We start from the raw sequence: 71,630 nt of genomic DNA, 5'->3' as shown, positions 1-71,630 counted from the left end.
GACAAGCTCTCCGCTCTTTGGAGATCGTGTTTTCTCCTGGATCTCTGTCTTCCTGGCACCAGATGGGGTTGCCAGACACGGATCAAAGAGAGAAGGCACAAAAAGGCACGCCAGGCATCTTGTGCTACATATGTGTGCGGAATAACACGAGCCGTGAGGAGCTGGATGGCTGGTGCTGGGGGAAGGGCTGCCAGGAAGGGAGAGGAAAGCAGGAGCACAGGAGAGGACACAGGGATAAAAGGTCATGAAGAAAACGATGACCAAGGAGGAGAGGAGTGGATGCAGCAGAGGAGTCTGTGAAAGACAAGAGTAGAGCTGTGAAAGTGGAGAGGAGAGGGAGGGAGCGGGGGGAGGCACGTACCCTCTGTGCCTGGGAAAGAGACAATAAAAGCTGTGGACTCCTGTCACGCAGGACAAGCCCAGCACTATTTACTGTTTGCTCATTTAACCTGGTTAATTTTTAATAATGTTGAAATTTTCATTTTAATAATTTAGGTAAATTATTTATTAAACCACAGGATAAAGGGATCATAGCAATTATGAATTGACAGTGTTACCTGAGGCTCATGAAAAGGTAAGGGGTTTTACAAAGTCCTTGTTATTGGATAAACATTAAATTAGCAACAACTTCACATCCAATTTAAATTACATTCTTCCAAGTCTAAGGCTGCTCGCTCTCGGCCTCTCCTGGAAAAGAGCACTGTGAGCAGAGCAGAGGCATGGCCACCCTGCACAGGGCTGGGGCTGTCCCCCAGCTGCCCCCCCAGGCAGCGTGAGGCCATCTTTCCTTCTGAAGGGTCGGTAAGGTGACATTCAGTGCTCTGGTAGAAACTGCGAAGCTTTTGAGAAAGAATGTGTTAGTAAGGAAAGTTGGTGGATGGATCCTGCTTGACTCTGCTTAGTGGAGTGCTGATGGCCTTCCCGGTACTAAAAATGCCAACAGAATTGTGCTAGCACTTCCTACCTGTTGCATTGCTCTTCCTCATTGCTTTTCAGTGACCACACACCCCCAGAGCACATCACTGACCACAGGAACCATGTGATGCCAACTGCCTTCAGAAAGGTCTCCCGAGGAAATGCAGATCCACTGCTAGGAGATGCCAAGGACGTTCTGGAGAAGTCTGTGTAGAAATCTACAGGCTGTCTCCTGAGCAAAGCAACCACTGCTGAGCAGAAATTGATGCTCAACAGTGAGATACTTTCCTGAAAATGATAGTATAGGTACTGAGAAATAAAGCATTAAATAGCTGAATGAGTGGAACTGCAGTGGATTAAAAACATTTGGGGAATGAAGTGTCCAGATACTGAGAGAGCAGGAGGATTTGCTTGAATTAGAAATTTAATGGAATATGGAGAGAGATTGGAAAGTGGAGAAGGATGGGATGTGAAACCCGGTGGTCTCAGACAGAAAAGGGCTGCAGCCACTGCCCCACATCCAGTGTTGACAAAGATGTGGAATTCACACCCATCATCCAGAACTTTAACAGTCTCAGGTAGTAAGTGTTGTAATGAATCAGAGCCGAGTTTGCATATTCATATTTTGTGATGTTTAATTTTCAAACATTTTGTTTTAATTACCAGTTTCCAATCATTTTTATGTTAGCTCTGAGTGCCTTTCCTACATTTTCTTCTCAATAATTAAAACTTTTTAATAACAATACTTTCAATCAAAGGATTTCAATTTATCTTCTAACTTAGTTCTATCCTAATAAGATTTTGTCCCTGGGAATTTCCTAAATCACAGTAAAGGAAATAAGCATTTCTAAAGAGTTTTTTTATTTCCTTCCAACATATTGAGAGCTCAGTTCTCTGGAAAAACTTCTTTGGAAAAGCATCGGGACACATTCAGAGTCCCAGATACTCGGATGCAGGATGACTCAGGATGCAAATCTGTTCTTCCTCCTTTCTGGTTTAGCCAGCAACAGCCACTGACCGCAATGTGAAATGAGGTGCTAAACAAGAGTGTCCCACAGACTTGAAAAAACTCACTCTTGGATTTGAAATCTGTTCCATCACATTTTTTGTGGCATGCATGATGGGTGAGAAAATAGAGCCTATGAAAAGGGAAAATAACAGTGAGGAAGGTACACAGCGGTCAGCAGATGCTTAATGCACAATTCAGTGGCGTCTCTAAGCCCCAGATGAATCCAAACTTGCCCATCTCCAGTGTTTATTAATTGCTGAAGTTAACAATCTGCAGAGAGCCTCTCAGAGGGATGGACATTCTTTACAAATGAAGCCACAGAGAAACCTTAGAAACACGAAGGTAGAGAAGAGACAGGAGGTAAATACGAATCACTGCGCTCTCACCACTATGCTCAGCACTCCTTGGCATTGTGGACAGTCCATTATATCCGAATCAGCGTCACCCTGAGAATATCATATTAACTACAAACAAACAAACCTTCAAAGCTCTTCCCATGGGTATCTCAGCTCACCTCCTTCCTTTGCCCTCAGTCTCCCCTCTAATTCTTCCATCAGGAGATCAAGTGATTTAGAGTAAAGAGCAAACCTTCTTTGTTACTGTGAGCCAGCGATAAAGAGAAGATGTCAGAGCTGAGTGTGACAACCAGGAAGCCTTTCACTAGCAAATGCTATTTCCACAGAAGCATGGAGTTTGCTAGGAATCTATCAACAGGCTGAATTTTCCAATGAAAGCTGATCAGAATCCTTTATTCTGACAAGGTCCAAGTGTATGCTTCAAATTAAGCAATCACTTTTCATTTATTAGTGTATCAGATCACAATGCAGACTGTTCTAAACCTATTCCAACATCATGACATTACAAGATGTATTAAGTCAGTTTCTTTCATTGTCGTGTTTTACATTTGGGCATTTCATTCCGATATTGAAACTTCCTACAGAGAGTCTGAGTTTCTCTGACTTTGTAAACCAAACCCACTATGAGAAAGGTGTTACAACCTGAAGTGGAAGCTCTGGAAGCAACTCAAGAAGAACCCAAGGACGGACCCTGTGAAACCACAGCTGGTTTGGTGTGTGGTTATTCACAGGTCCTTTAACTTCCTTTTCATAAAACTTCTAATCCATTTGAATCAAGAGAATTTGGTTTGTGTGTTTCCCCAGGGCAAAGACTAATTTCCCACAGGGCAGCTAACGAGCCAGGCTGGAACAAGCTGCCCCTTGGGTAAAGGCACCCACCCCACGTGTTCATCTTCTCAGGTACTTTTGTTCCCTCGAGGTGGCTGCAGACAGAAGAAGGCTTTTGCAGCTTGCAGCTCTGACCAAGTGAGTTGTGTTAAGGGACATCTTTCCTGCTGTATGTCTAAGCCCACACTAAGAAGAACACAGCAGCACAGGAAGCAAGGAAGCAATTAATAACCATATCCGAGTACTTAGAGTGGCTCTTCCTGAATTCATCCTTGGCTCACAGTAACAAAGGCACCCGCTTGTGCTCTTCCATCTCCCATCACTGCTGCCATCCCTCCCAGACACCTCTGTTAATGGTTATGATGTTTCAGGGACAGGCTGTGCCCCAGTGCAGGGGAAACATCCAGTGGACAGCAGCTGGCTTTGGCTCAGTCTTACGGGCTTGAGGAAACAGAGAAAATCAGATGCACAGAGCCCACATTCAGGAGCAGCACACTCACATTTGCTGCCGAGAATCCCTTGGTGCCAGCAGGAGAGGGGCCCCAGTCCTCTGCCTTCCCTCCATCCCTTGCTTTGGAAAGCCAGCAAGGACACTGAGCATGTTTGTCTCTATTGTAAGTTGCCAACCCTCCCCCCCTTATTTTTTTTGTTATTACATTTTCTTCAAAATGGAAAAAGAGATCCCTCCCCCTTCCCTGTCCCTCCCTGCCACATTCCCAAGGTGCCAACTAATCTCCAATGCCCAGCTTGTACACAGCCACCTCTAATTGCTCCTGCATTTTCATCTGGTGTAAGTTCAGCCATCGCTACAGCTGCCCCTCCTCCCCCCGGGAATTCACACCTTCATTATCACTCTTTACTGCAGAGCCGTCCGCAGGCTCCGGGCTCCGAACAGCAGCTCCGATAAAAAATAGAGCAGCTTTTCAGTGGTTTCAATTTTAATTACCAGCATCAAGGCAGCTCGCATTCTCACCAGGCTGTTTCGCACTAATTAAAGTGAGGAGGAGTTTATGGAAGGGACACCAACTCCACTTCACTCCCTCATCTATTATTTACAGACAGTAATACAAATAATTTCCAATTTAAACAGTCTGAGCTGGCCAGCAAAGAGGAGGGAGAGGTGGGGAGAACGCTAGGCAAGGAGAAACTCAAATAAAGCGCAGAAACTCCAAGGAGGGGACAGAAAATCGACTCCCAGTGCCCTCTAGTGGGGTGATTTCCTGAGGGGTCCCAAGGTCAGAGGTGCAAACATGCCCAGGAGGACCAGCCAAGTGCCAGATGCTGGTTTCTCCTAGCCTGGCCTCATTGGTGATCTTCAAAATTAGACCAAGATGCAGCAAAAGATGATTTTGACCAAGTGTCCACTTCGTATGGGTGCCCACCACTCCTGAAGGCACCAGCTGTGGTGAGGTGCCAGGGAAATGTTGAGCTGTAGGCCTGAGGTGCCATGGGAAGACTTCTTTCATCTTGGAGGTGGGCTGTCCACGTGGTGATCGACTCATCCATCAGGAGCTGCAGTTTCCCAAGGCCAGGATTGCTTTCCTGCCCTCCCATTGGATGGGAAATGGCCTCTATCCCTCAGACAGGACCTAAGCAATCTCCCAACACAATGCATGCCAAGCCTGGGAATTTAATGGATTTGTAGAGAGGAAACCCCACGGACAGGTCTGGGGAGGTGTGTGGCTCCCATCTCCATGAAAACATTTCCTGTAATTATGGAGCATTTAAGATTTTTCCACGTCCACTTACCAAGGCGCAACAGTAACTCTACCACCTTGCTTTGCTTGTTTTTGGCATGGATGAGGCAACTGACACCATGAGCTGGTGTTATGGCTCTGATTGACAAGGCCCCGCAATGATGTCATCTGTGGGTCACATTCGGATTTCATTTAAACCAGTGCTGATCGGGAATAACTCCAATAAGAACAGGGTTACCCTGGATTTACACCAGGCTAAGGCAGATAAGCCTGAAGATCAGTGACTGAAGGAGATGAAGTTTCAGCATAAATGATATTACTAGAGAAAAGTAGCTTGATTGAAGCACAGGTGTTGAATGTTAATCGCTGTAGGCTTGATCCAGCATCTGTGTAAGTCAAAAGCAATATCCCATTTACAGCGGCATCTCGGAATTAGATCAATGGCAGGTAAATACTCAGAGACTAATTCATCTTTCTCTCGTATCACCTCTGGAGTCTGTGGAGGGCCTGGGACTTCAGCAAAACCATTCCTGACTGTTGCTAGGGTGCCCGGGATAGCTGGGCCTCCTGCTCTGCAGCAAGGCTGAGTGGCTCTCACACTTGGGGTCAGGTCAGTGGGAATCGCCTCAGGATCAGTCCCATAGGACTTCTGCTTGGCATCTGACTGTGCCTGTCTATGCAGAGGGGGATGGGCTTCCTCATGTTGGACCCTATGGTCCAACGCAGCTGGAACACAAACCATACCATGACTGTGGGTGATCACGCAGCCATACCTGGCTGCTCCGCTGGCCAAGCCTTCGTGTCTCTGTTACAGGAAACTATTTACATGTGAGAGAATTATACAATGTCATATTTGCTCTCAGGTGAATTAGTGAGATGGATTCTGTTATTTTTCCTGTGGTGAGAAGTGGTCATTCATGTCTGCAAACAAACACTGATGCTTTGGCCTCAACCGGCCCACCTCCAAAAGCATTAGTTAATTGTACCTCAAAATCCATTTTTTCCGGACCTGAAACGTGCATTCTGATCATCTTCTCAATGCAAACAGGGTAAATAACCAACCAACACAAACAGACACACAGCCATGAGCGTTTTACAGCTGTCAAGCTGTGGATGCAGACAAAATCCCAAGCCCTGGCCCCATGCATGAGCAATGGCCTGGCTGGGAGGGGTGAGCAGCCAGGAGGTGGGGGCTTTATGGCCGGGCTGGTGGAAAAGCCTCCACGTGTCTGGTTCAAGAACTGTCCGCTCAGCACAGATCACAAGGACCCCCTTCATGGAGCTGGAATGCCTTTGCACCAGGCCTCTCATTCCCAGCCAGAAAGTCTGTCTCTCTCTGATGAGAACAGGGGTTTTCTAATTTATTGCTTTTATGGGATTGTTCCTCCACAGAGGCACAAATAGCAGCATATCAATAAAGCCAGTCGTTTGAAGTTGGATATTTCCACCTCTGTCACAGCAAAATAATTAAAAAAGGATTCACAGGATCATAAATTACATGTCACCAAGGACACAGCCTCTTTAACCCTTCAAATGCCAGGCTGTGCCCACCCGAGCCGTATGCTACTAAAGGCATGAAGCCACATTTGTCATTTTTAGCTTTTTGGCCACTGGAGCTTTCCTGTCTGGAAGGAGATACACTCAGGACCTTTCTGCACTGGGGATGGCTGGCAGGAGCTCAGCTCAGCTCCAGGATGAGAATGCTTGCATCGGTTCGATTTTCAGCCAGGCAAACGAGGAGCTGTGCTGCAGGCCTGCAAGAGCTGGATGTTTCATCATGTTGAAGCTGAAACACATTTACAAATACACCGGGCATTGGGAAAAACACTTTCAAACATATTTGAAGAGTGGCAGCGTGGAGAGGGCCTGAAAAACATTTATTCTCTGTTAAAAGCTCCTCTGGCTCCAGCAAGATGATAAAAAGGATGGAGCCCATCTGGGTTGGAAACTCTCGTTATCCTGCTGATCCCTCCCCAGCACAGACACAGCCAGAGCACGCAGGAAAAGGAATGTAAATGCAAAAGAAAACCAATGAATATTATTTTCCAAGCAAGTGGCCACTTAGCTCCCAATATGACAGCCAGCTCGTGCTCCGGTCTAATTTGATCACAGTCAAGGTTAACAAGCATTGTTAAACTCTGCAGGTCAAATCCTGCCCTCTTGTAAATCCAGGGGAACTCCACAGGAAAGTGTAAATCTCGGGGTCTGGGTCCCTATGGCAGGTGGGAAGTGGGTTCTCCAGTGCAGCAGGGCTGAGGATGGGGACACAGACTGGAACAGGGCAGAGAGCTGGTGCAGGTTGGTGGAGAGGAACTCAACCCCGGGCAGATGGCTTCAAAAAGACCCCTCTCTGAGGCCCATGGGGGTCTGCAGCCTTGTGAGAAGTCACCATGGAGGTGGATTGGTGGGAAGGGCAGAGCTGAGATAAGTGGGGCTCGTGGCAGGGCTGTGCAGTGTACTGCTTATATCCCGTGGCTGTATCTGCTATGATCAGCATGACGTGGAAGCACGTGTGTCTGTCTGCATTGCCTTATGAGAACCTCCTGATTCAAGACAAAAGCCCTGAAAAAGAGTCTTTATCCTTTTTGTTATCTCATCAAGAGGATGGCACGAAGAGTAAAGGATGGCCATGGTTTGCTTGGGGTGAATCTTGTGTGTAAGTGCCTGAGGGAAAGTTAAGGACAAAACTCTTCTGCTCCTCTCCTGGTTAAGCAGCCTAAAAGCTTACTTCTGGACTGCTTACTACAGGTTACTTTTGGAAAAGCAGGATCTGGGGGCTGTTACTCCACTTTCAGATGCTCAGGCAGCGGTGACATCCAGCACTAAAGTGACACCAGCGCCAGCAGCACCCCTTGCTGTGCAGACCGTGCGTGCAGCTCTGCAGTGAGCCACGCAGCCTCTAGATCTCCCAGACCCAAGGTGTTGAAATGTCCATACAACCAACAGGATTCCCATATGCCCGCGCTCTGCACCACCACAAGTGATAGCAAGGCTTGGTACAGAGAGGAGAAGGAAGAGACATCGTGTTCAAAGCCAAACACACTCAAATGTTCTGCTTAGCTGCAACAAGGAATAAAAAATACACGGTGCGTGGGATTATACGTGGTGCAGAGAGTCTAAAGCTAGTTCTATCCAGGTAAGGATTACTTCCCCTATTACAGACTCAGAAAGTCAGATGAGCTCAACGTATTTAAGCCAAAACAGCATCAATTAAGTAATGACCATGAACAAACACAATAACATTAAAATCTTAAGCCTGGACGTTGGGAGGAGGAAAGCAGACGCAGAATAGCAGCACGGCCGATGGCGTTGGGTTTCAGTAATATTTCTCAGCCTTTTTATACATCCACACAGCAGACTGCAAGGGCAGGAAGGGGAAGGGGCTCAGCCTTTCCAGGTGCCTTTCCCAGCAGAAGCTGACCCTGGCCCTGGGGAGCCCTGCCCTGCCTCTGTGCCTGCTTGTACATGACACCAGATTAGGACACTTCAGTGTTGAGCTGCAAACCAGGCAGACAGCATTAAACGGCCCCTGGGTGCAGGATTATGGGAGCTCTGCAGAGGGCTGGGGGAATAGCAGCTCCTTCCCCACCGGGGGGAGATGAGGATCAGGGCGTGCATGTGGAGCAGAGCAGCAGCTGAGCCCTGGCTGGAGCTCCCTGGAGAAGCTGGAGGAGGCAGTGCTCGGAGCAGGACTGATAAATGCATGCTTGTCATGGAGGGAGAAGGTGCTCAGCATGTGGATCTGGATAAACAGCAACAACGGAGACAGAAGAGAGCACTTCCCTTAGGATTGGCACAAAATTGCTGCAGAAATGGCTGTTTTTGTCTCCCCTATGTCACGGGCAGGTTTGTTGAGCATCAGGAGTCCTGCAGTGGCAGCAAACCCATTTCCCTCGCCCATCCCTGTGGTTTCTGAGTGGTGGCCTGCAGACCCCTGTGGGCTGTGAGATGAGGGCTGTGGAAGGCCGTGAAATGAAGCAAAATCTTTTACGCTGCAGATCACGAAGAAGAACTGTGCCTGTACCTGAAGACCACACAAAGAAGTCTGTGCCCCTGCTGAAAAACTTTGTTTAGGGGCCCAGAAACTGGAATAAATCAAAATCACAGCTTTCTTCCTAAATGGTTGGAATGTATCACCGCCTTTATAAAATTTTTCTATTATCTATCCAAAATAAAGTGTATAGATCAATACTGAGATCCTACAGTACCTATCACTGTAGCTATAATAAACGTTTTGAGTGGGTCACTGCAAGATGAAATGATGTCTTATTAGAAGAGCTGATGGTGTGAAGCTTGCCACCAGCACCAAGGAGTGGAGGTGCTCCTATGACATCTTGCTCACGCTGTTTGTTAGCAAAATGATGGCTGATGGAACCAGAACCTTGACATTATCACAGAGCTATCACTGGTACTTGTGTGGCTCCATCTCCATAATATCCAGTGTCTCCCTGGCTCTAGCATCCCTGCAACACACCCGCAAGGAGCAGCAGGATGCTTGTTCCTGGAACACACACATAATCCATAGCTGAGCCTCCAGGCCAGTGGTGAGAAGGTCTGAGGGAGGAGAAATACTTCTTCTCCATGCAGGACTTGATGGAGCAGTTGGTACAAGTGTTTGGGAACCTCTGAGCTGGGTCCCAGTCCTGCCAAAATAGGTCATCCCAGAGGAAGGTTCACATTGCAACAGCAACAATCAGACTGTGTGGGGACAGAGGGGTCTGAGGAAACCTGTGGGAGGTAAATGGAAATAAATTGGAGTGAATCTGTCTCCCTGTCTGCTACATCCCTGAAGGGTTCTCTTTGGTCCTGGGGAGATAAGGGTAAGGGGGCTTTGCTGTGGCTTTCCCATCGCCAGCCTTGGCCACCTGTCAATGTTTTGTGGCACATGGACACCTCAGAGGTCAAAGTGAAAGAGGAGCTGTGGCATCTACCTGGTGCAGCAGCAACAGAAGCAAGTGGCTGAGCACTTGGTGGTGACTCTGAGAGCTGTGGACACCCAGCTGAAATTTCTCCACACTGGTGGGGACCTTGGTGGTGGGCACAGTGACATCTGCATCAAACCAGAAAGGTCAGGATTCAGGAAGAAGGGCTTGGACAGTAGCACTATCCCTGCCATCCTCACGTGGCCACCCGAGCTGCAGTCCCCTCCTCCCCTCCAAGCTCACCATCCGCACACTTAATAACACCCTTTTAATTTAAGAATTAGCAAATACTGTTATAATGCAGGAAATATCAACCAGCTTCTCCCAGCAAACCTGTCATTCAGGATTGGACGGAGGAAGGGAAGCAGAAAAGCTCTAGGAAGTAACCTTTGTCCATGGAGAGCACCGTTCCCCGAACTTCAACCCCAGCACCCAAGGGAGCCAGGAGCAGAGCTCTTCTTGCCTCACTCAGCCCAAGGGGGAGGCAGTGAAACATCGTTTTCTCCCTCCCATTGTTTGAACTATACTCCTGAGTAGAGAGAAGACAGGGGAAAAGAAAAGGTGGAAATTAATTCCAGGCAGTTGAATGCATTCCCTGCTTGAGCTCAGTTTGGGATAGGTACACATAATAAGAACTTTTTAATAATAATTTAATTTATAATGTGCCCCCCTACCTAGGCACTCAAGGCACTACGCAAACAATTAAAATATGATTATAATAAATAAACAACAATAATTAAAACATCATAAAGCAGACAATATTAGAGCCAAACCAAATGCCAAAAAGCAAAACAAAGCAGCATCTTCGGAGGAAGGAGATCCTTGCACAATTCATCTTCCAAATCTCCTGTTGATGTTAGATTGAAATTCTCCTGTGAAGCCGTTTCTGCGTCTGCAAAGATTTTGGCAGTGTCATAGTCATTAAAAAAAATGGATTTCACACCACTGTAAATTAACCAGAGTTTTGTGAGGCTGTAATAATGCAACATTCACTTCCGTCTCAATAAATTCTAACACTCGGTTTCCTCAGGAACTCAGTTTATGTCGACTGCCCCGAGTTTGGGAAAAACGCACATTCATTTTGTTCTCAGTTCATAAAACGTGCCTCGTTACAGAGTGCTTCCATAGGCACAAGGATGGCGTTCAAAGATTTAAAACCAACCCCAAAACAGCAGACAGCCTTCCCGTGGCCGTAAGCTCTTCGGAGCCAATGGGATCGCCTTGTCCCAGTTTACACAACTGGAACCAAAAGACCTCGACTAACAAAAGAAGCAATCTTCCTCCAAAACAAATGAAATCCCAACTTGTGCCAGGCGAAAGCCGTGCACTGAACTCTAATGATTAAAGAAGACAGGCTCTGTCAAGGCAGAGGTGGAACTGAAACTCAGCCAATCGGGCCCTCTTCTGACAAAACCTGGCCACCAGCCCTCAGACAATTACATCCAGGATCCGTTCACTCGAGTGCCTCGGTTGATCTCAGTTGTTGTGGCAGCGCATGAAGGGAAAATCCTTCTCACAAACCCAAACCACGCGGGGATTTCTCCATATTAGAAAAAAAAAAATAATAAACCAAACAGAACGCGTTAGGAAGATGAAGCCAGAGGTTTTCTTCAGCACCAGGAACCAGGAGGATGTTTTCCTTTCCGATCCGTCTGAGGTTTTGTGCTCACAGGTCTAAGGGGGAGCTTCATATCCTAGTGAATCTTCAAAATCAAAGGAATGACAAAGGAAACCATGTGGCACTCACACACAAAGCCATTTTTTTGGCCTGGATTCATTCAAAAAATATCCCTCAGAAGGGCTCACGAACCTTAGCTTCACATGCTGTGTCATAATTTCAAGTTTTTCAGACCAGATAAGATGCCTTCAGCTGGAGAAAACGCTACAAAATCTGGGCACAGAGAGGATGTTTTCATTCATTTCTGTTTTCCCCTACCAGGACCCTCCTACTTAAAAATGAAATGAAGCACAGGCTGCTGGTTCACACCGATTTCCTCAGAAGTTGTTGAAGCTCAGGCTCTTGGGGATGCTCCACGGAAGCACACTGGGGCTGCCTCCTCCAGGAGACACACCATGGACAGCAGTGTTTGCACTCTACCTCCCATCTTTTTATTCTCCTTGGGGAAGAAGGGATGCACTGAGATGTGAGCAGTTCCTCCAGGCCTTCTGCGCTCCCTCCTGCCAGGTCACATTTTGGGTGAAAGATTTGGATTCTGGGGTGAATTGCAGAAAATTGTTGTCCAGTTTTCTGTATCACCTTTCTACGAATGCCCTTTGTGACCTTGAACAGGTGACTCAGACTCACACCATGAAAAATATCAGAAGCATGCCTCACTCCTGTTGTTTTTAAAGGGAGGAAAGCACTGAAGTGCCTCGGAGGACCTGGGGTAGAGCTTTGTGCCTCAGTTTCCCCATGTGATTTCCTATCTTTCAAGGCAAATTGAAAAGTGAAAAGAGTGGGATATGAGTCAGCAATGGGCCCCACTGAGTACACCCTCACTCACTTCACCATCAGCGTTTTTAAATCAGCTCTAGGCAATCATGGGGTGTTGATTCTACACCATCACATGCAAACGTTTCAAAAATCTGGCTGGGGATTCATGCAGAAGTTATCATGGACTTGAGCCATCCTCAGTATCCTCTTTCCAGAGACCATTCAAGGTGTGAGCTCCTTTTGAAGGGCCCTTCTCAGCCCTCAGTCCCTCCCAAGGGCACTCCAGGTCCTCCAGGGCTGGGCAGTGCAGCTCTGGGCCTGGGAAGGTGTCGGGATCCACTGCAGGAGTGTGCACACTGGCACTTGAGAGCAGAAATGAGAAGATCGAGGTGGCAGAATATATTTTATGACAAATCCTAAAAGGAAATTATGCAAAGTAATAAAATAAAGAAGAATTATAAATGAGGACAAGAAATGGGTGAAATATGGAATAAATTAGAGGAAGACAGGAAGGTGCGGGAGGGGAATCGAAGGCAGAAGTGCTGAGTTAAAGGATAATTGTTAGAAATTGACTGGTAGACAGAAGTGGAGCTTGGTTAGGGGGTTGGCACCACAGGAACTCGTGCTGTTCAGAGCTAGGTGGAGGTGTGCGGTGACAACAGCAAGCCCTGCTAAATGCATCCTGGTATGGGACAACAGGCATCACCCATTACTGGGGTGTGAGCCCAGATATGTGGGGCTGCTTTAACCTACAGCCAAAGCAAAATCAGACGCAGAGAAAGGAGCGGGTGCCACATCCCCGGCAGCACTGCATCCTACAGACAGCGGCACGGCCCCAGGTCTCCTCATCAGCCCCCTCCACCCCCAGGATGCGGTGTTCCCACCCCCCAGCCGAGGCTCTCGGGCTCCGGGCCGCTCCCGGTTTTGTCTCGGGAACCTTCGCGGAGCCGTCGGGCCCCAGGTGCGGGAGGGGACGAGGGAGACCCTCGCGCAGGGCAGGGACCCTCGGTGGGTGCAGCCGATGGCAGGAGGAGCTGGTCCCAGGCCCGCGGCCCCAGCTGTCAGTCTGAGCGATGAATTACATGCTATAAGAAGGTGTTGACAGGAGCAGCTGGACATCAGAGAGTGATGAAAAGGGAACAAAATTCATTCCGAGTTCAGACAGACTGGCTCGTTAGGGGCAACGGCGGCAGAGGCCGCAGAAACACTGCTCCATCTCCTGGACATCCATAGAAGCAGCTCCCGAAAATGCCGAGAGCCCCCAAAGCACGCGGAGCCCCTCCATCAAAAAGGAGCAGCCGTCGTGGGGTGCTCCGGGGGACACCGCGCATCCCAAACCCACGACACCGCCACCACTCGGATGGCTTCAAAAGAAACCAAATCAAAGGGGGTTTTGTCCCTCTTGTTTCAGGCTGTGATTTGTAGAAACTCTACGAAGAGCACTGGTGGGGGGGGGAGGGAACGGGACCATTTGGCATCAAAACAATTATCTCCATTTTAATGCAAACTAAACGACATGCTAAAGGGGAATTGTTCCCTACATATGTACAGCAAGCGAACATTAAACCATACGGCTAATAATTAACTGGCTCGGCATTACCCTTGCTGTGTTAAATACAAGGGTGTCCCCTTACATTTAATGCACGGAGAAGTTTGAGGACGTGGAGGTCCCGTATGAGATTATTCCTAGAGCTGCGAGAATAGCAAAGAGATTTTTTTTCTTTCTTAAAGCCGAACTACTTCTTGGCATTCTGAAAAGTTGGCAGAGAGAAAAAAGTGTGGGTCTTTCCTCCACCCCCTCCTCCCTCCCTCTGTCTCTCCTCCCTTCCCTCACTTCCACCTCTTTCTGCTGCCGGAGAAAAAGAATAGCAAATTCAGAGAAAATTTCATTGAGGTTATTCAAAGAGTTTTTCATGGATTATTTACACAAGTGCTGTTCAAACAGCCTTTGTCTGAACATCCCTTGAAATCTGCACCCAATCCTTTCAGATTCAAAGCAATAGCTCAGGGGAGACAAAGGGGAGCGGCTGACATGGGTTTCCTCTGCAAGTGAATGAGAGGTCTGGCTAAACACAGAAGGGCTTTGGGATCACAAGCGTCCTTTCAGCCTGGAAAATAAACACTAAGCTGAAGCCGGGCAGCTGTAGCTCCGAGCAGCCTGCCCCATCCACCACCATACGAGGATGAGGAGGCAGGGTGCTGGTGGGACCCTGTCTGGCATCCCCAGCCCCGGGGTCGTGCCTTCGTGGTGGAGTCAGGGTGACCCGGTGTCCTGGGCCACCACGTACCTGCACTTCCAGCCCTGGCACACGTGAACACGCGTGACTCCTATTCTTCTTCCTTTCAGGTCTCTTCCGTTCTCTCTAACCCTAATTCACCTCCTCTCCCAATCCCACCGCTCTCTGTTCTGGAAGCCACCACAGGTGTATGCGTGAACAGAAACACACCTCTCTGCTGCAGAATGGGAACGCATCAGCACTGTTTCCAGGTGCCCCAGAGATCTCAGCTCCGCCACTGGGAGCCCCACAACCTGGTGTAAGAAGCCTTGTTTAGGGAGTAACTGCACTGCTGGAAGTTCCTTCCTATCATTGCTACGGGTCGGTACCGACCTCCTCTTTTGTTTGCCCCTTCTTTCTTAAACTATTGATGAATATTAATAATAATTGCTATTAATATCGACACTTTGACTATAGCTATCCATACAACTGCTCAGTCTCTCACTGAGCCCTGATCAGCTCCCAGCTGTTATCATGGGGCATCACCTCCTGCCTACCTGGGTGCTCATGAAGATGAGATTACGTTCTATTTTTCATCAGCTCCGAACAGACCAGGTTTTCCAGTTTCATCCATCACTTGGAAACAGAGGAAAGAGAGCTTCCTGCAAGTCTGTTTTATCCCTCCTCGAGTCCCACACAATCCTTGAGTCTTACTGAATTATCACTTTTAACTTTCCCGGAGTGATGCTGCTTGTGAGTCACCTTTAGTACTGAAGAAGTAGCCTCTCCTAGCAAGATTAAAATCCCATTACTTGTTATTCATGTGTTATTTAATGATATTTTTTTTCCATTATGTATTTATTTATTTTTAAGTTGCTTGCTTTGAATCTCGAGTTGGCATTCCTAATACTAAGTGTAGTTTCTAGTTTGTTTTCCTAATTGGAATGAAATCAAAGTAGAATGGAATATTTCAGTGGGTATTTTTATGTTTATTAAAGGAATGACAAACCCCAGCAACCAACCATCAAACTTCAGTAGGGCACCTGTTCAGGATAACAGCAGGAAGGCAGCACCTTTACGGCTGGAAACAGAGGAAATGAAGTTAAAGACAGCTCCATAGTTCAACAAAATACCAACAACCCTCAAACTCCACAGTATCCCTTGCTGAAGCCCATTACCTCTCTTGGAAGCCAGGTTTCCTCCTCTCCTTACACAGTTGCCTTCTGATCCGCTGGGAAGATGGGATGAGAGGAGACCTGCAGATTCCATGAGTTTTTTGGCTATGGCAATCTCCACTTCGAGGGAGGACATCTCTTCTTGGTGAGCGGGCAGATCTGAAGACACGGTGCCATGTCCACATCCAGCAGAGGTCTCACACCATGAGAAATTTCCTCCAAGGTAACACGACCAAAGCCTTCCTTTCAGGAAGCTGGAGAAAAATGACCGTTACTGATGAGATGAAAAGCGAAATGGAAGCAGGGAGAAAGGGCAAGAAAGAAGGAGAGGGAGGAAAGAGAAGACAGAGAAACCTACAGAAGAAAGACGAATGGTGGTGATAACATAAAGATAAATCGTGGCAGAGTTGGAGAAGTGGGAGGGAGCCAAATGGAAGAGTTGGAAGAGAAAGTGCTGCAGAAAAGAGAAGGCAGGTATGGAAGGAGGAGGAAAGGACTGAAGGGAGGTGAGCAGGAGGACATGGATAGGTTGGAAAGAAGATGGTGAGATAAAGAAAGCAAGGAGGAGGGTGGAGAACAAAACTTTCCCAAAGTAGAGCAACAGTCCACTTGCATCTCGTAACAGAGACTTGGAAGAATCTTCATTTATCAGGAATTCAATTAAGCAGAATAGTCATTATTAATTTTATAGGAATTATTTGTACAGGAAAGCCTGGAGTGAGGAAAGGACTCCCGGAGCCATTTCTCCTGTCAGTGCCCCAGGTCAGGTAGGCACTGGCAGCGCAGTCTCACCAGTTGAGATATTAATGAGATGCCTCAAGGTGCAAATGATGGTTTAATAGGTGTTACTTAACGGGAGTGCCCCTCGCCTGTGCACGCCAGCACGCGGCTCCTGACGAGGCTGCCTCCTTGTTAGGATAAGTAATTAGAATGTAGGAACACTCACTTTGACACTTTAATAAAGTGTCAGCCATCATCAATTTAGTATTTAATAAAAATAAAATTAAATATTTACTAGATTTTTATAGCATCGCATTTTAAATACATATTCCTCAGATTTAGGTGGTTTAAAATGAGGTCCTGCTAGGATTCTGGCCTCAGAAAATAAGTCCCATGATTTCTGCCTTGGCCTTTATCTTCCATGGGGAGGATGGACTTTATTAAAGACACAAAACCCCAGCAGTGCGTGGAGGGAAGTGTTGCTGAAGGGGTGGAGGTTTCTTCCTCTGTTCTCTGGGCCTCCATGTGGTGTTTAGAGGCTGAGGATGAACTGAGTTGTGTAAATGTACCCCTGAAATCACCGGGGCTGGTGGGACATGGTGAGGCAGCCCGGCAGGAGCAAGTCCCTCCCTGCTCAGCATGGATGTTCCAACACAGTGCAGTCAAATTTCCTGCATCTCCCTGGGATGGACCACCTCCTTCACAGCCCTTCCCTCAGATGTGGGGCCCTGGGCTGGGGATGATAGAGTGCCCTGGCCAAGGCGTGGGGGAAAGTACAGCTTTGTTCCTATCTTGTTGGAAAGCAAAGCCTCCCAGATCAGATGTTGGAAAGAAAACAGAAGAATACCCTGAAGGTAAAAGCATACCTTAAGCTCAGAGGGAAAGTGAGAGCTAAAATAGCTTGAGTGAGTTTGTTCCCTGCCCATCTGACCATCCCAAGTTGCCCTCCCTCAGGGTCCAAGGACAGCTCTGCCATGCCGGCTCCCCAGCACACCAAGGACATCCAGGTGACAAAGAGTCACAGGCCATCCCCCAAGACACCCAGTGGCACAGCCAGATATCTGCGTGCAGACCTTCCCCAGCCTCTCCTGTCCCTTTAAACAAAGCCCTTTTGGGGTGTGCAGAGCTCATACACCCTGACTGCGTTTCGGAAACCCGACGGAAGCAGCGGGAGGAGGTGCAGGTCCCTCTGGTCGAGGCTCCTAGGCAACACGGGGCGGGCGCTCCCCAGGCAGCCCCCTGCCAACAGGGGATCCTGGTTTGGAGACCGTGAGTCACCGCTGAAACCCTGGCAACAATTCTTTCCATGGGAGATGCAGGCATCAGCCGCGAGCGGTGCCGTCGTCTGTTTTTGGGGGATGGCTCTGAGGATGAACCCGGCGCTGCTCGGATGGAGAGGCGGTAGCGGGGACCGGAGCCGGGGGAGCCCCGGGGCGGCCGTGCAGCCGGAGGGGGACGGGGTCACCCGTGGGATCCGAGAGCTGTGCTGCGGAGAAGAGTGCCACGCAGTGTCCGTGCCGGGCCTTACAGCGGGCAGGCAGCGCAGCGAGCCCCGCGGATGCACTCGTGTTGCCTTGTTCTCCCCGATGCTCGTGGCTCCACGAGGATGCCCACCGGCTCCGTGCCCCGCTCGGGGCTCCCAGCGCAGAGGATGCTTGCTGCTTCCTCGGGTCCCTACCCAAATATGAAAAACATCTTTACAGTTAGAAAAAAACAGGGCTCACCCAGTCGTCTCCAGCAGCGCTGTCACTCGGCAGCCGATGGGGCCGCTCCGGCCTCAAACACCTTCTGTAAAGTTCACTGAATATCTGTCTGATAAAGGAAGAGCAATTAGGGGATGGCTTGGAGCTCAGGCTGACGTCAACGGCTCCCTGTGAACCGGGTAGCAGCACCCAGAGCTTCTGAAGAACCTAAATCTGCATCATGAGGACAGCTTTCACTGGGAGCCCCCATTGCCCACCTGCAAGTGAGACCCACAGTGCTGCACTTTGCAGGGCCAGCCTCTACGCACACATCTCCTGGGCCAAAACACAGCTCCTGCAGAGGCCATGGGAGGTCCAAAGGACGGCAGAGGAGGGCTGTGCTGCCCGCACTTGGTTTGCAGACTACCACGGACGGGAGCACCCAGCTTTGCCTGGTGATGCTGGCAGCATCGTTTTCACAGGCAAAACCCCCCCAAGCTGACCTCCTTTGCAAAACACACAGCGAACGCCTGCAGTCTGGTTTACATCTGCCACGGGATCCTGTTACATTCAGAACAACCCCTGTCAACGCTGAATCTGTAACAATCAATAAAGAGAGGGGGTTTGTTTATTCAGCGTTGGGCTGTTGTTGTTTTTTATTATTTATTTATTTATTAATGTTTTCTCATCCCTAATAGCGTTATTTTGCTGCTCCAAGTTTTGCAAGTTCCCCAGTCGCCTCCCCCCTCCCCTCCTTGTTTTCTTTCAGGACAAGCTGTCATCTTTTCGCATCTTTTCACCAGGCCACAGCAAATGTAAAACTGTAAATTGCGGGATTGTGCAAATAGCACTAATAGCATTTGCATAAAAATTGGTTGCGAAGAGCAATTAGCACTTCATTAATAATCAATGAAGGGCCAATTTACACATTGCCCAAAAGCAAATTGTAAATTCAATTTTGTCTATAATTGAGCATTTGGTGCTGGGCAACTGTGCACTGGTGCCAGGAGAGACCCACGCAGCCACACGAGGGTCAAACCTCCATCAGTTTGGGTTTCAGGTAACTCCCAGCCCGGCTCCTTGGGGCCCAGCACCTCTCCAACGATGGAAGGAAGCTCCGGGGGGAGGTCCAGTGGTTTCAGCTTCCACGGGGAACGCATCTCAGCCTGTTACCATCCCTATTGCAAGGAACACGGATGCTGCTTTCAGGGCAGAGGCCTTTGTCCTGTCCCAGCACACCCTGCAGTGAAGCTGTGGAGGAGAGATGCCTGAAGGATGTGGAAGGAGACATCAGTGCCAGCCCATAGACCTGTGCGTCCTCCTGCAGCACTGTCAGCCAGCGTCCTAGAAGTGACATCAGAGCTCACCCAGAGATAAATGAGTCTAACATGGGCCTGATACTGCTGTCCACACACGACCTTTCTGAGCTATCCCAAACATGTGCAGCTGCTAGGATGCAAAAAAACCCGCTCATCCCTGCTCCACCGCTTCAATGCTTTGACCTCAGCATCACCAAGATGTTCCTGGGTCTCATTTGGCTGTTAGGAGGTGCAGCCCCCCCAATTTCCCCTCAAAACCAGGCAGCAAACCTGGGGCGACAACTTCCCAAGTCCCAGATTCACCACTGTTTCATCCTCCACTTAAAAGGCACAGCCAGCTCTGCTCCCCGAGCGGAGTCTGACTCTAAACCACTTGACATCTGAGGTTTTCTTATCACATTTTACGTGGATCTCATGAATCTGGTGAAAAGCTTGACGATCATTTAGCAGGGGTTGGTCGCTTTATCTATTTTCCATAATAATTTGAATATTATTACAATGGCACCTTTCATCTGGGGATATACATGCACTTTACATATGTTACATTAATTTCACCGATGAGCTGGGGAAGCACTCTTTATCCCTATTGTGTGGGTGAGGAAATGGAAGCACAGAGATGATATACTGCTTGCCCAGTATCACGCAGGAAGTCTCTGACAGAGCCAGGAATAGAAATCACATCTCCCATGTCTTATGCAGAAGAATATCCTCATGTCCCTGCCCAGTAACTGAGCCCTTAATCCAGACTAAAACACCCATACAGGACCTGCTTTGCAAGAGCAGCATGCCTGCTGGTGATGCCCTACTCCAGGAGATATCCCAAATTTCCCCCACCTTGAAGGCCCTCTGTGAGCAGCAGCTCCAGGTGCTCAGGGGGAGGAAGGATGATGGCTCTGGGAGCAGTTTCCATCTGAAGTGGATGTTATTGCTTGGTGTAAGCAGATGCTCCACGTGGGATGCTCAGGACTTCTCAGTTTTCACCCCGTGATGTCCCAGCTCCCTTTCTCCTTGCCTGTTCAATCCACCCCTACCAAGAGATTGAATTTAGAGTGGACTCGAACACATTTAAATCCATTTATTGCAAAATTACTTTTCAATAATTACATCACTGTGCTGACTGTGTTGCATAATGAAATTAGCATGAGAGATATTAGAAAGAATATAAAATTAAAAAAATATTGAAATACCTCTTTCCCTGTCTGCCTTAGCACAGCCCATAGCTTAACTGGAAAACGAGCATTGCTCCTGGATGGGATTTAAATGCATCAAGAGTAATTTTATAATGTCTTTTATATAAATTAATTATAATGGTTATTGCTGCTTTACATTATTAGATTGAAATTTGCCTCCACTTCAGCGCGCTAAAAGGAAGCTGCACCCATTTTGTGGTGCCGTGGAGGTTCCCATGGCATGGAGCCATCCTCTCCACATCAGCACCACGGACGCATCTGAAGCTTTGGGAGTGTGTTGGCATTGCAACTCCTTCAGTCCCAAACCCATCCCAAGGCCCTGGTGCAGGTGCTGGCATCCTGCAGGGATCTGATGTGGGACACTGCACCCCCAGCAAAGCTTGCTTTTCTGCACTGGGTGCCTAGGCTGGGTTAAGCAGTCCCACCCAAATGTTACACCCCCAAAGAACTAGAGGTGGTAAAGGAGCTTCGTTTTTCCCATCCCCACTTTTCCATGCAGTCGTTGCACTTCTGTTCTGATATCTGGGTTATCACACAGAGAACACAGCACGGAAAGAAGGCACTGAGCTCTCGGGAGGCTAACGAGCTGCTCGCTACGCTGGACAAACCACCGTCGTGCAAAGCAGAATGGAGACACAGCAATGTGCTTTTACTGCCACTTAACACTCAATAGAAGTCCAGTAATATTCAATTTGTGACGTTATTTGCACATTGAATTAATCCAGAAGCTAAAGGGCTAATGAGTTATGGAAAGTAGCACATCGCTTAATTGTAACAACAAGGGCTGCTGGGCTACGCTCGGTCCTGGATGAAAAGAAGATTTTGCATCCACTGTTGCACAGCAGATGGGCAGGTCCTGGAGAAGATGAGAAGACCTGGCAAGCAGCAAACTAAACACTGCGAGCTATCAGAAAACCTGCTCTTTAAGTGCCCAAAGTTGTACTTTTTTTCACTCGTATTCCTCCCAGAGCACCACAGTGTTTGATAAGCGAAGCTCAGAAATGTTGGGATGACCAATAGGGAAAAAAAAAAAGGAGAAAGATTGACCTTGTGCAGTTCTCCAAGAGAGCAATTGCATGGTTTCCCACTTCAGAGGGTGCAGAACTCTCCTCAAAGCCCTTTCCAGGGGAGAAAAGCCAGGGAGGATCCCACCATGGGCTCACGGATGCTGCCCCTTCCCCGAGTCCTTTGTGTAATGTCATGGTGTGGACAGCTGCTCCTCCCTGTGATCCCCTCGAATCGTAAATTCATAATCATGGAATATCCTGAGTTGGAAGGGATCCGTAAGCATCATCGAGTCCAACTCCAGGCTCCTCACAGGAGCACCCAATATCTGACCCAGGCAGGGAAAATGAACACAGAAAGCGGCATATCCAGCAAACTCAGCCCCAGCTGAGCTAAGCCAGCAGTCCCACTCTTCTTCCCAGTGCTGCTTTCCCCAGCTCCTGGAACAAGCATGGAGCTGGCAGGAGGAGGGCTGAGCCAGGCTAGGGTCAGGAGCTCAAGAGGTTGCACCACATAATAGAAAAAGCGAATAAATCTGAACAGCACTTAATTTATTGATGAAATAAGAAAGACTGTTTAATGTGGAAAACATAAGCAAGATCAATAGCAGAGAACGCAAATAACTAAAGCTATTGACACTTAAGTATTTTAAGCCTAATTGCAGGCATATGCACTTTCTAAGGGTATCTCACCTTCTAAATAGCACCCTCGAGATTACGGGGTTAATTGATGCAGCTGTTTACTCCTGGCTCACGTGGTCTGGACTGGGATTCCCCGGAGGATGCTATTAAACTAAAGTGTTTAATGAAGTGCTAAAGAGTGGAGTTTCTAATATTCTTCCCTTGAATGAAATTGAAAGGAAACTGGAGCAAACTTCTCTTCCCCAGGTGGGGAAGCTCCAGCTCATGTTGGAGAGCGTCGCCCTGTGGTTCTCATGGGGAGAGGCAATCGTGCAGGGCCCAAAGGGTTGTGTGAGGTTCTTTAGATTGAGATTTTCTAAAACTGAGGGTGTGGTGATTTCCTCCTATGTCACAGGTAGGAGAACAGCCCCACAGACATGCTCCATATTTCATGGGTGCATCAACTTGGCAATAGTGGGGCAGAAAAGAGGCTTTTCGAATCTTAGAACCACTAAGGCTGGAGAAGACCTCTAAGGTCACCAAGCCCAACCCCAACCCATCCCACTGTGCCCACTGACCACATCCCTCAGTGCCACATCTCTGCAGTTGTGGAACATCTCCATGATGGTGACCCCACTGCTCTCAGGGCAGTAGTGCCAGTGCATCACGGCTCTTTCTGAGAAGAAATTGCTCCTACTCTCCAACCTGACCCTCCCCTGGTGCAACTTGAAGCCATCACCTCTCGTCTGCCAGCTAAGCACCACGAAGGCAGGCTAAAGCTAAGCTCTTTTATTTCACAGAGAGTTCAGTCAGATAGCAGGGCTCTGCTGGTGTGTACTAACTCATTAAATGACAGCAATTTAATTGCCTTCAATTGCCCATCCAGCCCCTCCACCCCAGGCTGGCTGCAGCGCAGGGCACGGCTGCTGCTCCTCCTGGAGCCACCCCACAGCCCTATGGGGACGGTGTGCGAGCACCGCAGCCCCTGACACCAGTCCTGCAGTGCCAACAGCCAGGATGGAAAACCACAGAGAGAGGAGAATTAGCTAAGAAACACACAGCCAGCCTCAACGCCAATTCACTAAAGAATAATTATTGTCCTCTCACGCGTCTTGCTTGTCCTTCTGACAAATAGAATGCTTTTGAAAGAGAGCATCTCCCTTTTACCACCGCTGTCTCTCCCGTGCCCTTCCCCTGTCTCGCTAGCTCTGCCTCTGCCTCCCTGATACCAACTCTGACAAACCGTGCGATTCTGATGGAAAATTCATTAGTCGTCCTTTCTTTTTTTTTTCCTTTCCCATTTTCCCAGTCAGCTTCGCGCCTGATCTGTCAGCCTCTTCCATCCTGATTATCTGGAGACGCCAATTTCAAAGAGACATCTTAATAGTGATGTCAACGAATTAATTAGATGTGTTAATGAGCTAAAAGCAACCCAAATTAAATTAATGCAGTAATAAGCACAGACAGCAAAATTAGCTCCAATTTCTGTAAATGATTCTGAACTGTACACAACATCTCATCCTGCTAGAACATTACCATCCCCCAAAGCTAATCAAGAACTCCAGTGCAATTAACTGCTTAATTACAAAACACACACACAGCTCATAGATCCAGCAGCAGGAGGGGTGCGCCGTGCTACAGAGTGAGTGGGGAAACTCTCTGCAACCAACACTGCGTATCTGTCCCACGGGAAAGGCTGTGTCCCGACCAAGAGCACCCCAAGGAGCCCCATAATGGGGTTATTGGGATCCAGGGCAGGGGATGGGGCAGGCGTAGGGCCAGGAGCATCCCATGCTCTGGGCACCAGCGGCGGACAATGCGCGTGGCCAAGGATGCTCGATGGCCAACCGCTCAGCAATGGTTATTGGGTTGATCAGAGTGGGGGCTGCATGGCAAAGCCGAATAGTCCAGCTCTGCTCTAATCCCCTGGGATGAGCTGGGAGCCACTAATAACATTGCGGAGCTGCTCAGGTATCTGATTAGCACTAATTGCAGATGGGAAGAGAAAGGGAAGGAGCTGATAGGGCTGTGATGGAGGGAAAGGGGTTGAGAATGGTGGAAAGAGGGAATAACTAGGGGGGGACAGATGGGAATCCTCGGGATGGGGAGAATGGAGAGGTGAGGAGGGGAAAGATGGATGTAAACAGCAAAAAAAACCCAAACAAAACAAAACAAAACAAAAAATCATGCAAACAAAGAACCAGAGCCAGAAATAAAGGGGAGGAAGGTGAGACAAAGGGGCCATGTGCTGCCAGGCCCTGTGGATCAGTGGGCAGGAGGGCGATGGAAACACATGAGCAGCCCTGTCCCAGCCCCACTGTGCTGGGCACGGTGGGAAATGCTGGTGGGTGATAGTGTTGGTGCAGAGATTGTGGAGTCATCAGACCCTGAGCAAAGGAGGAGTACTGGCGATAAAAATGAGGGCAGAGATTTGCTGTGACCACTAGCATTTCTGCACCTCTCCTTTCCATTCTTTTTTTCATCTTCTATTGCAATTAGTTCAGTCTGTCCATAAGCAAAGGATATTTTTGGTTAATTTCAGTTCCAACTAATTGAGTCCAAAGTGAAACCCAGAGACTGTGTTAACTGATCCACGCATCTCACACTGCAGTGACAAGGTGCTCTCCGGGCAGCAGGCTTGTGGTGGTGCAGGAGGACAGCTCCCTGATACCTTACTGAAATACCTGTTGATATGGGTCTCTTGCACTTCCTGCAGACCATTATTGTTCCTCGTGCCTATTCCTTCTGAGGCACTCAGGCCATTTCACAACAATCTAATCATTTCCAGGAGAAATCAACCCCCCTGGGGCGGATAAACCAGAGCTGTCAACCACATGAAGAGCAAAGCCAAAAACTGTATCACACTAGAATAGGTGCTATGCAAACAGAGCCCCATGGGCTGTGATCTACACAGCTGGGTTTTGAAAGGAGATGCAGATTGTGGCAGCAAGAAAGGTAGAGGCTCTTGGCTTTCTCTGCATTGTCCTCCCAGCGTGTTGCTGGACCCATCATCCACACCGTCTTTTGGCACAACGGCCTCAAAGTCAGGTCTTGGAGGAGGAACTCAAAAGCTGCTGATGAGAAGAGCTAAAGTTGGGCTAAAAATGGCACATAACGGAACACAGTCCCAGGGCTTTGTACCTGGCCACTATCTTACAGCCCTCGCTTTGATTTTAATAATTGGAGTTATTTTTTAAGACAAATAATGCACTTTCATGGGGTTGTTAAGGATTTTATTGCAGGCTCTGGATGCTTTGTACCGTGGCAGTGACAGACAAATAGCTTGCTCTCTGCTACTGCCATATAACTAAGAACCTTCCTAATGGAAGAGCATAATAAAAATGTTTCAGAGAAAGCACATGCTGAAACCATCTTCTGGAACCAGGCCTAATAGCAAGCCCTCCGTGCCAGGAATATGCAGCTCATCTTCATGCCATTCCCTCTCTTCCCAACTTTACAAATGGGGTAATATGATGCACTCTCCAACTAGAAAATTCAGAGGAGCCTTCCCTGGCCAGGAGCCCCATGGACAGCCTGCAGCAGTGCTGGACGAGCCAAAGGGGGGACACTAGTTGGTAATGCCACAAATTAACCACAATTTAAAGCGCTGGTCCTTGATTTGTCAGCATATTTCTGAAGAATTTGCAGCGGATTTGGCAGGTGGTTGTGATATAGTACTATGCAGGAGGAACACTTCTGAAACAGAAGCTAATACTTTCCAGGAGAACAAGGAAATAATTGTGTCAAAACAAGCCTTAATCACTGAATTTTGCCTGTTTCTCAGTGCATGAGTTTGCAAACATGGTTCCCATCAAAGCAAATGCAGAACATGGCTATGGGTCTGTGTGCCTTCAGAAGAAAATACATTTCACATGTGCCTTCTCGGTGCTGTCTGATCAATCTACTGTCTCTTTATTTATTCATGATTTCTTAAACTACTGCAGCAATACTGACATTAAATACAGCCTTGGCTTATTTCTTTTCATTCATTTGTGTTTTAAGTTGACTCTGTTGACTTCCCCTTGGCTCACTCTTAGCTGTTTGTGCTCCTCTACCTCTTTCCTTCCCGACTCCTTGCTCCTATTCCAGGTAACCACAGCAGTCGTTTTCTGCTCCCAGTGAAATGGATGAGCTGATTTAGGACCCCATTGACCAAGATGGGTATGGCACATTGGATAACTCAAGACAGCCAAGGGTTAACTCTATTTGTCCCCTTTTCTATCTGGTTCCCCCCATGATGCCATGCCTGGCTGGTGCTGTGCAGCCCACCTCCACCTTCCACCCATCCCTTCTCAAACTTCAACTCATCAAGAGAAGGACTGTGCTCACCCTGCTCTCCAGTTATCTTCCTTTTTCTCTTTCTCTTCCCCATCTCCATCACGGGTTCGTACTCCTCCCTCCTTGCGCTCTGCTCCCTGATCGCTGCTTCCCCTCTTGTCATATTCCTTGTGGAGTAACAACCTGTCACACTCGTAACCTCTTTGCACCAGCAGTGTTCTTTGATCTCTGCAAACTACATTTGATGCTGAAATCCTCGATATTAATATCTTTTGTTTGTGTGTCAATGTTCTCTAGAATCTAATTAAGCAATATTTTGAGAGCATTATATATGTTTGAACAATTTGGCAGAGCAGACAATATGAGCTATTGACCTGCAAGGATAAATTGTGCTTGCGGATTCGGAGAACTCACACGTGCCTGCTTCTTTATGCAATTTCTTCTGAAATATGTGCATTTGTAAAGAGGCTTTTTTGTTATAATCTCTGCAAGGCTTAATCAAGGAACTTCTCCCTCTCTTTGCTGCAATTGCTGCTGCAGATACAGCAGGACAGAACAGCAGCAGGTTGCAGCCAGTGAAAACAATAATAAAATAAAGCAGATTGAGTTCCACCCAAACGCTAATAACAGAGATTATTCAATCAATAGGCTCCTGTTATGAATGAGCAGGCTAAATTGCCTTTGAATGATGTCAAGATTGACAAGGTATAGGTTAGCCTAATACAACCACTTACCTTAATTTGACTTCAGCGGTCTGAACGGCAGCGTGGGCTGGCAGAGGGGTCAGGTCCATGGGGCAGAGCTGAGCACGGCCTGTGGGGATGCTGGCAGCAAGCAGGTGGATGGGGCCTGGAGAGGGGAGGGAGGAAGAAGAGCAATGGCACAATGCATTTCTGAGCACAGCAAATGTAGCAGAAAAGGATGCTGCCCACCTGAGCAAGGCAGGAGCCAAGTCTGTGTCTCAGTTTCCCTTCCCAGGAGGCACAGCCAACACAACTGTCCCATGTGCAGAACACTTCCTAAGCAGCGCATGAAAGGCCTTACACAAGTAGTTATTAATATTAATAATAATAATTGTTGTTGTTACGAAGCCAACTACAAAAATAATTTTTCAGAGAAACAAAGTGCCCTGTCTCCCGGTGATAGATGGCAATGATGTTGGAAATTACTCACAGTGTGAATCTGGTTTCCAGTCTGGTTCCTTTCAATAAATTACAGACTTGAGCCTGGAGTGTGCACAGTTTTAAAGTAAACACGAAGTAGGCAGGAAGTCTATTCCCCTATCAGTTTTGCTGGTGGTCATTTGGGGTTTTCTCCGAGTATCCCCCAGCAGTTCTCAGCACATTTAGCTGGGGCTGGCGGGGCGACGCATGGGCAAACGGGGGAACTGGTGATAACTGGGGGTCTGGTGCAAATTAGGGGGCCTTGCCCCAGTCACCTCAGCCCAGCACCACAGCACTTTCCTCTCCCGTTTCTGACTCTTCAATATATATAGATATTTAATTTCGGGGGTTTCACCGCCGCTGTTTATCCGTTAAATTCCTTCCAGATGGGGCTGTGCTTTTCCTCCTTCCTTCACGCCGGCATTGCGCAGCAGCTGCCCACAGGCAGGTGTAGGGCCGGGCACGGCATATGCTGCGGGTTTGGCAGAGCTGCCTGCCCGGCAGCTCCCGCTCACATCTCGCCGGGCAGCACTCAGCTGGGACCTGGAGCTCCTCACAAACACCATCTGGCCTTGGCAGGCCCGTGGAGCCCTTCCCAGCATCGTCAGCCTGTGCGGATGGACGGGTAGAAGGATGGGTGGATGGATGGATCGATGGAGAGATGAAAATGGATGGAAGTATGGATGGAGAGATGGATGTACAGAGGGCTAGACGGACAGACAAATGGACAGATGTGTGGGCGGATGGATGGGCAGACGGATGGATGGAGAGATGGATGGATGAATAGACAGGTGGACGAATGGATGGGCAGATGAGTGGATGGATGAATGGACAGATGGACAAATGGACAGACTAACGATGGATGGATCGACTGATGGGTGGACAGAAGGATGGATGGATGAATGGACAGATGGACAAATGCATGGACTAATAATGGTTGGATGGAATGTTGGATGGACAGAAGGATGGATGGAAAGATATGCCAACACCCAAAAAATAATGAGCAGCAGAGGAAAGCAGAGAGAGACTCACAGAAAGAACTACTTTTCTACTGTGTGTACCAAGGGATCATTTCCACCCACCAGGATGGCCTCTGCAAAGCCAGCATAGGGAGACAGGAGTGGGCAAATCTTTCCAGAATGCACTCGACTTGCAAACAGCTTGGGAAAAAAGGTTTGCTCCCTCCCACTGAAGCTCTCCATGGTCAAATAGAAACAGATACTGCAACAGATATCCCTGGGAACATCAGTGAGCAGCATCCAAGCTCTGTGCCTCCAGGCAGCCGCATCCCTGAGGGTAGCAAGAGACTCATCTGTACTCTGTTTCTGCAGGTGAAGAGGTGTTCTGGATCCACATGTCAGCCGTCAGTCATTGCTTGTTTGTATTCCAGCACTTCTTCCATCTCCCATGAAAGCCTCACTTCTTCTAGACAGGTCCACTAGGAACTGACTCATCAGTACAAGCAGCTTAACCCACACAGAGACATCAGCTATTCAAACCACTTGCCAAGAAACGCAATTCAATGGCTTGGAGCTCGGGATCTTGCAGTCTTGCAGGACACAAACATCATCTGGAGCTGCACAAACATCGTTCCTCCTATGCAACCTGACCCTCCTCTGGTGCACCTCTCATCCTGTCACTAAACACAAAGCACATGAAGTCTGCATTGCAGCAGAGCATCTCATAGGATCCAACTCCTGCTGCTGGCCAGCAAACCCAGGTGGGAGTCACACTGACACGAAGAGCCTCAAAGACAAGTGTTGGGGACACTGTGTCAGAACTCACCAACGCATCAGCCAGCAGAGCCAGAGCCCCTTGTTATGACCCTCTCTCTTTTGAAAAGGAAATTGTTTGCCTTCCTCCCTGCCACATTCCACTCTCCAAACTCAAAATGATCCAAAAGGAATTTGTTGCAGTGTCCAAACCTGCGAACCCACCCCGCAGAGCACAAAACACTGGGCTTCCCACACAGCCACGTGAGCACTGCTGCTTTTGTACAGTGGCACACAACACTGATGTCTGTATTTCAGCAGGTATATATCTCCATTCTATGGTTATTTCACACATGGTGCTGTGTCAGGACAGGCTGACCTCCCACCTCCCTGCATGGGGCTGCCCCCTGAGCACTGCCAGTCTGGGAGGGCATCGGCAGAGGAGGAGGAGGAGAGACAGATGCTTCCCAGGCAAACAGAGAGGGACGAGGAGAGAAGAGAGCCAACAGGGACAGAAAGGAGCATGCATATACACAAAGGCAGGCAGACAAAGGGAGTGCAGGGATGGAAGCTGCAGAAAGGACCCAGCTCAACGAGGGCTGTTCTGGGTGCTCTGTGCAGGATGCAGCCAAGCAGCATCCTGACACAGCCCTGTGATAAATATTTATTGTGCCTGGCTCTGTGGCCTCAGTTTCCACCAGGTTCACCTCGATTCTTGCAGCACAAAGGGCCCCATGTCCCTCACACTGCTCTGACCTTCCTCCTCCTGACCCCCCATGGCCCCGCTCCCGTGCAGGGAAGGAGAGAATTCTCTCTCATCAATCAGGACTGTGCTTCTCCCATGCCATGTAAATAATTTAGAAGCACAAGCATCCATGGCACTGCTTATGTGCAGCCCAAACCCAGTGCCAGGAATCTTGGGAAAAGGGCCCAATAATATTGTACCAGTCCAGAGTAATTAAAGTGCATCATTACATATAAATTTGTAATTAAACACTTTAACGTAATCATCCCGCACAGCACGATTCCTGATGAATTAATTAAAAGAACTCCAGAAATTAATGTTTTACTTGTCACCATTGTTGTGCTAGCTGTAGCCATCTCCCCGACTATTCCTGCAGCATGTTGTGAAGTAATTATGTCATTACTGGGGAACGGAAAGGCTCAAAGTCCCAAAAGAGGAGAAACTTGAAACAAAGTACAGATAGCAGCCACGGAAAGCAGAAGTGGAGGAGCACCAGCACAGAGTGGGAGTGCTTTGCTGACCCCTACATGCATGCAGTGTGTGAGGGTGCTCCCATACTCACCCAGGACAGGCCACTGCCTCCCAGATCCCTCCCTTACATTACACTGCATTTCATGTTCTGCTTCAAACATGCTGAACAGTTCAGCCCCCTCCCAGGAACCAGCCACATCCTCCCATCATGATGGAGATGAGCCCCAGGATGCACCCCCAGCCTCATCTGCTGGGGTTATGGGGTGAGAGCTGAACCTAAATGGAACTGCTGGATGCAGCAGGCATTGCTGTCCATCCGTCTGTCCACGTGCGTGCACACGCATACATCTATGTGCAGTGAGCAGCCCTGTGCCAAAAATTCTGCCTGGGGCTGCATGGCATGGTGCATTCAGGGTGCTTCCGCAGCCAGAGCCCAGGCAAAAGGAGAAAGAAGAGGAAGAAAATGTAACGGGAAAGAGAGGAGAAAGAGTGGAGAAAGAGAGGAGTGCAACGGGCCCATCGGTATGCTCCAGGATGGACTGCCCAGCCAGCTGCATTGGGTCACCCATGGCTGCAGCACTCCCCATCTATATTTACACCCTCTCCATAAGGAAGAGATTCTCCCACAGTGTATTTCCCATATTCCCAGTGCTGTTTACTATCACTCTTCATCCTTCCAGGAGTACCCTGGGCTTCATCTCCGATCTCACTCTGGTCTCACCCTGGTTTTCTACCCAAGCAAAGCCCCGAAGTGCTCACAGCCCAGCCTGCTGGGGAGGTGCTGAAGAATTGTGGCATTTTTTGGGTGAAGTTTGGGCAGGCAGTCGGCATCTCCAGGCTCACCACACACCTGACTTGGTTTCCCCAAGTAGAGATTGTGTTTAACTGGGGCTGTGTTAGCTAACATTTGTGCAGCTCTTTGAAAAAGAAAAACGTCTGAGGCTTTAAACGCTGCCAGTGGGAACAGATCAACAAGATTTCTAACCCTTCTGAAAAATTAAAGTCTTTGCCAATTAAGCTGGCAAACGCATGGAAGTGAATCTAAAAACCTCTCAAGCTCGAGACCAAGATGGGAACCTCCTGAGAGCAGCTCTCCTGCTGCTCCGTGTGCTCACTGCATCAGAGACGGAGCGGGGAGCACAGCCACGCAGCGCCCAACAGCCACACACAGTGTGAAAGTGCAGACAACGTTGTCTCCTGGATTGCTCAAGCTGGTACTGCACAAATGTCATCGTAAAGCACAGTTCCTGTTAATTTTGCAATTAGCCCTCTAATTCGGGGGGCAGGAGCTACCAAGGAGCCCCACACACATTCACACCAGTGTACGTATCGCTGACTTTTGGGTGATGTCTGTGGCTTCAGCGATTAAATCTTCTCTTCAGAACTGGAGCAGACCAAAGAACACCGTGATGGATGGCAAAGCAAACCATGAGACACGTGGGTGTCCCCATCCCTCCCTGGCGTGGTCCCACTGACTGGTGCCCAGCTGCAGTAGGACACCCCATCACTGCCTTGTGCAAATCCCTGGGGATGAGACACATGGAAGGGGTAAAACTCGTGTGTGTAAGCACAGAAAGCACACGGGCTTCACCCGTCTGCACAGCCCTGGGCATGGATGAGAGCAAATGCCCACGTCATTGCAGGAACTGAAAACCAGAAGCCTCCAAGCACCACCATGTGTGTGCACTGCACTGATGGACGTAGCAACAGGCACACGCGCTGTGATGTGTGGTACCCAAAGCAGCACCACATCCCGGCACCAGCCCCGGGTGCAACCATTTATCCCATCACCTGTGGTCAATCCCTCAGTCCCTCGGTGCCACCTCAGGGATGGGGCAACCATGGCACCGCTCACCCTGCACACACGCCCACCCCAGGGAGGGTCCAGCTCGTGGTGCTGGGGGTTCTTCCTCAGCCTTCCTCGCTCCCCACTGGGAAGTCTTACCTTTCGGAGCAAGTCCAAGATATTAATTAAGATAAATCTACCTCAATTTTGAGATTCTCTTATCATGTAATTTATCAAAATTATGTTAATTATTTCTGTAGGGCAGCAAAATTATTACCTCTTCCGTGTCTGATTTGTATTAATATTCATAATTTAATAATTCAGCATCCAAGCCATCTGGTTTGGGGAGCCACACTCCTTCCCCTCCCTCTGCCGGAGCCAAATCGCTGCGGCCTCACCACTCCCCAATGTTCTTCACCCAAAATACGGCACCAACTCTGCCGTCACCATCCCCCAGTGTGCCCACGGGGCCACGCGGGTCCCACAGCCCCAGGAGCAGAGCAGCCCCTGCCCTGTGCTGGGCTGAGCCTCTGTCACCGCTGCTGTCTCAGCCCGGCAGGTGAGCTCAGCTGAATTGACATTTTCCACACTTTGTGATTTTTACACTGTAATTTGACATAATTAATGCCTACATTACTGCTGATAATTTAGCTAGTTAATTAAACTCGGAGGAGATAATTAAGGAGAGGCTACTGCTTGGACTGCTAATTGTTTTTGTCATTATTTTAGGGGCCCGACAGCTGCCGGCTGAGTCATCCTCCCCATCAGCTGACGGCCGCACGTGAGCGGTGCCGTGGGTGTGGGGCTGGGGGCAAAGCAGCTCGGGGCTCCTGGTGGAGCAGTGCATGCAGATGGTGAGGGGCTCTGCGGTGTGCAGCCAAGGGCTGGTGGTGTGACCCGGGGCTGGAAAGCAAAGGAAAGTTGTCAAGAGATGGATAGCCATCAGCGGGCTGCCCAGGGAGGTGGTGGTGGGCTCACGGTCCCTGGAGGTGTTCCAGAACTGAGATGTGGCACTGAGGAATGGTTGGTGCGCGTGGTGGGATGAGGTGGGATCTTACAGCTCTTTCCCAACCTTAAGGATTCTGTGATTCTACAATTCTGGGATTCAGGGTATTCCTCCTCCAGGGCATCAGGCCATGGAGCACCCCGCGTGCCATCAGCTCACGATGCACAGGGCATGCTTTGGGGCTCACTGCTTGGCCCACCAGTAAGCAAAGCAGCACCCTGCATTTCCCCATGTATCAGTACCATGTCTTCATCCTGGACGTAAGGAAAGCTAACCCTTACTCTTGCCCTAACCCTCCTGCACTAGTGAAACCGCATGGCTTGGCAGCACAAGATTTCTCATTCTTGCGAGCTCTGGCCTCATCTTCAACTATGGATAAATCCCACTGCTTACAGGAAGCAAAAACAGATGGGTGATGGCCCCGTCTGGTCCTTAAAGAGAAAAGCACATCATCAACATCAGCTCCGTGTCCCTGCACCCCACGCTCTTTGTCTTACAGAGCCCCGTGCCACCTCCCAGTCATCACATCCATGTATTCCCCAGCACCTCTCTGCCGTCCCATGAGCTGCTGCATACCTCCCCACACTGCCTGGCTCCTGCTGAGCTCCGCACTGTGAGCTTGACTTCTCAATCCAGAAATGAAGACTGGTCATTGGCAAATGTCCCTCAATCAATTTGATTAATCATCTCAGCCTAACTCAGTGCTGCTGGTGTCCTCCAGATCAAAGCTTCTCTCACAATGCTGCGTCAAAAAACCATGGAGCTGCTGGAAGGGCTCAGCCAAGCACGGACAAAGCAGGAGCAGTACTCCAGGGCCCATGCACAGGGTTGACAAAAGGTTCCCTCTCAATACCTCTGCAGTCAGAGACACGAGACACATAACAAAGCACACAGGGACCGTCTCTCTGCGTTAGGAGGGGATGCTTTGATTTTCCTTCTGCATTTCTACTTATTGTGGTGTAAAAAAAGGAAACGGTGCCAAGAGGATTTGATATGTTCTCACTCCTTTCGCCCAACCATCCCCCAGACTCTGCCCTACGAGGTGTGCACAGATCACCCCAGACAGCACTTATCTGTGGGGTCAGCATCACTCTCCTCCACGCCCGGAGCACGCTGCTGGGGTGAGCCTGAGCTCCTGGAGCCCAGGGTTTGTGCTGCTGGCTCTCAGAGCTCTTTGTCACTGCTGTTCTATCCCTACCACAGCGCCCAGAAAGAAAAGGAGAGGAGAGGAGAGGAGCCAAGTGCTCTCTCTTTGCAGCATGGTGGTTCTCACATGCGTGCATCTCTTTGGAGCCGTGCTTCAGGATTTCTGTATTTATTTTCTCACAGAAGAGAGCAATTCCAGCACTCGAAACAGAACAAACCCAGCTGATCTCAAACCGCTCCAGGAAAACGACGGCAGGGAGTGCAACTTGCCAAAATCTGCAGCGGTGAAAAGTCCTCTGACATCTCTGTTCCCAGTGCCCCTCTGCCAGAAGGACCACGGTGGCCGTGCCAGAAAGCAGAGCTGTGCCACGGGCACCGCGGCCCACGTGGCTGCCTGTTGGGTGGCACTCTGTGCTCTCACTGCCTCCTCGCTTGCAGCCAAGTTTTCTGCCTCGTTGCACCCCCAGCAGCAGCTCCAACCCCAGCACTCCACTGGAACCTAAAGATCCTCTGGTATTTTTCAGTGCAGCCATCACCATTAGCCATGACTTTTCACCAGCAATGAACAAGAGCCTGTGTGTCACTCTTACGACTATCTGCACCAAGCAGAGTTGTTGTCACTGCTGAAATGCACCACCCCAAGCAGGGATCTGTCCCCCAAAGGTGCCCACACGGCAGTGTGAAGGTGCTCGTGGTGGGGATGTATGCAGTGCACACAGAGATTTACAGCTGAGCAGAGCCCGTGGCTGAAATGCAACAGAATTCCACACTGCCCTTTCACCTCTCTTCCCGCTATCTCCCAGAGAAATGAATCTCTCAGCTCTGACAAGCTCCGCATCACTGTCCCACAGAGCCAACCTGCCTTGTCCATGCCCCATCCTCAGCACACACAGGAACAGTGCCCTTAGCACCGGAGGGAGCGAGACGCAAAGGAAGAGCATTAGGTGGAGTGAGAGATAGCAAGAGCACGGCCGTATCAGACGTCTCCAGGCAAGATAACACGATAAATAATCAATCAATCCCTACAAAATCCTTAAGTGCTTGATGTATCCTCCTGCAAATTGAATCACTTCTCCTACCAGGAAGTTCTCTCTTGTAAATAAATGAGAGCAGAAATGGCCCATATTGAAAAATAATGTTGTTAAAACCACTGATTAAGTTTTACACAAGCATATGAGAGGAAACTAAAAGGTTTTAGCTTTTTAATTTAAGAAATGAGGAATATGATATAATTTCAATTTGTGATGAGATAAGATGTTCTCGATATTGTGGCTTCAATTGGATTATATCCTAATGTACTTTTATAAAGTGTCAGGCTAGCTGCAGATTAAGGTATGTGTGTAATATTCTTTATTAACAATTTAATGGACTTGCTTTCACTCTATCCATCTTAATCAGTGTTTCCAGTCCACCTGGGAGATCTAGTTAGTGCAAAACCTGAAACTCCAACCTGATGAAAGAGGGAACTCAGTGATCCGTCAGTGTCAAAAACGAGAGGGAAGCACTGATAAAAGACTGCCGAGGATCATCTTTAACCTCCTGTCATCAGCTCCACTCCAAAACCGCTCAACAACCACTCTTGGAGTCACTCAACAAGACAAATGCCCTCCTCAGCCCCACATCCTTCCCCTGCCAGAATACTAAAGGGGCTTTTGGCAACTCACAGGGCTTGCCGTGTCATCAAGCCCAGTGGTCTGATCCGGAGTGATTCACTCCATAATCCCACATTACACTTGAACATTGCTGTGAGAGCAGCCTGGCTGTGTGGGCTGTGTGGGCTCTCCCACAGCCCTGCCTCGGTTGGAGGCTTCCAGCTCATTTCATTCTGAAATGTATTCGTGGCCAGTTTATATCTGCACGTGCTGGTATCAATATTGGCCTTCAGCTTAACTAGCTCTTCTCTCTCCCTCCTGTTTATCTGCCTGCGTGATCATGCCTCTCAGCCTTCATTTGGTTAGGCTCAATCCGCTGTGCTTGTTCAGCCACCTCGGAGGGACATTCTGACACTTTCCCTCCGCACCTCTTCTTTTCCAGACACGCCGTCTCTGCACACAGCTCCCAGCGTTTTTCCCATGCTTTTATTGATCAACCTCTCACTCCTGCATGGTGCTGAAGAAAGAAAAAGCCTGAACAGCCCCCGGGCATCCTCCTCTAGGCAGGGGATGTACCATCTTGGCACAGGCAGCCCCCAGCACTGCCACAAACTCCGATGACACCCAGTGACTGCCTTCCATTTGGGGCTGCAGCACACCCAGAGGATGAGCCCTCCTGGCTCTCAGCAGCCACCTGGCTGGCAGCCCCTTTTCCTGCTACCTGCACTGCCATGAGCACACTCAGCCATTGCCTGATGCACAGAGAGAGGAGCAGCAGCCTGGTAAATAATGGTCCGTCAGGAAAGAAGTGCTTATGCATCTCATCTCCTTCAATTCCTTTGCAACGTGGAGATTCAGCGAGGGTGGGTCGGTCGTAGCTGCAGGTGCTCTCGGACCGGGCAGGAGCACAAAAATGAAGTTGTTTGTGGCTTTTGATTCCATCCCTGGAATTATTTACAGCTGCAGGCAATATTAAACTATGTAGAGCAAGTGTCCTCATTTACATGCTAATTCATTTATACCCTCTGGATTGATTTCTCCAATTCATTTTCAGCCCACTAACTCTTCTGATATGAATTATATTATCACCTCCAGAACGGCAGCAGGGAAATGTGACGAAGCCACCCCAGCTCTTCTGATCTCTAATTGCCCTCACTGCTTGGAGCTGGCGTGGCCAGCTGCAGCTCCACTCCCTGCCCACGGGCACCTACGTTCCCTCCATGCCAGCAGACAAAGGCTGTGCTCAGGCAGTCCCACCTCCAGGGATCAGTCCTGGGGAAGGCCCCACGGGCAGACCTTGGGCTTGCTGCCGCCTCTGGAAACCATTCCTTCTTTCTGCCTAGGAGTAAAACCAAAGTGTGTCCATGTCCTCCCAGCAGACAGGCCTGGAATTAATTCTAGATTTCACAAGGGCCTTTACCTCTGTGACCTGGTATAGGGAACCCGCTTTGGCAGCGGGGTTGGACTTGATGATCTCTTGTGGTCCCTTCCAACCCCTATGATTCTATGATTCTGCAATGGGGCACCTTTTGCAACAAGCTGTACTCATAATGCTGTCTCGGGGCTCATGCACACAGAGAGCTGCCAGCCAAAAGCACTGAGCTACAGACAGCTTAAAGGCAAGGCAAGCATTCCCATCCCATCTCCTAAAAGGGAGAGGAAAGCTGGAATTGAATGCTTCGGTTTCAAGCTCAGAAGCGTTCAGTGCTCAGCAGCAGGTGATTGGGAGACCTGTGCCTTTACACAGGTGGTCATCAGTTTGGCCATGGGGAAAAGTAGATCAAGAGCTCTGACACAGCCTACAGGGCAGCATCTTTTCGCTACATGACACCCCCTTGCTCAAAAAACATCATGTATTTACAAACATGACAAAATAAACAAACATGGGATCGTTGTTCCTTTGTGTGGAGCATGGGTTGATGTTCCTGAAGCACCGTTTGTGCTCTGACCCCATATTTCAGCACTGCTCAGCCTGGGTCTGGACAGCAGTGGGTTAGATGGTGCACACTGAGGTCGATACAGACAGGACACACACACACACACACTGTTTGGTATTTTAAAGGCTTGTAGAAACCTGCTCTCAGCAGCCCAACTCCTTCCTTGCTCTCGCATCTTGTATGAGCAGCACGCAGCTCTGTGCTGCAGCTGGGCAGGCGTGCCAGAGGGACCAAAACCGAAAGGTCCAGGCTCATTGAAAGTTAAACAGAACCACTTCTCTTCCAAATTCCACTGCAAAATGAAAGCTACAGGGAAATTAAGACATTTCTGCTGGCTGGCAGGGAAAGGACAGCTCTTTGTTCCTGATTTACACCATCTGAAACAATTAACTTGTAAAGCCGAGATACCGTTCCCCTTGGCATCCCCTGTTTGTTATGCCTCAGACCATTTCAAATGAGCACTTGAGAAAGGAGAGAGCCCCTCTGCCTCCCATCACTTGAGGGAGGGGGAAAGTTGTCCTAAGTGGAACAATGGCCCGTCCCTTCTTAATGCCACTTCAAAGCTCCTCGGTCAAGAAAATTGATAATTGCGTCAAGTGCGGTTTTTCTAAACTTCATCGTTTAGTGCTGAAAACTGGGCTATTGAATTCATATAGTTCTTTGATCAAGACCAGTTAATTAAGTTATTCCCTTGATATGACTCTTATCATTTTAGTGCCAGACCTACATCACACTTACGCAATTCCCACACTAGCTTTGATATGCATCGTGAAAGCTTCCCAGGCCATCAGCGCTGGGCTCCTACCGAGTCACCACTACCTTCCCAGACCCACCTCGCACGCGGGGCAGGCTGCTGGAGGTCAGCCCGGGAGCTGTTACAGGGGTGATTTCACAGCCCAGAAGGCTCTGTGCCAAGAGGAGTTGTCCGTGGGCTGAAACCAGAGCGGCATTCTCCCAGAGCTTGCGATTTCCAATTAGCACTTTGAGTTCAAAACTCCCGTCGTTCCTTCCCACCCGATTCCTCCCGATCCTTCCTCTTCTCTGGGCTCCTCCATCCCACCCAACCATCCAGGCCTCAAATCCTCTTCCTCCGCGTTCCTGCTCCCCATGGAAGAGTGACAAGCTCCAATTTAGGTCTCCACAGTTTTTCTTGGGCTTATCCCCTTAAACCGGATTAGCGAACGCCTTAATGCCAGTGACACCAGTCACAGCTCACCATCTGATCCTGCCTTTCAGGATTTGCTGCATCCCTGCACTTTCCACTGCTGAAGGAGACCCAGTGATCCCACCTTGCAAGGCCTCCAGCTCCTCGCCACCAGCAGTCTCCCACCCCGCTGTACTCCTCACACCTCACACATGTCCAAATATCGTTTTCTCACCCGGCCCCTCCGGGCTCTCTTTTGGCACCTGAAAGCCTTTGTGCTCCCCTGGTTTTGACACCTAAGGATTTCTCCTCCAAGCACTCTTCTTTGAGATGCAGCCCCACTAGAAAACTCACAGCCTCCTTCCTTGCATCTCTCGTTTTCTTCCAGTATCAGATACAAAACACTGAGGCAAATATCTCAAGGCCATATTTCCATTCCACCGATCCATTCCCATGTTGAATCTGCCTATGGTCTCCATCCCATCAGGACTCCTGCAGCCCCTGATACCCCATCCTCCGGGCTCTGCCTGCCCATCCCAGCTCAGCTCCCTTCCCACTGCCCTTCACACAGCCCACATGGTGACACCTCCTGCTTCTGCTCAACGTCCTCAATAGACACATGTTCCTCCTAGAGATGGGTGGAGCTGCAGCTTGATCCCTCCGTGGATGCGACGAAGAACCCCAGGAGCAGCGTGGAGTTAAGACAGGTCTGGTGGGCTCCAGCTCATGGTCTGCCCACCTCACATCACCCCTCGAAACGCAACCCCAGCAGAGCACAGTCACCAGTTGGAGTTCAATTTCTGACTCCGAGGCGCATCTGGAGCCAATCTGCAATGCGCTGACTCCAAAAATGGCCCTCCCCTGCGATGCGTGACAGCTCCAGACCACGGTCCTGCGCATGGCTTCGAAGGAAAAATGTTTTAATTTGTCACAAACCAATTATAGCGTCTCATCTATCCCTGAATTACTCATCTTGGCTACAGCATAGGACAAAGGGCCCCTCTGAGAGGAGATTAGACATGGATATTAACAAGAGAAAAAGTGTCCACTGTCTCACCTTGCTGGGGACGCGGCTTCAACGAGACAGGAAAAGGAAACCCCTCCTGACTGACAGCTGGAGGGAGGGCTGCCATCCCGCCACAAATCCCTCGCTTCACGCAGAAGAATAGTCACGACAAACTCCGCATTACTCTGTATTCAAATAATATTCATGCATGGCAGATAACAGAGTCACGGCTGGCAGAGCTGCCACATGAATATAAATAACCTGTGCTCCCCGGGTTGCTACAGGAGATGCTCTGCCACAGTGCTGGAGCCCGGGTGACCGGGCTGTCAGCATGGTGTGTGGGGACCCAAGGGTTAGGGATGCTTACATGGGTGCTTTGGCCTCATCTGAGGGCACGCCAGCAGCTCTGTGTCTGTGATTCAGACCAAATCTGGTTCCCAAGGACCCAAAGCCTTTCACATCAACTCTCTGTCCCTCCCTTCCCTCAGGCATCACCCTTCATCCCGAGGCCAAGGACCAGGGTGGCATCCCCACCACAATCTTCTCCAGACACGTGCAGTTGGGTTGGAAGGGACCTCAAAGCCCGTCTGATTCCAACTCTTGCAACTGGTAGAGTTGCTAGCCACTAAATCAGGCACAAGCTGAGACTCAGACTTGCAGGTGGCTTTGGTCACTTCAGACATTGAAAAGCACTGCCTAAAGCTCTCAATATTCAAAAGGCACTTTGTATTTATGGTCCCAACTTTGACCAGCCCCAGCCACTCAGCTCAGCAGCAGGGCTGCCCTCTGGCAGCTGGATGGAGTGCTCACTGCTCTGTCTCAAGTTGATTCAAGGCATCCAAGGGCAGCCTACCCCAGATCATCCTCATTCTTGGTGGAGAGGGAGCTGATGAAAGCCAATTTCCCTTTGTACTCATCACGAATAATTTGGAGAATTCCCCTTGTTTACTCAGAACTGTTAATGATGCGTCAGAAATTACCTCTGAGATTGTAATTAAAGAAAACAGAAGAAGAGAGAGACAAGAGACATACACACAGAGAGCTTCATCACAGCTTCATCTGCAAGTCAGGAAGTGCTGGAGCAGGCAACCACTGCCCCTGCACCCCAAGCCCTCCAAAGGACCCCCCAGGACACCCTTAAATAGCAGAGAGACAAAAGTGCAGCCCCCACACACCTCCGTTTCAGCTATAAACAAAGTAGCTGCAGCACCGCTGGGTATCCAAGAGCCAGTGAGGCCAGAAACCCAAACAGGGAACGAGGAGGAAGCTCAGCCCTCCTAAAAGTGGAACAACTGACCTGGAAGAGCAATTGAGCTCTCAGACATTACCAAAATGAAGACACCCACGCAGATACAGCAACAATCAGCCAGCCTCCTGCCAGCCTGACCGTGGGGCTCAGGCTCTGGTGAGGTTTGAGAGGAGCACTCTCAAATGGAAACAGAGGAGAAATCTGATTCCTGATAGATTGCAGGAAGGTGCTCAAATTGCCTAATTACTCAGAGATGACCGTTGTGGGGGAGAGGCAGCAAGAGCTGGATTCCCCAGTCCCCACTCAGTCTTGAGTAGTGAGTGCCTGTTTTCTGGCAGCAGCTGGCCATCTCACAAAACCAAACCCTATAGGAGGTCGTAGGGTTGTAATTTAAATACCCAGTGATCATGTTCCTGTATAGTTCCAGTTCCTGCCTGCCTTCCTTCAAAATAGGTGAAGGTTTGGGCTTGCATGATCATTTGGATGACTCTGGCACCTTCAAACCTGCACAGATTAAATTTCTTGAGCCTGAAAAGACAAAAGCAGAGTAATAATGACAGCCTAGGCTGACACAGTCACAAGAAAGGAAGAGCTACACAAAAAGCACAACAGACCCTGTGGTCAGCACATCCAAGCTCAGCTCATCCTCCTCTCTGGGCGAGCACAGGCTGGATGGAGCACACAGTGACAGTGATGAATCTGCAGCACAGCCTGTCAGGCCACCACTATGGCTATGCTGGGGTACTGTGAGGCTTGGGGACGGGTGTGATGTTAAAGCAGCAAGGGAGAAAATAAATGTACTTGTCCATCTGAGTGCCAGGGGGAGCTGGACACATAAAGGAAGTCATACAGGAAGCCCTTGGCTCTGCTGCTCTCCCAGGACCTGCAGCTGGTCTGTGAGCTCAGGGAGGGATGCTACTCCATCATGGGTGCACAGAGCAGGATCTGCTGCACCATGGGTCCCCTGCTATCATCAATGGCTCTGGACACCCTCATCCCCAGAGAGGGAGCCAGCATTTGTGGCAAGCAGAACAAACCACAGCCAGTAACCCACCCCTAAACTCACACTGGGACTCTGAGATGTGCACCAGCAGCTCTTTATTGGATGAAAACACAGGCAGGTACGGAGTGTCCCACCACATACATGCAGCAAGAAACCTCTTGGGCACTGGGTACCCCACCGAGATCACCCCTGCAGGGCCCAGGGCGGGCTGCCTCGGACGGAGAGTCCCACTGCCACCTCGTGGGTGAGGGACGCATCGCCTCTGCTCTGCCACCGGGCACAGCAGGCAGCAAAGCCCCTCACTGAAAAATCCCAGGCCCTGCTGAAGAACAGGACACGGGGAAACGTGCAAGTACCCTGGCATGGAAAGAGGAAGGAAGCATGGGGGAAGGCACACTAGAGATAGAGGCATCACGGATTATCCTCATCTTTCCCTGCCACCTCTATCCCTGCTCCCAGCGCTGACTGTGGAAAGGCTGGTGCCATGTAGAGCAGCTGTCTGGCTGTGGTCACTCCACACTGAGTGTGGGCACTGCTCCTTGCTGCCCTGAGTTCCACCGAAGTGAACCATGCCAACCCCTGAGGGCACTGGATGTCCAGGCACAGAGACTCAGGAGATGAGTGCTTGTCCCACAGAGAAAGCTGGTGGATGATGCAAACCCAATCATGCCCCTCTGTTCCCTGTTAGCATAAGGCTGTTAAAAGTCTTCTGCTTGTCTTCAGCATGGTGGGCCACAAACAGTGAAAACCAACCATGCTTCTGTGTGCAGTGAGAGAAACAAGGAGTTAAAAAATCTCCCCCATAGAGGGAACGAAGCAGTAGGCAGCCCTTCATGGCTCTGAGAAACCAGCCTACAGCAGCTCCCACAAGGAGGTCTGGAAACAGCACTATTGCTGAAATATCTCTGGGTCTAGGACATCCACATCCCAAGCCACAGGTAATTCTGGTGTCTGCTTCCCCTGGCTGTGGGGGCTGAAGCTCCAGATTGCACTGGTGTAATAAGGGGAAGGCCATTGATCTCTCGCGACCCACAGTATCTCTCTTTCTGCCAAAGGAGATGCAGGGAGGGAGAAAGAACTGGCATTCTGGAAACCAGCAGAGTACCCTTGGCATAGCCCTGGCTGATGCGAGAAGGGCACTATGGGGTGACACACAGTGCCATGCTCCCTGACTCAGGTCTGTAACAACCTAAACAGTGGATGTGCAAACTGAGCTTCGTCCTCCTGAGCTGCCAGCAAGGCTGAAGCCAGCTCTGAGCTAGATTCAAAGAAGGAAAATCTTCTGGGAAAGGTGCACCCCACACCAGTGAGAGAGAACTCACACTGTCTGTTCCATCTCCATGTCAGAGAGGAAAGAAGCCTCATCACCACCCTGCACAAGTCCAGGAAAGCAACAGCAAGAAAAGAAGATCCGTTTGACAGTCCACTCCACACCGGTGTGCAGAGTAACATCACTCCTGAGTTTAACTCTTATTTTTCTGCTTCCATATTTTGGACAAGCGGAACTTGTTTTTCTTCTTCTCTTGCTCCTGGCCCTCGAGAGATCCATCTACAGGAGAAGGAGCAGATGCAGAGAACATTGAAACCCACAGCCCTGGTGCTACCCAGTGCTGCTCCTAAAGAGCAGAAGGGGTCCTTACCCAACTTCCGGATCATGTCTGCCAGCATCTGGTCCTCCTCCTGCTCTCTGTAAAGGAAAAGCATGGCATTAGCAAACTACTCCGTTTCATGACAAGGTGGTAGACACTGCAAAACATGCAGAATCACAGCTACTGTCATTCCCACAGCCAGAAGCAACCAACTCCCTGCAGGCAGGGAAAAAAAAATAAAGTTATATTCCTAGACATAAGCAAATTACTTTAAAGCAGAGAGTGTGGGGATTTCCAGATCACAGAGGCCCATTGCTACAGCAGCCAGGCCCTCCCTCATAGCTGGTCTATGAGTCATCTGAGCATACTGTGTTGTAAGGCAGTACACCACACCCCAGGAGATGAATAGAGGTTGGGACACCAGTAGCCTACGGTGCTGCAGAGGTGCTCACACTGCAGTCACAAACTCTGCTTCCTCCTAGGGCCTGGGCAAGGCCAGAGCCAAAAGCCAGGGCATTACTGGAACCCTTGAGGCAGAGCTGCTGCCTGAAGGCAAGAAATGGAAGCTGCTGTCAGCAACAGGAGGCACACATCCAACTGCCTGACACAGCAGCCTTCCTTTGAACTTGGAGAAGATCCAGCTCTAAGCACAGTGCTTACAGCTGTTCCTTTGCTTCAGCAGATAAACGCACACGGAGCTACATGCTTCCAGAGTCCTCCTGGGGTTCCCATGCTGCCTCCACCTCCCCATCTTTAGCTTCTCCTTCTTTTCTCTCTGCCTTACACATTTTCATGGCCCTTGTCCTCAGAGCACTGTTTGCTGGAGAGAGCACTGAATGTGACTGCAGACTTGATCTCACTTTCTAACAGCTGCCAAGGAAGCAATGGCAGCAGCATTTAAGACAGGATGGTTGGTGACAGGTCACCACCCACCTCTGATGGAGCAGAAGTATGGATTACAGCCATTCATCCACCCCTGCAGTCTGGGCAGTGGAGCACGTACAATACAGGCCACTCCTTGTGTTGGCTCATCCCCTGCCACCCAAGGGCTCTCACCTGATTCTGTCCTCATCCAGGCACTCCACAATATTATTCCTATCATTGACTGTGTTCAGGTATGAATCCAGCAGCTCCTTCTCACGCTCCTTCTCTCTGCGTGTCTTCAGTTCCTCTGCACAAGAGAAGTCCATCTCACAGCTACAGGTCAGTACCTTCCCCACGTGGCTCTGCCTCCTCCCTGCTCCATCAAGGCTGTCCTAGGGCTAGGTGCACACAGTGCAGCACTCTGCACAGCCACAGAACAGGACTCTCACCTGGCTTGTCCACGAGACGTCTCAGCTCCAACTCAATGTTCCATTGCTGCTCCTCCAGATTCTGCTGTTTCATCCTGGAAGAGTCCACAGAAGTGATGAGTTACGGCCCTCCACAATCCAGGGCTGGATTCTTCCCATGTCATGATAAAACTTCATTCCTGCATGGTTCACCACCTTGGGCAGGAGTTGATGGACTGGGAGAAATTTGCCTCCATCACATCTGTAAGGTTTCTCTTGCCACAAGCTCATCTCAGACCCTGAGGGCTTGTCTATCCACCCAGAACTCAAAAGTCCATCAGCTAATATATCCTCAGGATGCTGGCAGTTCTCCAGCCCTCCTCATCCCACCAGCTAGCACATAATTTTCTGTGCTGCCACATTTCCTCTCCTTCACTGCTTACTGCTCACAGGTGAAGAGTGCAGAGAGACAGGTGAATTTTTGGTTCTACTTACTTGTACATCAGCTCTGACTCCTGTCTCAGCAGCAGCTGTTTCTCATGGATCAGTTTGAACCAATCCACCATGAGGGCATCCTCGGACTCATCTGTGAGTGAAATAATTCCAAAAGTTGCATCAGTTCAGTTCCTTCTGGCTCAAACACACAATCACTTGAAGGAGAGCCCAGAATAACCTGTATGAGCCATAGGCACAATCCAGCGAAAACAACTCATCTTTGGTACTCTGAGATACAAGGGAGAGGAAGCAGACAGAGTCCTGCAGAAGGAAGTTGCTCACAGATACTCTGCCCCAGGGCACCCAGTTCATTTTCCATGAGGTTGGCTCAGCTCTGCCATTCTAAATCCACACAGAACTGGAGCCAACCATGACAGTCAGTCTGGCTAGTTATTCAAAAACCAGATCAATAGCAGTCTTCCACTCCCCACACTCCCTGTTCCTCAGCCAAATACACACGAGCTCAAACAACAGGCTAGGAAAGAGCCCTGAATAGATTCAAAATTCCCAAGGCTTTATCTTTCTTGAGCCTCACACCTTCCCACTGCAACAGAGCATGCCCTCTCATTTCTTTTACCTCCTTCACAGTCACGCAGCTGCTTCTCCAGATCCACTCCTTTCAGTTCCAGCACATCCAGCTGCTTCTCAATGTCCCGTACCTTCTTCTGGATTTCCTCCTCAGGGAGGTAGTCTGGGTGGAGCTAGGAAGACAAATGTAGGAATGAATACACCTTAGTGCCCTCCAACTGCCCCCTGAAGGCACAGCCTCAAGAGAAATGGGAAACAACAGAAGGAGCAAAACTGAAGAGCCATGTCCTGGAAGGGCCAAGTAAGCAGAGATGCAGAGTTGGCTGTTTACAACACTGGTGGCCACTGAAACATAACAGAGGTATGCTGCATTCACTGGATGATATCTACCCATGTTTGTGAATACATAGGCATTCCCCCCTTCTTTGTTGCATCCACCAGAATTTTATTACTTATGGCTCTGTCTTGCTTCAGCCTCTACTGTCCCCTTGCATGGGAGATTTCTTTCTCACCTCTGCCCCAGAGCCACACAGTCTTGCCCTGGGAATTCAAAAAAACCTCCAAAAGAAGACAACCTGTATCTTGGCAAATGCATGAGCAGGATAACCAGCAACACTAGTCTGTGTCCATTACACCTGGTTTCCAGCCATACCTTGGTTGGTGACACTGCTTCAATGCCCTGGATGCTTTTTGGAATGGAGGATTTAACTAGAAGAAAAACAAAAAGAAAGTAAACCCCACATTAAATAATTTTGTGCTGAAAGACAATATCTATACCACACTTGAGAGCACAACAGGTCCCTTCCACCCAACAGAGGGCACTGACAATACACCTGGTTTGGCAAACCCTGACTAAGGTGAGAGATGTATCCTCAGGAAACATCACAGCCTGATTTACTCCTTGCTGCTGGACACACACACTCCATGATCCCAGGGCACTGCTTGCCTCCTCAGGGCATAGGCAAAACACATCCCTTATTAAGCCTTGAAAGAACAGAAAAGATGTATAGGGTTATTGTTATATAGAAACAACAAGTTGTATTTCAAAATGCCCCTCTAGTGCTCTTGTACAAATAAGCATCAGTAAATACTGATGAAACAAAGATGGTCTAGGGGAACTTAGCCTAGGCATCAGGAAACTAAGGTTCAATTCCTTCCACAAAACACTTCCTAGGTGAGAAGTCCCTCTGGTCCAGCTACACAGCATTATTTAAACCCTGGACACCTATTAAAATCAGTCCTTAAGCAATGTGTGTTTGTTCCACTGTGCCTCAGCTTCCTCTGCCCACCTGTGCTGAGAGGATAACTACAGGAGAGTGTGAGGTATTTGGATACTCAAGGGGTTGAGCTGCATAATTACCACAGAGAGAGAATAGAGGCACACGTGGATGATGTGATAGGAAGGAAAACTGCAGCATTAAAAGAGCAGGGCTGTGAAAAGGCAGCAGAGGTGCAGCACACACAAGGAGAAACACAGGACAGAAAGGCCAGGGAGCCTCCTGAGAGCCCCTCTCTACCATGCTGACTGTTGCTGATGAGAAACTCGTGGAAGAGCTCAAGGACATCTCCCAGACTGACCAGTCCTTGCTCTAGCAGGCTTTCTAGAAGACTGCAAAAGAAGGAAAAGATGCTGGGTACTGAACTGCTGTGTCATCACTATGCTGTGGCCTCCATCAGGTTACTTTTCCCTCTGGGTGTAGGTGGTTTGTTGCCTCATATGCTATCTCTGATTCACACTTCTCTTAAAGGTTCCTTGAAGAGAGACCTCCATCTCCAGACTCCTTCTGATGACCTCTGCAGCACCTCCAAGCAAATAGAAAGCTGCATTGCTGATCGTAAGAAAACCTAGTGACAGGAAGGAAATTGCTTGTAAAATGACATTGCTGACCAACTCCAAGTCTGATATCCCCTGGTAACCTCAAGTTCTGTTTCCACAGACACAGGATGGCCTGGCTGTTTGCAAACTGGAAATACAATAGAAGGCAAGGAAAACTCTTTTTAAGTAGAAAACTACATATGCAAAAAAAAAATCATTATCTACAGAAATGTTCAACATCTACTGTCCTGTGTAGCACACAGATTAAGGGTAGGAACACTCACTGATTACTCATGGAGGCTCTCTGCTGAGGGAGAGATCTAAACAGAGTAGCAACAACCCTACTCTTAATCCACAGGCTGCCAAGGGACAGCAGCAATGGAGCAGCCTTTCAGATAGCAGACTTGCACACATGAAAACTGAAGGAAAACTGCCAGGAAAGACACTCACAAGAGCAATCACTAAGCTCTAGAAAGTGGTTTAAAACAGCTTCCATTGTCTTAACCGCTCACTTCCTGGGAAAACGTACTGCTGAGCCTTGTGGCAGTGGAGGCGTGCTGAACTTCTACAATAGTCAACACAAGAGGAGTTTCAGTGCATCTCAGATGTCACAAGTGAAGGACAAATACAGAGCTAACCAGCTAACAAATACTAACATGTGGGACCATCAAGTCATGTGGAACCACCCTGCTTGCTCCAAGACAAAGATCAGTCAGAGCTGAGCCCTGCTCTGAGGATCTTCTGGTCCAAATAGGTAAGACAGAGACAGATGGGGTAAAGAAGGGAGAAAAAACAAGCTGAGCACACAGAACAGCAGCAAATATCACAAAGAACGTTAGTTCCATGAGATTCCACTGGCATTATGGTGAGACATGAAAGAAGGAAAGCTGCAAGGACTACGGAGTAAAGGTATACAGTAACACTGAGTTAAAACAAGAGAAAGGAACTGGATTAAGGGTAGAGACAAACTGGTCAGAACTGGTTGAGACATCTCTGAATGTCCAAGAAGCAGCAGCCCTGGCTGCTGCCACAGTGGATCCTGCCAGCTGGAGTCTCATGCTGACAGTTCTCTTCATCCCTTCCCTTTTCCAAAGACACTCATGTGGAGAGGAACGGAGATATCAACAAGATCCCAGTTCCTCAAATCAGGAGACGGTCCTCTTCATAGCTTTGAGCCTGCAGAATGACAGGGCAGTGACCCTGAAAAGTCCTTATTTTAATTTCTTCCCTTCCCACTGAATTCCTTGGCCTGGCTGGTTCCTGGTTAATAAAAAACTAATGACACAATTTCTTTTCCCACGACAACAGTTACAGGCTTGGACACAGAAAACTCACAGAAAACATGCTTCCCACACCGACCACTGAGGTTGACCCCTGGCAGTGCAGAGCAGAAAATGGTTTTAAGTAGGTAGAAGAGATCTTACATGTGTTTTGGTTCAATTGGTGGTTGCCCTTTTCTTCCTTCTTGCCAGAAACGCCATGATCGTTCCAGCCTTGCTCTGAATTCTGACAGCTCCTGATAAGATCTGGACTGGGGAACAACTTCTTCTTAATGACTCCACCAGAGGAAGCTGAATTAAGAAGCACAGACAGGTCTTGTGCAAGAAACTTCAACACTCACCTCACAAAAATCCCTGTCATCGCCCACAGTCCCTGACATTTGCCACTAGCTGACCTCATTTCTAGTCCTACCCCTCCTCTCTTGATAACACTGAGCACTGAGGGACACAAGTCTGAAGAAAATGGAGAAATCACAAATCAGAAGACCACAGTGTGAGACAAAGGCAGGGGAGAAGAATGAAAGGTGAGGAAATATCAACAAGATTTCTCACCGTTATATATTTATGCAAGGCAGAATAAGTGAAATCTTGCTAGCTGTCTTGCAGAAGAGGAGCACACTGTGAAGAAAAGAACCCTCTCCTTGGGTAAGGACAGCTCTACAAATAAAAGCAGAGCCAAAGCAGGTGCAGAGAGCAAGAATCCCAGAGTCTCAAGGCACTGTCTTGACCACCATATTCCTCACCCCCTCTGTGCATTGCAGCACTAATGCTTGTCCCCTGCCTGACCAGCAAAATGAAGGCAAAGCTTGTATCCTTCATACCAGACTCCTGCTTTGCCGATGGAACAACTAATGGACTTGGCTTTTTCTCCTTCTGTGCTGGGCTCCCTGTTCCCATCTGGGAGTTATCAATAGGCTTCTTAGAGCCAGCTTGGTCTCTGCAAAGAAGAAAGACAAAAGTAGGAAACCATGCCTCTAGCAGACTGGTTCATAATAAGATCTCTGGATATCCTGGGCTGGGATCTCCAGCCAGGATGCTCACACCCTTCTAACCAGAGTCCAGAAACTTGAAATGTGCTCTCCCTTCAAAGAAATGAAAGTCTGACTTTTCATTCAAATAGTTGAAAATGGAAGCATTAAAACACAAGAACTTTTCCCTCCTATATGCACACAGATCTTCAGCAGCAAACACAGCTGCAGACATGGATGTCCCCCTACATTTCTCATGGAGATTCACAGGCTCAAAGACACTCACTTGTTGGCCACAGGCTTCAACCGAGATCTCCAGTCTGCCGGGCTCTCAGACTTGTCATCACCAACATTAATGGTTCCTAAATAAAGAGACATTGCAAGATAATATCAGAATCAGTAGAAAGATACAAGCCAAATCTTCATTTGAGGAGGATCTCAGGAGGAAGACATAAGCTACGGACACAGGCAGATGCTACATGGTCACTGCAGCAAACTAGCACCAATTCAAGAAGTTTAACGTGGACAGATTAACGTACAATAGGTAGTAAATAACCTTGGTGCCATTTTACTCTTTTCAACTCAAATGCTCTAGAACCTATGCAGCTACAGAAACACAGTTACAGAGGAAACGAAGACATTTTGACAGCAATACAACCAAATTGGCTCCGATTTTAGAGAACAAAAGATGGGGGAAGAGCAGGAAGACAAAAAAAAAATCAACTACACAGAGTCACATGGAACTCCACACAGATACTGCATTTAGCACTGCTCCCCATCAAAGAAACAGGTTATAAGGAAGTGGCTGAGACTTTAAGTGCTCTCAAAACATCATCCCTTGGCCTACTGCTCAGTCACCATGGCAGAAGATCAGCTCAAAACAGACAAGAAGGCTTGGAAAGCCCCAGCTGCAGCCACAAAATTATCCTGAAGTTGTGACAAAGTCTTCCATCTGGAAAGCCTATGTAAGCCTTGGAAATTCACCGTGATCTCAACACCTGATGACATCTAATACAACTTCAAATATCTTCAGTTCATCAGAAGAGAAAAAATTGCCATGCAAGAGGGAGCAATTGCACAGGGACAAATAGAAGCGTGTCGATCCCCAGAACATATTAAACCCTTACATGGTGGTACAGCAAGGAAGCAGAGGAACAACTGACACATTCACTGCATAGGTCTGAGAGAAAGGCATAAATTTAGTATGCTGTGCCCAGGCAGAGCTGTATGCAGATCAGTCCTTCTCACCTTTGAAGCCTTTTGACTCTGGCTTGTGCACAGATTCAACAGGTTTGATAGCAGTCTGACTCTTGGACAGAGGTTCTGTGATCTTCTCCTGTTTTGGTGCTGCACAGTCTGTTTTACTGGTCTGTGCTTTCAGAGCTGGTCTCTGCCATTGAGAACTGGAAGGAGAAAAGTTGCTACTGCGAAGAAAAAAAAAAAGAATGATCTAATGAATTTTGAAAGCCTGTTCTATTTGAAAGGATAGGTCTTTGTTACTGAATGCCATTTCCAAAGACTCAGATGAGTCATTCTATTTGTCTTTAAATTCTATCCAAAAAAGCAGTCAGGGAAAAGGAATAAATATGCAGAGGCTTTCCCAAGTTATCCCAAGATTGTCTTGGGAATAAAGAAGGAAATGGAAATAGTACTTACCTACTAGATGCTGAAGAGCCAGTGGAACTGAGTCCTCCTGGCCTGCTCGGAGAGGTGTTTGACCCAGCCAAAGCCCGTATAATATGGTTACGTGCCTGAGCCTTCTCAGTCTTCACTAGAGTGACCTCAGTAACAGTTTTGCCAGAGGAAATTTTATCAGAGCTGTGAGAAGGGCTGTGTTTTTTAGCATCAGAGGTTTTATTGCTGGAGGACTCTAATGACTGAAAAAAATTTTCACGGGCCTGCTGTGTTTTTGTTTTGGAGGTTGTCCAAAGAGGACCTGATGTGGTACCTTCATGATGATCTGCTTTATTTCCCAACGGGGTACCTTTGCAGTCATCTGATTTATTTACAGCTGAAGAAGACCACGGAGTATTTAGACTTCTGAAGCCAGAGCTTCCAGAAGATGAAACAGATGGCTTGGTTGAATTAGAAAGGCCTTCCTGGCTCGGTTTCTTCAACACCTGCTCCTGTTTCTTGGGTTCTGCTGCTTTCTGGAATGCCCTGGCAGTAGTAGGGGCTGGGGTGCTCTCAGGTTTGTTCTTGGTGCTGCAGAGCCCAGAGATTTGGACATTGTCTGGCTGCTGGTGGCTGGTACAGATGAATGTACCGGGCTCAGGCCCAGCTTTGTAGCTTCCAGGGAGAAGCACATTCCAACACTCCCTGCACCTGTGGGTAAGAAAGTCTCAGAACACATCCTCCAGAGGATGAGAAGGTCAGTGATACAGCTGAGAGTGCTGGCACAATTTCACTGCCAGCACAGAAAGGGCAAAGTTACCACACTGGCAGCAACCAGGCCCCTGCATGTTTGCAAGGTACTAAAACAGTAGCTGCCAATTAAAATGGCCTCAAGTAGGAAAGGTGTGGCTGAAAATCAAACTGTGCAGAGTCCTCCTATGCACATGTCAAGAGAAGGCCCAGGCCGCCTCCACTCTGACACAAATGTCTTCTGGCACTTTGAATGCCTCACATCTCTCCCTCCAGTTCCAAAGGAGCAGGTCTGCCCCACAGAAACCCACAGGCCTGTGTCCCCACCTTGAAGAGCCATACCTGAAGCAATTCCTGTGGTAGAGCTTCCCATCAACCAAGTGACGCTGCACCAGGTGCACGTGGTTCCCACAGATACCACAGCAGCTGCTACGGATATTCCCACTCTCAGTCAGGACGCCCTTCTGAGGGAAGAAGCAGCCATGAGCAGGCAGCACTCACGTGCCACTGAGAATCTCCCAGATAGTCAAGTTTTTGACCACAGTCAGCTCCTTGGATGGAGAAGGGATACAAGCAAAGTCCTTGCTCTGGCTAACCCCTATTTTATACAATGTGGAACCAGAGTGTTTTGTTTGCATGCAGGAAACTGAAGGTCAAAGGTCTCTGGATTTAAATGACTGGAAAATGTCTTTAATGAGAGAGTAGCTTCCTTTCTTCCACTCTGATTTCACCTCTATTTTGCTTTCAAATTGTTTCTAAGAAATTAATCAATGTTTTCTAGAAAAAAACACAACAACCAACCAAAATCACAAACAACTTACGTTAGAAATCCCCATCTCCAAGATCCACTGGCTAGGAAGAACACAGCCATGTCCTAAGACAACCATGTCCAATTCACCACTAGATGAATCACAGCTGGCTGATGTCTTCCTAATGACTCTCATCTGAATATGTGCAGTAATCAGACCGCTGGATTAAATCCACCAAAACGGGCAGAAACTTTAGAGACTGAGTACTGACAACTAGCTGCCTTGAAATAGCAAAATACTCCCTTGCTCATCGAACAGATAGAAGATAGAAAAAACAACTCAAGATCTATTTCTTACTGTGGTGACTGGGGAGGCTTCTTTTGGCTTTGCTTTGGCTGGTGGGTGTGCACGAGGCAGTTTTGGAGACACTGGCTTAGTGGGCTCTGGAACAGCTTTCTTCCCAGCAGGCTGCTCCTGAAGTTCAGAGGAAGAACGCTTGATTCCAGCCATGCCTCCAACTGGAAGAGAGGAAAAAGGGAAGATTTTAAAGGAACAGAAAGAAAGCCTATGGACTTAGGAGTTATTTACAACAGAAGAAGAGCCAGAGGGAGGTGCCTGATGGTTAACCTGCAAATGCCATACAAGGAAACACAGGCTTTCTTCATGAGCAGTTCTGCAGTGGAACAGGAGACAAAAGGCAAAAAGTGCACTCTATCAACATATGCAGGAATAATCTGGCAGATTAAACTGCTACTTTTTTTTTTTCTTCTGAGAGAAACTCCCACAGAAAATATAAAACATTGTCCTTTGACAGTGTGAACAAGACCTGTTTGTTCCTGTGTTTGTAGCTGGCTCACAGTTTGGTTGCATTTAATCATCACCAAAGCGGGCCCTGCTGTTACACATCACAGCTAAAGAACCGAAGTACAAAGGGTTTATTTCAGTCAAGTTGCTGCACTCCAGACTTCCCACACATCCTCAACCATCACTGCTGTGGGTGTCCAGCCCACGTCCCAGCTGGGGCACTCACTGAACAGACAGACGTGTCAAATGTAGAAGTGACCTCTAAATATGACTAATGCTGCAACAACAGAGACTTGGATGTGCCATGGACATGCTGATGCAGAAACCAACATGTCTTGCCACAAAAAGCCTGCAAATGCCCAATCCTCTCTTCACTGCAGATTAAAGACAATCCCTCTACATTCACAACAAGCTGAGAATCACCAGTACACTTCAGTATTCAGCCCAGCATAAATGCCACATGCCCTGGGAAAGGAAGGTAGACTTCCCAGGGAAATAAGGTCTTATGCACAACTCTGACAGATGAAACTCCCCGTTTGTCTCAGAAATGTTATTTTTGTGCCACTTCCTATTCTGAAAGTCTCTGCATTCCTTGTGGGAACTCAGCAGTTAACTGAGCCAAAGTTCTGCTTTAAGAGCAACCAACTAAATGACCACCCATCTGAAAAGAGATTATACCCTTCCCAGTGAACACAAGGGGAGCCTGGGCAAGTCGTAGGGAGCAGACAGGAGCCCACTTCCCAGCTGACTTCTCTCAGATATTCAAATCAACATCCAGGGCGCCTCTACCATACAGTCCAGTTGGACTGCCAACACCAGACCCAGCAAACATGTTAGACTTAGCTTGTGCTCTCACTGCCCGCTTGTTCCACACATATTGAGCTCCCAAAGCCTGGCACAAAGACGAGTGGCTTCAGCTCTTCTCTTCTGTAAACATCTGACCTCAATAAAATACTGGCTGCTCACCCTTCCAGGCCTGCATCCTGCTTATTTCATGGTCCTCACTGAACCCATCCGAAGTATAGTATTAGGAGTCCACTTAAGTGTCAGAGGGCACATTCCTGGCTGGGCTCATTTTCAGACAAACACATTCACCCCAGCAACAGGAATGCAACCAGAGCATTTTGTGAGACACTAGAGAGTATAAAAATGTGCTGTGCTTGACGACGTGGTAGGCAAGATGCTGGGAGGGAGGGAGTAAAGACCCCAAACTGACCTAGTTTCCCACAACTTGGCACAAACACGATGGAATTTGTTTCAGCATGATTTCAAAACATGAAATAAAAAACGAAGGGGGGAAGGGAAGAGGTTGTGGAGGAAAAGAGAAAGCCTGCTTAAATGTATGAAAACATAGAGGGAGAAGAGCTTACATAGAGAAGACAGCTCTCAAGAGTTAATTATGCTTTCTTTCTAAGTTGTAGGATGTTTTTAGTATTTCACTTCTCCATCTAGATTCACCTTAACCAGTTAAGTCATTCATGTCCATATATTAAGCTCATGCTTAAAGCCAAACATAAACCAAGTCTATAATAGCACTCCTGTGAGCCCAGTTAAACTCTCCAGTACATGGATACAATGCCTTGGCAGCTCTGTGGCCTGTTTTATGCTTGAAAGAATTGCGACTGCAATTATGCCAGTTCAGGGAACCATTTTTTTCTGCCTCCTATACCAGTCTGCTCTGCTGTACAGTCTCCACCATGGATGCTGTTTTGTTGGCAGTCACACAGACAGGCTCAGCATTGTTAGACACCATGTTCTTTCCAGTGTGGCAAAGACTAAAGCAGTAATGGAGCTGCTCAAGGAAGGAAAGCTGTGGGGTAGATCACGGAGTTGAACTTCCTGTGCTCCTATCTGTCTGTATTGTAAGAAATTTTAGATATTTTAAATTCTAAAGCATGAGTTTTGAAGATGAAGCACAGCTCTGGGCCCTTTCAAAATCACTGCACTACTCCAATGAGTGAAGAGATCAGATCCCCCCACTGAAACAGTTCTGGTACCAAAATACTTCTGAACAGTCTATTTTGCCTTACTAAGTTTGTTAGGAGGCAAGGAAAAGCTCAAAATTAAGCCTCAATGCTGCCCACCCTTACATGGTGTATAGTACTTACTAGGAGAACGTCCATGGAAGTAGTTGTAATACTGGGAAACGTAGGTAATGATGCTCAGCCTGTCTGGTATCCTCAGAGCAACCATATCCTCTGCATCCAGCAAGGCTGGGATCCCCAGCTGCTCTGATGCCACTTGAAATGCCTAGGGAAGGAAGAAAGCAAAGAAGTGGGGGGGGTCTTGTCCAGCCCAGGCAGCAGAGCAGCTCTGCATCGGGAAAAACTGCATCGCAGACAGCCTCATTCAAATAATAACTCTTCTGGGGAACAGCTGCACCAGTTTAACTCCTACATTGTACGGCCGTTACAGGAACCAACAGAGTCGTGGCTTCCAGCCACCGCGTTGAGAAATTCAGGCAGGGAGCCAAAAATCTGGCCTGGCAAGCTGGCCATAGCTCACTGCACAGGAACTCACCTGGGCTTCCCTTGCTCTTCCTCCAGCCTGCTTCTATCTGGATGTGCACAGCTGCAGTGAGCGAGGCCTGGCAGAAGGGGCTGTGTCAGTCCGGGCTGGCAGGCACACAGCCAGGCTTCCAGCACAACCTGGAGTGCTCTCCAATTAACGGTGCACTGGTAGGTGTTTGCAGGCAGCTTTCTATCTCTGAGTGCTGCGCAAACATTAACACTTCCTGCTAGTACATGCTCTTCCCCATTTGAAAATAGGGAAATCTTTATTTTTGGGGGGGAAGAAAATCATCTCTCCCAGACTAGAGAGTGGGAAGAGAGGATAATAAAGGACTTCTGTTACCTAGCTTCCTCCTAGCTTAACCATTTCCATGCTGACATAGTGGGGGCAAATAACTCTTCTCTGTGGCTTGAAACCTCAGGATCAAAATCAGACAAAGGACAGAAAAGTTATTTTGTTTTGCCACTGAACAAGAGCCTTTACTGAAGGACACACACGCACAAAGCAACATCCCTAAAGCAATGATGCCTTTGCCTTATTCTTTGTAGGGCTTTTGTTAAGATACCTTCTCCAGCCCTCTTCCTTCCTGACTTATAAGAGAAAAATCCTTTCCCTTCCTCTTCGGAGCATTCTCTTTGAAATGCCAACAGAGCAAAGGGAAACAGCACCTGCAGGAGCAGAGGCACAAAGGTGGCAACTGCTGAAACCCACAGCGAAACAGTTAAAGAAAGACTTGAGCACATTAAACCCTTTTGCATCTGACCTCTGGCACAGACACACAGCAGAGTCGGTGTACATGCCAACAACTCCCGCTTAGAAGAAACAAACAGCCACTATTATTTAGCAAGATAATCAACATTTTTTTCCATTGGGTATCCCAGTAAAATATGTAACCAGGCTGACATTAAGCACGCTTTCAGCCAGTCACCTCCGGCTGCATCATCCCGGCTGCCAGCCCAGCCTGGCACTTGCCTGTCTTGTAAGCTGGTACTGAATACATTCTTTGGAACACTCCCTATCACATTGGCTGCCCAATAGCTCTAACCAGTGGGGTTTTCCAGTTCCTGGGAACTGCTCTTGCCTGGAGATCTAACATGCCTGCCACCCAGCGCAGCCCAGTTGCTTTGCTCCACCTCTTGTACCAGGATGGCCTCTAAGGAAGCACTGAAGAAACGGGATGCCTAGTCTCTAGAAACCTTTCTCACATTTATATATGAGAAAAAAGCCACCAACAGTAATCTTTCTTTTTTTTTTTTTTTGGCACTTGAGGAGTGACACATTCTTTCTTGGCAAATGACCTCACAGGACAAGTTGCAGCCTGGACAAGATGCTTTATTATTGAGTAATATGACCCCTGAAAAGAAGATACTGAACAGTGTGGCATGAAGGAGGATCTGAGCATTACCAGAGGAAAAGTGCTGGGAGAAATCAGATTGCTCCCATCCTAAGGAGAGCAGCCCAGGAACCCAGTGCCACGGGGAGATGGAAAGGAAATGTCACTCAGGTGCCAGGCCAGCAGGAGCCCAGCACTGAAAGGGTAATACAAACAAGGCACCCTCCAGCAGAACAAGGGAGAGAAAGTAAAATAAAGGCCACAAAGCAAGGAATGGAGGAAGGAGAAGGAAAGAAACAGTCTGACTTAAGAGTTTAGCAACTGTTCTTTATGAGAGGCACAAAGAAGCTTTTCATTAGGAAAAGCAGTGGAGGTCGGTTGTACAGCTCATTTCCCAGAGAAAAACAAAGTCACCAGCAGAACAGACCATCAGCCAGGCGTGGGGAAGGAGCAGCACTCAGGGCTCAGTCCAGGACAAAGAGGCCCTCATGCCTCCCAAATACCAAAGCTTAAAGGCAAAAACAGTCTGAACTTCACTTAGAGGAGAGAAACGTGCAGGACCGAGCCCCAGAGCCTGATCAACAGCTGACATACTGCAAGACCCAGCCTGGGGACGTGGGGGTCTGACCTAGGCACTAAGAACCTGACCAGGGCTGAAAGAAAGCTGAGGCTAAGCAGTGCATGGAGGTGCACAATGCACACAGGATCACTGCTTTTAGCTCTCCTGGAATCAAAGAGCATCTCAGACAGCTCACTGTGTCAGAAGATGTAATTGCTCCAGTAAGGACAAGGGGAAGCTGCAGCTGCTCCTTTACTGCCCGAGCTCTGGCCAAGCAGCCACGAAGCTGTGTGGAGCAATGCCAAGGGAAGAGAGGCACTTTAATCCACTGCTTCTGTCCTTGCAAGGGAGAGAGAGAGAAAAAATCATTTTATGGAGCACAAAGCCTATGCTTAAATTCAGTGCAGGAGTGTGTTGGCCTGTCCAACTTTCTTTGTGAAGAGAAAAAGAGAAACTGAAATCTCATCCTGGAGTGACACAGACAGGCAAGATGAGATGTTAGGACTTCTGAACTTTCCTGCTCTATCCTTCCCCATGTACATAACAGGTCCACATCTGCATTCTGACCTCCACCATCTGCAGCCAACTCCAGCCAGGTAGAGGAATGGGAGAAATCAAACTCACTGCCTGGGGCCAGCTGCCTGCTCCTTCTTGTCAATGTCATTTCCAGACATCCTCAGTTATCAAACTACCTCCCCTTCTTTTGTTCCTACTACTGAGGTCTGGTCAGGTTAGGGTATGAAAATGTGAGCCATTCTGCCAAAAGTAAAGCACTAAAAGTCACTTACCAACTTGTTGTTCTCGTACACATTTTCTTTACTGAGGGAACTGAAGTTTCTGAAACACAGAAAGAAGAATCTCAGGCTGGTGACATAGAGCAAGCTGCTTCACTTCCAGCTTCCCAGATCTCTCCGAGCCCCACTCATGTGGGGAACAGAGCACCTCCTCCCACTCTTCATTTCCAGAGATGGAGCAGAGGGAGCAGTGTGGCAGATCCTCATCTGAGTCTGCAGACAGCCACAGACCTGCTGCACGTCCTGGGACAGGGGTGGGCAGGAGACCCAGCAGGCACAGCCATCTGGCACAAGGGCAGCACAACACATTTTTGGCACGGCTACCCTTGCAGGGCTGACTTTCTCAGCCTCCTGTGGACAGGACATGCCAATGCCAAACACCTCATGCAGATTCAGGAGGGTTGCTGAAACAGCCAGTAGCAAATTCTCACTCATGCTTTTGATTTGTTTTTTCTTATTTTTTTTCCCCTGCAGAAAGCCTTGCTTCTCTCCCATCCCAAGAGGATAAACCTATGGCTGCCAGCCAGACTTGCAACACTCTCTCCCTGGAAATACTTTCCAAACAGACGCAGCCAAACTTCCTCCAGTTTGTCTCCCCACAGGTTGACCTCACACACACTGGTGAAGGGCTGGGTACCTCCAATGCTGCATGCAGCTCATGCTCCTTCAATGCACTCAAGTCCTCTGATCTCAGATGCTGCTGGTTCTACCAATACACAAGTTCTGGTTTCAAATTCTCTTTCCTCCTCCGGTACCAAGTGTCCATACTAGAAATACCCTTACCCACAACACAGTCCTACAACTGGTAACACCAGAGTTACTTCTAAAAATCTAGTTCTCCTTTCCCTGGAGCCATCATCTTTGATTTGTAATCACAGTGAATAACCAAAAAGGAAAAGATAATCACTGTCTGCAGTTACGAGCAAAGTCAACAATCCTCCTTCCCTCTGTTGGCCCAGAACATCTCCCTCTTCCCTTCTTCACCACTTGCTCTCTTCCCAACACGTGCTCTCTGCTCCCACGCAGGTGCCACCAGGCAATGTCTGGGACTCGAAAACAGAGACTGGAAGAACAGACCAGAGAGCTCGGGGCAGCCTGTGCCTTGGAAGCAGAGCCCACACAGCACGCTTTGTCATCCACAGCAGTGTGCATCAATTTCTTAAGAAACATTCACCATCAGCTTGTTTTAAACTGATCATGACTGCTAACCTGGGGCTACAGTACTGACTTCTGGAAGGCAGCCCTGCTGTCCAACACTGCTTCTTCCCACCCAGGCAATGCACGAGGCCAACTCCTTTCCAATAATTCAATTTTGCTTTACAATCCTTGTACTTGTTGGCACAAAGCTGAATGCAAGGCTTTTATCAGCAAGGAAACTCTCACTGACAAATAAGTGCTACACCTCCAACTTTGCACATTGGCATGTAGTCCCTCTGTAACTGATCGGCTTCAGCCCTGCTGGCCTCACCTCTAGAGGTGTGCAGGTAGCAGTGCTAAAGCCAGGGCACGGCCAGCTCACAGTGGTCTATTCATGATGCGAACACACGATCTGCAGCACAGCAGGGAACTTCTTCCATGACTTGTAACAGCAAGGACCAAGCCAGGTGCTTTATCTACATCATACAGAAAGTGGAGCATTACATTATAAAGAAGGTACCTCATGCACAGCCCAGGACATCTCCCCTGTTTCCCACAGCAGGGGCAGCTATGCTGGATAAGGAGAGAACAAACAGGAAGCAGCAGAGCAGACTCAGAGGTCGGACTCCCCCAAGAAGCACATAAATACAAGGCACATCCCTGCTTTAAATCATATACTCTTTCCTGTGCAAAAGCAAAGGGACTTGCAGAGGCTTTTCTCCAAGCAGTGATCTCACCACAAGACTTCCCTTGCCTGGGACAATGGATGAAAATAACTACGAGACAAAAAGTTTCATTGAAACAATGGATATAATCACTCTGTTTTGTGTCAGGCAAGAAAATCAACTTTTTTTTTTTTTTAATAACCAGCTGAAGGAGGTGTTGGAGCTCTCTGCCTCACTGCCAGTTCTGCTGCCAATGAAACCTCTGCAACACGAACATCCTGAGCACAGGAAAACACCTGCAAGACAGCAAGGAACTGCAGCTTGCTTAGCCATGTAGATCTGTAACACAGCACCAAAGAAGGAGGGGACAGCAGGACTGGGAGCTGTGCACACAGCTAGGGGCTGGAAATACAATGCCACAACAGGTCCTGGCTCTGTTCTGCATCAGCACATCCAATGCAGATGTGGGACAGCCCTGAAGGAGATCCATTCCAGCTCAGTGATAACAGTGACCTATTTATTGCCAGCCTGTGGCTCTCACATCTTGCTGAATGCTGTCGGCTATAGGATCACTTGCTCAACCTCCCACTGGGGTGGAAGAGAACAGGGACCTAAAAACCTGAATCTCTGACAGTGAATATTTGAAATCCCTTCCTGCTCCCCAAGGAGAGTGCGAACAACCAGATCCCTCGGTCATCTCAAGAACTTTGTGCCCTTGCAGCTTCTCTGCTTCCCTGGCTATTTGGGTGAACAGTGTGCACACAGTATTCTGGAAGCTGATCTTGCTGGTGCATCTCCTATCTTGGAATATCACACCTCTCCAGACCGTTGTAATCCTAAGAAAGCAAAGCTAATACAAATGGAGAAGTGGGAGTTCTCCACTGAGGAAACACAGGCAACTGAATTAATTGGAAGAGGTGAGAAACATAAACCTGACCCAGGAGAGTGCTTCCAGTGCTGGAAACAAATCAGAGTGGAGTTCACTAGCAAAAGGAATAGAAGTTAAGTTTTCAGCTCTCCAGAAAGTCCACCTCTTAGCAGAAAGTGACCAAGCAATTCCCGTGCCCCAAAATCTCTGTGATCACCCACTGCTCCATCTGCACAGACCAGTGCTCACAAGGCGTGCCACAATCCTGTGCAAGCACGTGTGCTTCCTCTGTGCTGATGCTACAAACACTAACTCACTTGGAACCTTCACCTTGGAGCAGACTGAGGGAAAGTCCAGAGGCTATCAACTCCCTGTCCATAATGGAAGCTCACGGCCTCATCCTGCCCGGCTGAGCTGACAGTGACCCAGAAAATGCTGCTGGAGGAACGGGTGCACACAGCTGCTCTGTTCTGGCCACCAAACATGCATGCCCGAGAGCACAGCTATCAAGGGGGATTTCACAAGCCTCCCACTCCCAGAACACTGCCAGCATGCTGGGAATGAGCTGGATTCCAGGATGAAGAGAAGGAGCTTAATCAAAACCTTTACTCAACATCTGGCATCCATAACAGAGGGAGTGTGGGTGGATCCCCCACTGCTTCTAACTCACTTATCGGATGGGGAGCAGAGAAACCTCCAGCTGGAGCTGCCTCAGCCTGTGCCATCACAGCCAGCAGCTGCAGAGCAGGGCACAACGATGCGAGACTGCACATCCTCTGACCAGAGGGACTTTGGTGCTCTGCACCATCCCAGAAAACAGCCTTGCACCCATGGCTGTGTACCACGCCCACTTCAGCTGGAATGAAACACATTTCCATGGTAATTCAGTGTGTGCCTCTACTCCCCCAGAGCCCAGTCTGCCTGTGCATCCCCGGGTGAGTGGGAAGTGAACTGGGTTTCTAATTTTACACAGCCTGCCCTGCTCACTCATAACATACAGAACTGGACGAGTCTGAGAGGAGTTATCGCGTTGTCCGTATGTTTCCTGGCAAGAAAACAAGAACAGGGGAGAGCCCTGCACCAACATGCCCTCTGACCCATGAAACCCTCACGTGATTCTTATCACACTGTAATTGCTTCAAGTTTTCCTGTGAATTTCTGAGGCTCTTTCAAGGAGAAATCACCTCTCCATATCATGCGCTCCTCAGCCCAAGAATGTAAACCAAGATGGAAAACACACTGTTACAAAACATTTCTGCCGTGAGTGCACTGTGTCCAGCAAGCAATTCATACGCAAGGACCACAGCAAACACATCAGCTCTCCGAACACCAGTTACTCAATTCTGATTTTGTTTTTCAGTATGATGTGTTTAACCCTCAGCTTCGCTAGGAGCAAGAGGAGGAGCTCAGGCTAAACCACACTGAGCCCCCAGGAAGCAAAATCACAGCTATCGTACACCCAGCCAAAAAGGCTTTAATAGATTTACAGGAAAGCTGTAAAGTGGCGGTACATGTGACGGCCCAAAATGTCAACTACTTGAAAGTATAATTTACTTTCTGCAGGACTTTGTCCAGCCAAGGGCATACCTGGTGACTTCCTACATTGCACCACTGACACTGAGGAGGGAAGTCACAGCGAAAAGCTTCTTCTACTTTAACCTCCAGGCTGCCTTGCTGAGCTGGTCCAAGTCAAAAAGGGTTTCTGCAACAGCCTTCAGGATTTCCAGCATAAGAGGAGCTCAGCAGAAACACAGACACAGCAGGGATCCTTACCCTCTCCAGAACAGAAGCATGCACTTAAGATACATCTACCCACAACCCTCAGCACGCTGTTCTAGGATTATAACAACCTGCTAAAGGGGTCAGCTTGATGATCCCAGCTCCCGAGCTGCTGAGCCCTGCTCACATCCATGCTCCAGATGGGCTGGCAGCAGAAGTGGCCAGGAAGCGGCCCCAGGCCCTCCATGAGCACCTCCCATCACATCAACCTTTCTGCGCTGATATTTCATACCTTTGGGACTGTGAATGAACGGAAGGAAGGGAAATATTTGGAGTCACGTGGATATGACAGTGTGTCAGGAAGCCACACACAGCAGCACCATGGTGACAGTCCAGGCACGGGCAGCAAGGGAATGGCAGAGTGGGTGTGCCAGAAGTTCCTGCAGCCTGCTGCAATCAGGGCTGCTCCGGCCCCTTCCAAGTTTCAAAGCTATAGAGAGGAGTAGTGAGAGCCAAATGACAGCTCCTTCTTGGGCCTCCACCAGCAGTGGGACACCTGCAAAAGATCTCTATGCATACAGAGGTGTCATGCTGCACGGGGAGACCAAGGGATAGGTGGAAATCAAGAAAGAGCTGAAAAACCCCAGTACAGAGCACAAAACACAGTACAGAACATGCACCCCAGTCCTCCCCATCTCACTGGGAGCGACCACGGACGGAGAAAGCATTTCGTGGACAGCAACGCTGCGTGGGCACCGTGCGCGTCCTGTGCGGGATGGAGGATGCACCGTGCGGGATGCCCGGCTCCCGGATCGCCGCTTGGCCGACACTGAGAGCAAAGGAGGAAACGTTCCCCCAAAGCGGTGGCTGAACAGAGAGGACGCTACGGAAGGGTTCGTCCCGGAGCCGCAGCTCTCCCTGCAGGATCTGAGCGTTGGTGCTCCCGGAGCTCTGAGATGGGCGGACCCGCAGCCCCCGCTTGGTACTCACATGAGGTCGGGGCGGTGGCGGTGCAGGATGGCACAGAAGGCCAGCCCGTCGCGGAACGACGTGGTCATGTTGGTGATGCTGACATCGCGGTAGCCCTCGCACTGCTGCTTGCACCACAGCTGCAGGTTCTGGATGGCCGCCATGGCGCAGCCCGGAGCCGTACCGACTGCGGGAGCCGCGGGCGCGGGGCGGGAGGAGGGGGCGGGGAAAGAGGCGGGAAGCGGCGGTCCCTCAGCGGGCGGGTCCGCCTCGGCCGCCGCGTGGACGCGCGGGGATAGCGGCCCTGGGGTGGTTCAGAGCGCAAGAGGACGGATGAAGCGGAGCTGTGGGTGTCCCCCCCGCTCAGTGCACGCAGTGGGGTCCTGAAGGGTCCGTCCCTTCCAGCCGAAAGCACCAGAGAAAGAGCCGAAACCCAACAAGGGCGGGGAAAGCCCACCGTGACTGAACTGTGTCGGTGGAGGAGTGGGGCAGCTCGGTGAGGAGACGGAAAGCTGCACGCCTGGCCAGGTGGCTGCAGATGGAGAGGGCATCACCGCCACGGTTAATATATGCCATCAAAATCATGGTTAATGTATGCCATCCCCATTGTGGTTAACGTATACCATCACCAGCAGCACAAAACAACCAAAAAACAACTCACCAGATAGACTCGCACGTGGCTGCGGGAGAGACGAGGTAACGTGTTAGGAGCTGCCTATAAATCAGGCAAAACTAATTAATAATACATATAATATAATATATTAATGGTGTTTCTATGACATGATATGGATAATATACATTAATATATAAATACCTTACAAATAATTCAGTGTGTTTCCATTTCATCAACAATCACTGGCCAATGTATTTACTTTATGGTAAGGATTATACATTTCATTATAAATGGCTTGCTGGGCATGTCAGCAACTTTTACATCTCCATTCACTTTATTATTAATGGTTTCCTGAACAGTAACGGCATAATAATGCACACAATGCAGCATGAATATTTGATGTGGCATCTATAGTCTCCCATTTATCATTTATAACAGGCTACAAAAACATTATAAAACATTTATTACGAATTTATAGATCACTTTATACTAAAACAAAGTTGTGTTATAAATACATTATTAATCCTTTATGCCATTTATAGGAATCCCTTGTAATAAGGCCTTAGCATATGTTGCTGCACAACTGCAACAATAACAGAACAGAGGAGAGCAGGAAATACAGCACAGTAACCCTGCTCTTGAGTACTGTGTATATTCTGGGAGGGATGGGATAGACCACTGCACTCAAAATTAATCAGACTACCAAGGGACCAATCAAAAGAAAAGCTGGATTCACTCTAAATAGTTTCTCTTTCTTCCCCATCAAAAAAAAAAAAAAAAAAGAGAGAAGAAAAAAGAGGCTTGCTTTCTTGCAGGATGGAAACTAGTGTGCTGGAACACTGAAAGCTGAGCCGTCCTGGTTTGTTTCCACAGCACCTTTTCATTAGATTGATGAAACTTCATGAAAAGCAAACTGGCTAACGATGGGCAGATGGGTCCTTCCTGTCCTCTGCCATCAGGTCACTTAGCCTTGTGAGAGAGAAAAAGGAGGGGATAGGTTCAGGAAATGCATTTGGGGGGGCTTCTCTTGTTTGAAGTCCCAAATATGGTTTTGCTTAGCAGTATGCGTTCCCCCTGCTGTGCTTGCAATTTAAATAGAGCAGCACTGGGAAATGAGGAGACAAAATTGATGTTTGGAAATGGAGTTGTTGCCAATCAGTGGTGGAAATCAGCTCCTGAGCCTAGCTTTGACACAGCTGTAGTTGCCCCTTTCAGATTTAATGGCCCAGATGGGGCACAGCAGAGGGAATGATATCTATTTTTGGGTGGTTTTTTTTTAATATATTTGTTTAACATGACAATCTGTCTTCTAACAAACCCAGCTTAATGAGTCGATGTGGTCAGTGCCTTCTCATTACCTTGCACTTTGGGAAGGGGCAGCTGGGGCTGGGTGGCAGGGGACACAGATCCACGGAGCGGAAAGCCAGGCATGAGAGCAGCTGCTGTTTGCTGTATGTCACAGGACACTGCATGTCACCTCACTCCTCCCTATACTGAGCCTGGTCATCTGAGTTTGACCAAGGCAAACCTATCAGAAAGGCATCCAGGCTTGCAGACACCAGAAGAGGAATCTGTTAGTTGCTGGCTCCAAGCTGTGCATCCCAAGAGAGTTAATACTGGAGATGCAGTCCTTCCTATACCAAGAGAAGCAGGTGATTGCTAAGGTGATTAAAATGACACTGCTGAATGAGCTAGCTAACACAGTGATAGTATTACTACTGCCCCAATAAAGGCCTTTCAAAATACAGACATCAGCGACTTGTGCAGCATTCTTAGCTGGTGATTAAGGAGAGCTCTGCAGGAATTTATAGCTGTGATGAGTCTTTAATGCACCAACAGGTAAACTGAACAACCACTAGAGAGGAACTGGGGAGGATGGGAGCACAACTCTTACAGCTGCCTACCTGTTATTACCAACAACTGCTGTTCTCGCAGGACATTCCTAGCAGAATTAAGCTTACAAACATTTACTCTGGTTTGCATTTTTCCCTTTCACACGTTTTCCTTGGAGGAGCCATATATGTGCTCATCCCCATTTTGTGCACCTTTCACGCCTTCCAAGGCACCTTCAGAAGGTTTGGAGCACAGTAGGCCACGGATAAAGAGTGATTTATTCTTCTGTATTTTCAGACATTTTTCCCTTTCTTCCCTCTCACTCCTTTTCAGTTCTCTTCCTAGATACTCAGCTACGACAGAGTGCTTTTTGACAGTTGCTGTGACTATGGGGATCTCTCTCTGACACCACCTCTTAAATTCATCCTGGCTCCCATATGCAGTAGCCTGGGTTTTACTGTTAATAAAGAAGGAACTTAATATATGACAAGAACAACCCTAAAGCCCGATGAGAAACAAGCCAATATTTGTTACTTTGAGGACCCGAGGAAGGGGAAAAGGGTTGATTCCTCATATCAGACAGCATGGGGCCTCAACTAACACTTTTTTTTTTCCTAAAAACAAGAGTGCACAATGGCATAGGCTGAAAAAGCACCTCTACTAACTATTGTGGGAAATCAGTAGATCAAATTGAGCTACTTGATAATTTTGCTGCAGGCTGTACACGGGGCTGTTCACTCTCAACAATAGGAAGTACGTGCTATAGCCAGGAGCTTTTGTACATTCCCCTGCCAATGGCTTACATTAAATTGAGGGATTTAAAACAAGAAGGAAAAGGTACACATCTCATCTGTAACATGCCTCATCAGCTCTCTCTTCCCAGAAGGCAGCCAGCCTGACTCCACGGAGACAGGGAGGCCCGAATTGGAGAAAAGGAAGCTCCAACAATTTCACAGCTACTAACACAGATATGCTCGTGGAGCCCGGCCAGTCTGACCTGTACAGCAGGAGAAGAAAGTTATTAAAAAATATATAAAATCAAGCCTGAACACGAATTTCTGCTGAAAGAAGGTGAAAGTGAAACGTGAAGTTGCAGAGAAGGGCACTATGGTAAATCTCTCCACAACATATGCCACTGAGAAGCTTGTAAATGGTAAGTCCATCATCCTAAACCCTCAAAACAGCAAAAACAAAGCATCAGGACAAAGCGTGTCCTGTCACCACGCTGTAACACAATGCCTGACTGAAAAAAAACCCACCACCAAGTCTCTGTCGCTTATTATCCATTACTGGCACCGTGGCCTGTTGGCTTTCCTATCCCCAGGACAGGAGGTGAGGGACAAGCAAAAGATCCGTGTCAGAAAGTCATTGCCAAGCAGCAAGGATGGGAAACCATCCACCTGCTGCATCCTACACTCCAGGTGAGAAGGAAGAATGGAGAGATGTAACGACTGCTTTGCAGGGCACCTGAGAAGCTCAGGGAACTAAAAGCAGTGCTCAGACAAACAAGGAATAATGCTTGTTGGAAGGCGACCTTCCCTCCTGAGAAAGCTGAGATGGGCAGTGGTGCTCCGTGTCCCTACACAGCCATGACAAAACACGGTTCTCTAAGAGCCACGACCTTCACTGCTCTTATTAGAAAGTGAAAGTAAAGGTATGTTTTGCTGATCTTTGGATCCTGAGATTGTGTGAGGTGAACCATAACTGTCGTGGCATCACCATGGGAGCAGGACCCGCCCTGGAGCAGGAGCTGCCTTGGCTGCTTTGAAAGGCTGTGTCTTATCAGCAAAGCAGAATTTAAAGCCCGGAAACATGATAATATTTGTCAGTGATTAACAGCATTAACACTCTTAGTAAAAAAGCCCTTTGCCTCTTCCAAGCTCCTTGTGGACACAAGTAAACAAAGCCTCCGTTTCACGATGGTGTGAGCAAACAGAGCTTCATACTTGCTTCACTGGAAAACAAAGCCACGTTTTCGGCATTCTGCTTAGAGCTGAACTCTGAAATCCATCTGGTTCCTTACCAGGAAGGGAGGCCAGCTCTTACCTAAGGTTTCCAGCTGGAGATAAAACCCTTGAAATAAAATAACTTTAAAGGCCAAGACTTTCCACTTCTGCTCTAAACTGATGTGAAAAGCTACCATCTGCCTTACTTCCACCCAGACCAAACCTGAAGCCCCACGTTTTATCCGAGGGGAGAACAGGTGGCACAAAGCCAGACCGTGCTGTAGGAAGCCTATGAGAATGCTACATTCAGACTTTCCATCCAGCCCTGCTCTGGCTCCAAGACCACCGTGTGCCCTCGGCCCCCTCGTACCCCAGGCTGCTGCTGGGCTGCCCGTGTGGGCACAGAGCAGGGGACACAGCCTGCTGCTGCTCACCCTACGCAGAGCACCATTAGTGGTCTCGCTGCTCTCCAAAGATATCTCCAGTAAGCTCCTTTTTCTAATGTCTTCTACAGTTAGAGATGCTGTTCATGCAAGCAGTGCAAGACAAAAGGTGAGACAACACCAGCTACACCGGATGGGCAGAACTGTTATTATTAATATCTCTTGAATTTAAAAGGAGGAGAAAATTCAAACTATTTTCTGCTGCTTTAGGGTGGTACTATTTAAACATATGGAAAGGCAAAGCAGAGGCTTAAACATCAATCCAAGCACATGCTACCTCTACAGGATCCAGGCTACTTAGCTGCTGTGGGGCTGGCCTTGACATACACGAAGCTAACAAAAGCCTTAACGTTTTTACCTTTCAGTGAATAACTCCTTGACTTAAGCATGAATCATGCCGTCTCGAACTGCAGCATGGCCAGAAGGAAGTTAATTGAGATCAGGCAGGGCCAGAACTGTAGTTGTCACCGACCGAGGTCACAAATGAAATTGGCTGAAGAGGTTGGCGAGGCACTAGGGAGCAGTCACAGATAGACTCCCCAGCCCACGTTTACACATATATAAGTAATGGGGATACACTTTTCCTCTCTCTTTTTTTGCATGAAGCTTCTTGCATGCTGCTGCTTGCAAAGCAAAGTGTCTCCTTTGCCTTGCTGGCAAAACCATGATGGCTCTGTCCATGAAAGCCTGTTGCTAGCTGTTACCTGGAGAGCCTCTGCCTCTCCCTGCCTTTCTGTTGCCGACAGCATGTCAGGCAGATTTGCCTCTGAGGTCAGTGCTGGGGCTCTTCCAGTTCCCTGTCGTAATGCATTTCCCAGAGGCAGCTGCCACTGAGTCAGGAGCAGGAAGGAAACTCCCCTGTTAGTCATGCCCAGCTCTCAGCCGAACCAGCACCACTGCTCCTGCCCTGCAGCACCAGCACCCATGGGACCACCTAGCTCAGTCCCAAGAAATTCCACTGTGTGTCTGGATGGCCACTCTCACTTCTGCTATTTGGTACTGGGTGTGCATATACCTAGTGAGGCTTCATGCTGGGTGAGATGAGAGGCACCACCTCCATCCCCTTTCCCAGAGGGGGAAGAAAATGGAAAGTTTCATGACTCCCGGTTCAGTGTTCTGAAGTGTAACCATCAGTTCAAATAACAGGGGTCTTCTCTGCTCCCCCTTACAATCCTGCTGGTGTACTGGAATTCTTTTCTGGTGCTGTTCTTGTGAATTTCTGCCATACTCGTGGTGCACACCTGACTTTCTCGGGATTGTGCTGTTGGTGTGGATCGTCAGAAATGAACGTGCATTCATATAACACTGTCACCATGGCTCATTCTCTCAAACAGTGGATGCTTTTTCCCATAGCAGTCAATTTCTTCAATCCAGGCCATCAGGTCTTCCCAGAGAAGGTTCTACCTCACATCTACTGGTGTATTTGCATTGGCAGTTGTTGTCCAAGCAGAAAATGGAACAATGAGTGTGTCCTTCCAGGTCTTCAAGACTCCCCAGGCTGAAATCTGGGGAGTGCTCACCCTTTTCCCTATGAGAGTTATCTGCTATTGCTGCAGCAGACATCCTCCTTCAGAGAAGCACCCCAAGGGCAAAGCAAAATCCTCCCAGATCCAGGAGATCTAAGAACAGGAGCCATGGCAGGTTCAGCTCTACAGAAGGAACGAGGCAGCTCTGAACCCCCCACTTTGGGCAGCCTCAGCACACTCTGAGGCTGTGCTAGAAGAAACATCATTAAACATATACTAATAGGATTCCTACCTTGTCCTGACCTGCCAGTGTTTAGTGGAAGGGCCCTGCAGCCCCTCCTGAGCTACCTTTGCTCTTCAGCCCTCTACCATCTCCACACAGCAGGCACTCAGGCAAGAAGAACTGCTGCCAGTGCAGTCTGGTGCAGCTGCAGGATGAAGAACAAGCCTGCACACAGTGTCCCCTTCCCCTAGAGCTGGACGGGATTCCCAGGGCATTCTAGGACAGCAGCACTGCCTTAGGAGTAGGTTTGCTCCAGGTGGACACACCAGACAACAGCTCTGGCAGCCTGCAACTCACCTAG

The 71,630-nt window shown here is 48.7% G+C and overlaps 1 protein-coding gene across 2 annotated transcripts; it reads right to left on the bottom strand.

Annotated features, from left to right (window-relative positions):
- Positions 1–43,667: 43,667 nt before the first annotated feature.
- On the bottom strand, positions 43,668–64,920 carry MICALL2 (MICAL like 2). 2 transcript variants are annotated; one of them, XM_065732901.1, is made up of 17 exons: positions 64,767–64,920; positions 59,382–59,430; positions 56,299–56,440; positions 53,744–53,904; positions 52,980–53,098; positions 51,930–52,598; positions 51,522–51,697; positions 50,560–50,635; positions 50,127–50,242; positions 49,450–49,596; positions 46,862–46,917; positions 46,259–46,382; positions 45,682–45,772; positions 45,229–45,302; positions 44,972–45,086; positions 43,967–44,013; positions 43,668–43,875 (listed from the first exon to the last, which is right to left on the bottom strand). In XM_065732901.1, exons 1-17 carry the CDS (start codon positions 64,907–64,909, stop codon positions 43,790–43,792), a joined length of 2,391 nt encoding a protein of 796 aa, XP_065588973.1. In that variant the 5' UTR covers positions 64,910–64,920; the 3' UTR covers positions 43,668–43,789. The 2 variants fall into 2 exon arrangements, with proteins under 2 accessions (XP_065588973.1, XP_065588974.1); XM_065732902.1 differs by lacking the exon at positions 49,450–49,596.
- Between the last annotated feature and the right edge of the window lie 6,710 nt (positions 64,921–71,630).

Source organism: Cyrtonyx montezumae, unplaced genomic scaffold (assembly GCF_038088225.1).
Source record: "Cyrtonyx montezumae isolate F1298 unplaced genomic scaffold, pur_monq_1.0 scaffold_16, whole genome shotgun sequence".
In the NCBI taxonomy this organism is placed as follows: Eukaryota; Metazoa; Chordata; class Aves; order Galliformes; family Odontophoridae; genus Cyrtonyx; species Cyrtonyx montezumae.
This window is presented reverse-complemented; position numbering and strand designations above follow the sequence as displayed.

Coding starts and splice junctions, on each gene's coding strand:
- MICALL2 (XM_065732901.1), bottom strand. CDS start 64,909: ATGGCGGCCATCCAGAACCTGCAGCTGTGGTGCAAGCAGCAGTGCGAG. Junction 59,431..64,766: donor CGCCACCGCCCCGACCTCAT/GTGAGTACCAAG, acceptor TCTGTGTTTCAG/AAACTTCAGTTCCCTCAGTA. Junction 45,773..46,258: donor GCTGCGTGACTGTGAAGGAG/GTAAAAGAAATG, acceptor TTTCACTCACAG/ATGAGTCCGAGGATGCCCTC.